This window comes from Eulemur rufifrons, chromosome 15, assembly GCF_041146395.1.
Source record: "Eulemur rufifrons isolate Redbay chromosome 15, OSU_ERuf_1, whole genome shotgun sequence".
NCBI lineage: Eukaryota > Metazoa > Chordata > Mammalia > Primates > Lemuridae > Eulemur > Eulemur rufifrons.
The window spans coordinates 12611953-12680811 of NC_090997.1; the positions used below are offsets into that span (position 1 = coordinate 12611953).

At 49.4% G+C, this 68859-nt stretch overlaps 4 protein-coding genes across 7 annotated transcripts; 2 read left to right on the forward strand and 2 right to left on the reverse strand.

Annotated features, from left to right (window-relative positions):
• Positions 1–521: 521 nt before the first annotated feature.
• GTPBP2 (GTP binding protein 2) lies at positions 522–8679 on the reverse strand. Its single transcript, XM_069487714.1, has 12 exons — positions 8380–8679; positions 6480–6506; positions 6005–6189; positions 5530–5638; positions 5137–5334; positions 4663–4837; positions 4282–4501; positions 3744–3879; positions 3548–3606; positions 2588–2759; positions 1984–2148; positions 522–1757 (listed from the first exon to the last, which is right to left on the reverse strand). The coding sequence occupies exons 1-12, from the start codon at positions 8563–8565 to the stop codon at positions 1581–1583; spliced, it is 1809 nt and encodes a 602-aa protein (XP_069343815.1). The 5' UTR covers positions 8566–8679; the 3' UTR covers positions 522–1580.
• A 3456-nt stretch (positions 8680–12135) lies between these two features.
• Positions 12136–15996, forward strand: MAD2L1BP (MAD2L1 binding protein). Its single transcript, XM_069487716.1, has 3 exons — positions 12136–12216; positions 13042–13307; positions 15081–15996. Exons 1-3 carry the CDS (start codon positions 12171–12173, stop codon positions 15585–15587), a joined length of 819 nt encoding a protein of 272 aa, XP_069343817.1. The 5' UTR covers positions 12136–12170; the 3' UTR covers positions 15588–15996.
• A 2899-nt stretch (positions 15997–18895) lies between these two features.
• Positions 18896–37522, forward strand: RSPH9 (radial spoke head component 9). Of its 4 annotated transcripts, none has more exons than XM_069488164.1 (7): positions 18896–19122; positions 22411–22576; positions 26311–26440; positions 27041–27219; positions 31521–31525; positions 32150–32174; positions 36539–37522. In XM_069488164.1, the coding sequence occupies exons 1-7, from the start codon at positions 18896–18898 to the stop codon at positions 36740–36742; spliced, it is 936 nt and encodes a 311-aa protein (XP_069344265.1). In that variant the 3' UTR covers positions 36743–37522. The 4 variants fall into 4 exon arrangements, with proteins under 4 accessions (XP_069344265.1, XP_069344267.1, XP_069344266.1 ...); XM_069488166.1 differs by having other exon boundaries at positions 26356–26440; XM_069488165.1 differs by lacking the exons at positions 31521–31525; positions 32150–32174 and having other exon boundaries at positions 27041–27187; positions 36613–37522.
• A 59-nt stretch (positions 37523–37581) lies between these two features.
• Positions 37582–53891, reverse strand: MRPS18A (mitochondrial ribosomal protein S18A). Its single transcript, XM_069488168.1, has 6 exons — positions 53780–53891; positions 46503–46534; positions 43968–44075; positions 41364–41487; positions 41084–41153; positions 37582–38044 (listed from the first exon to the last, which is right to left on the reverse strand). The coding sequence occupies exons 1-6, from the start codon at positions 53889–53891 to the stop codon at positions 37900–37902; spliced, it is 591 nt and encodes a 196-aa protein (XP_069344269.1). The 3' UTR covers positions 37582–37899.
• Between the last annotated feature and the right edge of the window lie 14968 nt (positions 53892–68859).

The window sequence follows — 68859 nt, forward strand, 5'->3', positions numbered from 1 at the left end:
CCTATTTCTGTGTCCATAAGATACGTTAACGAGTCTGAATGTGGAAAAAGCAAGAGGGACTAAGGTTTGGCCAGGTGGCCCTCATGGCTCCAAGAATCTAATTTAGATTATATAAACCTGAAAAGTTTGAGGACCAGATTACCATTTGTCTCTAAATTCTCTTTAAGTAGTTAGCACTCTAGTCTCCAAATCTCTGCCAGGGCACAGAAGTGGGCTCCTTACTATTATGACACTAGGAAGTGACTAACTCCTCAAATAGAGGGTAGCTACTTATTTCAGATGAAAAGCCCTCAGTTTCACTTTCTGCTCTGCCCAGAGAATTTACAGGCAGAATACTTTGTTACAATAATGGACCATTGATCCTGTGAGGAAGAGGAAAAGAAAAATGGCGGATGAGATACCAGATGGGTTCTTTCCACATTCAGGGCTCAGCAATGTTGGGGTTTTTCTTCTCTCATCATGGAGAGGCACCTCGCCCTGGAAGGAAGCTGAGCCTGTGTCTTAAGCATAAGCACAGTGTATTCAATAAAACACTTTTATTCTGTACAATATATATGTGTATTTAAATATATATATACATATATATATGCAGAGAAACCTCAACCAACAAATCCCTGAGTCCATGGGAACCCAGGACACTAACAAAGGGAAAGGAGGGAGGCCATGCCTAAAGAGTAGGAAATATGGCAACATTGTTCCCTTTCCTCCTGGTTCCCTGCAACAGAGGGAAGGGATGGTCACTACAAATTACTAAAACAAGAGAGGGCTTAGGTTGGAACAGGAAGGCGGGTGAGAGTCGCAGAATGGGGAACTGTGGTTCTGGGAAAGTAAAACCATTTGATCCAGCATGAAAGCCAACAGATGACTGCAGAGGAGAGGACGACACTGATTGACATGCAGCTGACCTTTGGTATGCCAAGCCATAGCCTGGCAGCCCCACGCCTGGCCAGCACAAATAGCACCTGTGGGGCCTGTGAGAGGAGGAACTGGGAAAATGGCCCTTGAGTAAAGAAGGGAAGGGAGATAAAGCTGAGGAAGAGGCCTCAGGCCTCAGCACAGGGTGGGAGCACTGCCATTCACTGTCCCTGTGCCATTTCTTCAGACCCTGGGCCACCACATGGCCAGGAGCAGATAGCTTTTGTCCATAGTCAGGTAGAGATGGGCAATTACATGGCCTTGAGAAGAGGTATAGAAAAAGGAGTGCTTTTGAGGGCCGCCCCCAGTGGTGACAATTCCTGAAGTGCAGGGACCACACCAACAAATTACACCCAGTCCTGCAAGCGGGCCGAGGAATTGACAGTGGATGCAGTCAGCTCCGTAGACAAGCCACAGTGTTGCCAGGGTTGATGAGCCAACCGGGCGGGCACACAGCTTCTCCGCACTGCCCTGATTTCTGTCTTCTCCCTCAGGACTGCCCCTCCCTGGCCACACCAAGCTTGCGGCAGGAGCAAGGGGCAGACAGCACCCCTCTCTCCTTAGCCTACCAACACACAGAGCCGCCAGTGGGGTGGGGGCAGCATGGCCGGAAGTCACCTTATATATTGTAGGGACAGCAACAGAGCTGTCCAAGCCTGGAGGACTCAGAAGCCCATCTTGGCTTGAGCTTCTCCTGCTGTAATGGCTTGCACATCAGTGACATGGCCGATGCCCTTGGTGACACCCTCCCGGAACAGCAGTTTGGCGCCCACCTTCAGGTACTCTGGGTGTTTCAAGAAGCGGAAACGTACCACTGCCTTCTCCCCTGTCCGCAGCTTGTCCTGCAGCAGATAAGTGGTCACTGCCCTAGCCAGTGCCTCCCATCCCATTCTCTACCAGCCTTGGCTGTCCACCCTCCGGGGTGCAACCCACCCTAAGTGGGGCTTTGTTCCCATTGTGGGATCAGGGAAATCTCTCCAAGTCTGGGGCCAGGCCTCCCTCCTTTCTGGAGACAGGAGAATTCTGATTTTTCTCTGGAGAGATGGGGCAGGGCTGGGTCTCTCTCACCTTCGCATGGATCTTCTCCACCACTGCTGTCTGACGTACATTGCCCACGTGTACAGTCACCTGGAATCCTCGTCGGAAGGTGGTAGCATGGAACAGTAGGACTATTTCTGCCTCGAACACTGAGCAGATGGTAGGATTCATCTCGGGGCTCACCATCACCATGCCCTGGGGAGGCACAGCCCCCAGGCCCAGGAAGGGCAGGCCTAGCATTAGACTCTCCCTCCCCAGCCACGCCCACGCCCTCTTACAGCTCCTGAATTTCCTCTTCCTCTACACTACAAACACAAAGACCACAGAAGTCAATACTCAAAACTCCTTCTTAAAGGGAACCCTTCTTTACCCACCTCCCATGTCCTCTCACCCTTCTGATGCTTTGTATTTTTAAGAGTCCTGGACACTCGTGTTGCTCAACAGTGATTCATATCTAGTGATATGTGCGTCGTACTATTCTAAACCATTTTTATACACAGTCTGTGTAACTAGACCATAAGCTTCTCGGTTTCGAGTTTCTCTGAAGCACCTTAGATGGGTGCTGCTCATTCAGTAGTGGGTCTGCTAGGCACATCTCTGTGTGTTCCCTCTCCAACCCACCCACCCACCTCACCTTGCGAAGCAGAGCACGGTCAAAGTCCCCGAGGGCCAGCGTAGCAGCCTGACCAGCTCGCAGCACACGGCAGGCAGAACGGTTGCGCTGGATGCTGCACACTCTCAGCTCCAGGAAGCAGCCATCATCCGTGGGGCCCACCACCAGCTGGTCCCCCTCACGGCAAATCCCACTGCAGCCCAGAGGGCAGGTGGCACAGTGTCAGCCTAGGTCCCTCTACCCACTACTCTGCTGGGGTCACTCATTGCATTCCTTCCCTTCTGGGATTGAGTCCCTCAAGTGGGGAAAGGGAACCCTAAACTCAGACTTGTAGTGGGGATGACTGCCATAGTTCAGAGTCAGAAGGCAACACCAGAAAAGGCCAGTGGTGATGGCTGCCAGAGAGGCACCTGCTGGTTTGACAACACTGAACACCTGAGCCCTGAAGGGGCAGGTTTATCCCCTTGGGTTTCAGCCCCTGCTTTGGAAAGAGTCTTAAGTGACCTCTCATTTCCCTACTTTGAGATGAAGTCAGCTGAATACACTCTGGTTTTCTTCCTGGGGCCCAACACTCACACCTCTCCCTCAGGGGCCTGGAGATTCCCAGCAAGCAGCAATACTGTTTCTTCCCTCAAAAGCCAACAGACTAGCCCTCTCCAACTCCTCTTTTTTTTTTTTTTTTGACAGAGTATCACTCTGTTGCCGGGGCTAGAGTGCCATGGTGTCAGCCTAGCTCACAGCAACCTCAAACTGCTGGGCTCAAGTGATCCTCTCGCCTCGGCCTCCCAGACTGCTAGGACCACAGGCATGAGCCACCACACCCAGCCTCTCCCGCTCTTTTGATAGTGAAAGCCTAGTCTGCAAAGAAGCACATCCTTTATATGGGCTCTGTTCAACTCCAGGGTCTCCTCCTTTGGGCCAGATGTCTCTGAGTGTATGGGTGAGGGCTGAGTGGAGTGGGTAGCAAGCAAGGCAATTCACCTGGAAAGTGTCCCTCCAACAACAGTCCCCACCTCTGGTACTGTATAGATTTCATCCACCTAAAGCCAAAGAAAACTGTATCAAAGGTCTGCCAAGTAGGGCCGGCAGGTCCAAAGTCTCTAAGCAGACTCTGGGCTCAGTCAGAATCGGCCCTCCCTGCTTCCCCAGCCTACTGGCTGTTTGGGTGGCCAAGTACCTGGAACTCCGTCAGCTGCTGCATGAGTTCTTCCTGCTCTTTGCTGTTGGTGAGTGGTGGCAGGATATTCAGAAAGACTTTGAGGAGGTCCAGACTCTCTCCAGACACACTGGATAGTGTGAAGATGGGGGTGACACTGTAGAGGGAGGAATGGAGTGGACAGATGAGGAAAGTCCTAACAGGAGGCAGAGGCCAGGACCCCATAGGTGAGCTTTGCTCTGGGCAGCTGGGGGCCTCTATCTCCTGCCTGCTAATGGTTCGGGAACACTGGGTCCTCTGTAAGCCCTGCCAAGGAACATGGCACATGAAGCCCATCCCAAAGCTCAAGGGAGACAGCAAATGCCTGTACCGCACTTCATCCCCAGGTCCCAGGCATCAGCAAAGACTCCCTCCCATAATCCCAAGCTGAAAAACCCACAAACTGAATCAGAACCGGTCTGGCTCTGGTAGATGGGACACCTATATTCTTGGGCCCTGGGCCCTGGGCCCTGTGGCAGCCTTCCTAGTGGATCAGGGTTTTAGGGTGAGGCAGGCTTACTTGGGTGACTGGGCAAACTGCTGGGCAGCAGTGACAGCATCATCCTCAGAAGTGACCAGCATGGGGACCTTGTGGCAGCCAGGCTGCTTGAGGACCCGCTCCAGCTGACGTACTGTCCTCTCTACTGTGGTCTTGGCACACAGGTCCACCTTGCTGACCACGATGAAGAAGGGCACTTTCAGGGCCAAGGCCAGCCCTAGATGTTCCCTTGTGGTGCCAGCTGCCTCAGAGAAGGCAGGCAGGTGGCAGGAGAGAAGTGTGAGAAGGCAGAAGGGAGGAGAGGGAAGGAGAGGGTTAGTCTGCCTCCCAGGTTTGAGGAGACCCAGGGCAGGAGAGAGTCAGCACCCCCTTCAGCCCTGTCTCTGCCCCAATGCCTCATACCAATCCCAGTGTTGGCACTGACGAGGAGCAGGGCGCAGTCAGGGCAGTATGAGGTGAGGCCAAAGATGGTGGTGTGCAGGTACTTGTGGTGGCCTGCCAGGTCGATGAAGGTGATCATCTTGGAGCTGCTCTCACAGATCTCTTCTGCTGTCCGTGAGTCGCTGTAATTCACCACCTGGCCCAGAGCCCAGGGCTCTCAGTGCCCCCTGCCAACCTCCCCAACCCTTTAGGAGTTGCCAGGACCTAACCCAGTCCCTGGGTGACCCTGCCTCTTAACCCTGAGCCCCGTTTTTTATTTAATTCAGTTGATTCCCCATTTGTTTTCTAAGAGGGACAGAGCTTGTTCACAGTGCCCTTAGGGCCTTCATCTATACTATTCCAAAGTGTCCACACTCTGCCCCCATCCTATGTCCTTCACCACTGCTATCCCATCCTCAGAGTCTGGCCCCACTGGGTCCCGTTGATCCCATGCACCTCTCCCTTGCTGTTAAAGCCCAGGATCTCGAAGCTGATGCTGGATGTTCGGCCAGACTGAATCTCATGCAGGTGGCGGAAAAGGTTGAGCCGAGCCCGGCCCCGCCCATTGTCCAGCTCTCCCTGGGTCAGGACTCCAAGCAGAGTTGACTTCCCGGAGTCCACATTCCCCAGGACGGCCACACGGAGGTCTAGGAACTGTGGATGAATTGCTAGAGGTAAGGTCTCCAATCCCTCACCTCTCTCACTGAAGACTGGGTCAAGGGCAGTGAGGTGCTTTAGGGAGCAAGTGATGAACTGGAAGCCCCCAGGATCCTGGGCCAGGGACAGCCTGCCACCACAGGGCCCACCCAAGGAGTGTGGACATGGGGGGAAGGAAGGGTGTGAGTTCACCTGTTGGTTGTCAGGGACCTTTCGTACTAACACCTCAGTGATCTTCCGGGGCATGTCGCTATCATAATCCACTTCTCGCTCTCGGAGAACGGTGATGTCTGCTCCAACCCTGTCACAGCAAGGCCACAGCTGCCATATCTCACCTGTACTCCCCCTATTCCAGCCTGGCTCTGGACCAATGGCCTTCCTGTACCTCCCGCAGAGCTCCCAACACCTTACTGCACTTCCCACCACCCTCCAATCCATCCCTCATCCATAGCTCCCTTTAAAACAAACACACACACATCTTGAGGAGCAAAAAAGCCCAAGTCCAATGAGGAGGGGACCAGAACATGAGCCCTCCCACTTCAGCCCTTTGTCAGGAGAAAGCAGCAGAAGGAAAGTCCCACCTTGGCCCCTCAGGCCCTAGGTGACGGGGTCTGCGTGGGCCTCCCGAGTGAGGTAAAAGAGAATCGCGGGGGAAGGGGAAGCATACTTCTCTGCCATTCGGTGCAGGGTCTTGAGGGAGGCCCGCATCTCCTCCTCAGCCAGCCCCACCAGCAGCCCATTGTCCTCTACCCCAATCTGGTAGACAGCCTCACCGCGTCCCTCCTGGAGCCGCCACTTCATTTGTGTCACCAAGTGCTCGAAGCGGTACTGGGATGGATTCACCAGCTTCAGCTTAGGGCAGGTGGAGTATCACGAGGTGAAATTAGAGGTGTTCCTCCCAAACCCACATGGGCCCCACCTGTTCTGCTGCAAGGCCAGGCTGTCCCTCTCCACTTAAACCCTTCATCCCTAAGCCCCCTAACAGTGAGTCCCCCTTCAACAAAATGAGGTACAGAGCCCTTACCCTGAACCACAGCTCTAAACTGCTATAAATATGAAGTTGGAAGGATCTCAGAGAAATCACCCCATGCTGGCAAGGACACCCTACCCCATTCCCTGCTCCTCCCCACCCTAAGACTCACTTTATATTCGATGTTTCCATCTTCAGCCTGAAAAGAAACAGGGGGCAGTTACCACACACCGTCCAGACCCAATCCCTACTTCCCCTTGATTCTCACTGGGGCCCAGACAGCTAACTTAAGAGAGAAGGAAGCCCCAGTGGCACCTGCTTAGGCAAGTGGCTACCAAAAGTCAGTGGCAAACAAGACCCTCTACTCAGCCCCAACGTGGCCTCTCTGAAGGCAAGGCCTATAAGGACACAAGGAGTCACCCATTTAAGCCAGGAACGGAATCCTGAGTCCCTCCTTTCTTTGATCGGGCACAGCACATTCTTCCTAGATGCAAGATCACCCCTTCCTTCTCCCTCGGGCCTCAGACTGCTGATCCCAGAAGTCTAGATCTCCTCTGTGTCCAGGCTTTTGAGGCCTTTCTTTGCCACTGGTCTGGGAGACACCATTTCCTTCCTGCCCACCCCTCTCAGCTGATGACATCAAGAGTAAGAGGCTGCAAGAGGTTCTGGACCAGGGCCAAAGGGTGAGCTCAGCACTGGTCACTACAAGTCTGATGACAGAGGAGCCCCAGGTGAGAGAGCAGCAGAGCTCCAAAGCTGGGGCTGACATGAACAGAAGAAACTCAGAAAATGGAATGAAGGAGACAGACTCCATAAACCAGACTCACTATGGCCTTTACCTTCTGTCTCCTAACCTTCATGCCTCGGTTGAGGTGAAATCCTGAGTCCGCCCCACAATCTATTCTACTTCCTCCAGGTGGTAGCACAGCATAGACATACTCTGCTGCCTGAGCCTTCCCCTTCTGGGTGCAAAGGGATATGGGATTTGCCTGTTCTGCCATTCTGCATTTCCGCACTCCTCTCTGGCCATTTTATTTTTCCTCTTCCCTTCCTGTCGTCATTCCATCCCTTCAAGGCCCTCTGGCTTCCAGGCTCTAACAGGTATTTACCCATAATCTCCACTTCATTGTGGGTAAGGAAGATCTTTTCCTATCAACAAAGAACTTCCAGCAACCTTTTCATCATTCTGCTGAGGACGGGGAATTAGGATGGTTGGCTTCAGAAACATGGTATGAGGATGACAGTTTAGGCCAATGGTTGTCAAAGGATGGTCCCAGGACCAGCAGCATTAGCCTCACATGGGAACTTGTAAGAAATGCAAATTTTCAGGCTCACTCCTCTCTTACTGAATCAGAAATTCTAAGGGTGGGGCTGGCAATCCAGGTGATTCTGATACGTGCTAAAGTTTGATAACCAATGGTTTAGGCTCTTCCCCTAGGTCCTCCTTTCCAGAGAGGGACAAAGTAGCAATCATTCTCTGCCTTAAGGATAGACAGAACAGGTATGTGGAAACTCTTCTCCACACACCTGTTCTTGCCCCTCAAAAGAAAGGCAAAGGGACAGAGGACTAAGCCTCACTGTTCTCTGAGTGTGAGTGTACGTGAACTGAGGGACAGGGAGGGAACATATTGCTCTTTTCCCGGGTACTCCCCTCCTCCCTGTGGAACAAGTTTAGAAAAAGTGGTGGTTACTCTGCCTGCCTCCTCAACCGAGAATGCAGTCTCCCTTCCCCTGTCGCAGCACAGGCAGGGGTCAGGGTGTTCTACTCTGCTTTTCCCAAGGGTATGGAATCCCCTTTCCCCACTTCTCTTCCTGGGGTAATCTAGATCAGAAGAGGGGTCCTCCCTCCTCACGCTTCCTCCCTGAGGTCCTGACACCGGAGGGGAGGTTCAGTTTCTCTGCCCCTTCTCCAGGGTGTCCCGGGACCAGAAGGAGGGGTTCACCTCCCGCACCCCTCCTCCCTGGGGTCTTGACACCGGAAGGGGGGATTAATTCTGTCTGTCCCGCCTCCCTGGAGTCCCAGGACCGGAAGGAGTGGTTTCTTCTTGCCCCGCCACTTCTCAGGTGCTCACCTCGGGGGGCAGGTACGGGGGGTTGTTGGCTTTGCCCCCTCTGTTCCTTCCGTTCTTCTTCTTCCCCTTCGGGCCCCCGCAGCTGCTGCTGCCGCCGGCCCCCCTGGCCTTGAGGGTTCCGCCTACGGCCGGGCCCCCTCCGGGCCGGCAGCAGCCGCCGAACAGCTCCGATACCCGCGAGTCCATCCGCCGCTGCCGCCAGCCCCCCGCCCGACCCCTCCCCCCCGCCACCGCTGCCGCCTCCGCCGCCTCCGCCGCCGCCCCTGCTGCCACTGCCGCGTCGAGCCAGCGGGAGGAGAGCGGGGTGGGGCCCTGCGCAAGCCACGCCCCCATCTCCCCTGGCCTCCGGGTCGCGTCAGAAACAGCCGCGGGGCACCAAGGGATATAGAGTCCTCAAGCCTGAGAGCTTGCTCAAAAGAGCTAGTCGCCGCCCTACAACTCCCAGGAGGCATCGCGGCGCGAGGGGCCGCGGCTGTCTTCGGGGGCGTAGGCAAGGAGCGCGCCTTTGCGCGCAAAGGCCTGAGGTAGCTGTAGTCTGGTTCCCAGTCCCCGCGCTCTGAGCGGGTCTTTTTCTGTGGCCTGGGAGGGAATGTTAGAGCCCCGCGGCTTGCGGTGGGGATGGTCACCGGCGGCGAAGGGCTCACTTCAGAATCGATCTTTGCGGACGCTCCTGGGTTTGGCCCCTTAACGCGGATCCTAGACAACAGGTTTTGGACCTGGAGAGCTGCAGGATTCAGGGCTGCTGTTCCTTCCAGCCTGCTGGCTCCGCCTCTGCCTCAGTTTCTTCCCCAGTGGCCCGCGTGCCGTAGGGGTGAGTCAGGGCAAACGCCAGGGCGAAGGCGGATGGTGGTTAGCCTAATTACAGCTGTTATTGTTGCGATGATTATGCCACCTTTGCGCAGTGGTTGATGCTTTATTACCAGGCTGGCACCGTCCGGGGGCTGGTTTTAGCAGCCGGAGGCATCGCTGTGGCCGAGACTGCAAGGATGCCCAAAGCGAGTATTCCCACTTTTGTTTTGAAGCAGAACCAGGGAGAACCGAGTTTGATTTTTTAAACAGCCAGAGCTGTAGGAGGGGTCTGGCCCCACTTGGGGCGGGGCTGGGGCTCCAGTTACATCAACCACCGCGATGACTGGGGAAGTGGCCAGGAATAGAAACTTGGCCTAGGGCCTCAGGGGATTGTTGACTTTTGACTTTCTAGCCAAGCCATCTCTTCTGCTCTTTAGGGCTCTTGCAGTCAGCAAAGAGTAAATACACTCAGCGGCATAAACCAGTACACAAAAACACCAGAAAGGCAGGGTGGAGAAGTGGTTAGCATTGCTGGTCTGGGAGTCAGGACGCCAGGGTTCAATTCACAGCCCCATGGCTGTCTCATGACTCACTACTCACAGTGTGTCCACCTCCCCTCTCTTCACAAACAGCTAAGAGCTCATACACTGCCAAGAAATTAAACAGCTCTTCCCTCCAGACCTCAGTTTTCCTTGGAAAACAAGAAACAGCAACAATGGCTTACCTCTGGTGATCCCTTCAGGGGTTCAGACTTGGTGGAGTCCATGGTTTCCTCACAGGGCCCACAAGGAGGGAGGCAGGTCTGCTGATCCTGTAGTTGCTGTCCACGCGGCGTAACTTTCCAAAATAGTGAGAACAGAAGGACCCAAATCTGCAAAAGAGCCTAGCAGACCCTAGGCCAATTATGAGGGTCTTCAGTGGTTGAAAGCACGTATGACTTTTCTTAGTCGTGCTGTCGAGGGAAACGTTATGCTGCAGAGGTCAACTCCTAGCCAGGGGCCCAGGCCTGCAGGGAAACCAGGGAAACTGCTGCTCAGAAACTGAGACTAGAGAACTCAACGAGAGATTCAAGAAGGATGGGGACTGGAAGCGAGAGATAAAACCATTACCCCAACATTCTCACCATGACCAGCTCTGGCCCTCTTGATAACCAATGCCTACTGCACTTGACTGATAACACTTGTCCTTTCCTCTACATGGATCTTTCAACAACCAACCTCAACACACACAACTTCACTTCATCCATCCCAGGACCCTTGTCTCCTAAGCGTAGAACTTCTTTTAAGAGATGAGAGGGGGTAACCCATTCTGATATCCCATTCTTGAACAACCTGGCCTACCACAGACAGGAGTGAAAGCTAGCAGAGGAGCAGGTTGAACAGGGATGTCTGTCCAGGAGGAGATCAGGTCCTGGGGAATTGAAGGTGGTATATGTGTTGAGTTTCCTGGAGGAGTTGTTTATCAGGTACCTACAAGGTAGTTGGCTGTGGGATATATATATCATGGATGCAAACATACATGCCACATGCAAACATTTTTCCTGGTATGTAATTAGTCATTTATTTTTATGTATAGTACTTTTGCATAAGTTTTAAACTCAGACTAAATCTTTCCCTATGTGCTTTCTTGGTTTTGTGTCATGCCTGAACCAACTCCACTCCTAGATTATGAATTCTCTAATATTTTATTCTAGGAGTTTTGAGGTCTATTTTTATATTTAGATCTTTAATACACACCCTCCCTGGGAGATCTTATCCACTCCCATGCTGATGACTCTCAAACACATATCCCTATTCCAAATGATATTCCTAAATTCATTGTCCTGTGGAGACATCAAACTTAATCTATAAAAAACTGAACTCTTCTCTTCTCCTTACCCCCCAATAAACTTGGTCCTCTTTTAGCATTCCCTCCTTCATTGAATGGCACAATGGGTCATACAGTTACTGAAGTCAGAAACCTACTTGCTTTCTTGGCAGTCTCTTTCTATTCTCCTCCTTAGATCAATCCCCACATTATGCTCACTGGGTCCCGTAAATATCTCTAGGATCCACCCAATTCTTTTCAGCTCACTGTGACTACCCTACTTTAGGCCTCTTTCACCATGCACTCGAGTAATTGCAGTTGCTACCTCTAACTGGTATCCCTGCCTTCTCCCTTATCCTCTCTGTAATCCAATCTCTATACTACAGCCAGTGTAGAGATTAAATTTATAAGATGTAAATTTAATCATGCCACCATCCCCTCCCCTCTTTTAAGCCTTTCAAAGCTTCCCCATGCCCCTGCAGGATCAAGTTCAAACTCTAACATGGCCTATACGGTGCTGCCATGATCTGGCACCTCTTTGTCCACTACAAACTTAACTCTTTACGATATGAACTCTTTTCATTCCTTGAACAGAAGATGCTCTTGTCTCAAGGTCTCCAGGAGCACTAGGCCTTCCTTTTCATCTTGCTGACTTATCCTACAGGTCACAGCTTTTCTTCTGGGACCACTCCTTCCCATCCCTAACCTCTCTGGGTTGGGTGCTCCTGCTCTTTCCTTCCACAGCACCATCCCACTGTAATTCATCACATGGTATTTTATCTATAGGCAGTGAACCCCTTGAGGACAGGGCCCACGCCTGGCTTGTTCACCACTGAGTCTCCAGCACCTAGGACAGAGCCTGGCACTAAGTAGGTGCACAGCGAGCAGTGAATGTAGGAGTGAATGGATGCGTGACGGCGGGTGTTTTCTGGAAGGCAGCGCTCAGTAACTGAGAACGTCTGGGTTCCCTGAGGGGTAAGGGCTAGCGTAACTCCACCCCGGCCCCCCCCGCCCCCCCAGTGTTAAGGAAAGAACCAACGCTAAACTTAAATCCCAACTCTGCCCAGCCTCCACCGCACTGCGGCGGCGCCCCGCCCACTTCCGGCCCAGCTGAGCCGGAAGTGGAGGAGCGGGCTTCCCATGGTGCCCCGCGGAGAGTTTATTCTAACCGCACGTAGAAGAGGGAGCAGGTCGTGATGGCTGCACCGGAGCCGGAAATGTTGTCTGCGGCCGCAGTCCCGGGTAAGGCCTGGGGTCCAGAGTTTGGGGGGACCTAGGGACCTGTTTCTTCCCTATTGCCGCTCCCTCCAGTCATTTAGCCCTCGGCTCTCTTTCAAGCCCGTCTTCCCTGTCTCCCCGGTATCCCGCCCCTTTCTGGCTCAGCCCCTGACTCCATTGCCGTGGGTCGAGTTGGTTCACTCTGTCATCCTTTCGGCGTTCTGGATCCCTCTTGACTACAATTTCGACTCATTTCCCCAGATCAGAGCTCGTCGCTTTCTGAGCGGAGCCTTAGTCACTGCCTCCGAAACCCTACCACTATCTTTTTTGAGTGTTTGTGTTTTTTTTTTAAACGGGATCTTGCTCTGTCGCCCTGGCTAGAGTGCAAAGGCACGATCATAGTTCACTGCAACCTCAAACTCCTGGGCTCAAGCGATCTTACTACCTCAGCCTCCCGAGTAGCTAGGACTACAGGCGTGCTCCACCACGCCTGGCTTATTTTTTTCTATTTTTTTGTAGAGACGGGGTCTCGCTCTTGCTCAGCCTGGTCTCGAACTCTTGAGCTCAAGCATTCCTCCCGCCTCGGCCTCCCAGAGTGCTAGAATTACATGCGCGATCCTCCGCGCCTGTCCCCTACCGCACTATCTTGCCCTCACTTAATACTCTAGACAACAGGGATCAGGAACGTCTTCCAGTCTTGGCCCACGCAGGAGGTTGCATAAGATACATGCGTGTGACAGGATATCCCCGTCGCAGTGGTAGCTGCTGTGGTGGCTACAGGGGATGAGAAGACTGACTTTGGCCTTTAGGTTTTTCATTTTTCTCTCTCGTCCTCTGTTCACCTACCAGATTTGGAGTGGTATGAGAAGTCAGAAGAAACTGACGCCCCTCAGATAGAACTACTTGAGACTACCTCTACCCAGGAACCTCTCAACTCTTCGGAACCCTTTTGCCCAAGAGACTCCATGGTACCAGTGGTGTTTCCTGGGCCTGTGAGCCAGGAGGGCTGCTGTCGGTTTACTTGCGAACTTCTAAAGCATATCATGTACCAGCGCCAGCAACTCCCTCTGCCCTATGAACAGCTTAAGCACTTCTATCGAAAAGCTTCTCCCCAGGTAGGCAAAGGCTTTGCGAGAGAGTTAGTGGAAAGACTTTTTGGCTCTTAGGTGGTAGGCAAGTAAAAAAGGGGTCTAAGACATCTTCAGGGCCTGTCAGCCTAAGTGGCTGCAGTCATGTTCTCCCCACTCTAATCTTTGATAGTCTAACCCTCCCAGCTTTCTCTCTTGTTCCCTCTTTCTGAAACTCCTATTGTGTGTTGCATTTGCACTTTAAGAACTGGCTTTTTAACTTTTAGTTTCTTTTCTGTCCAGATTTTCATCTTTGGTTTTTCTACTTTCTGGGGGACTTCCTTGACTTTATTTAATACTTCTGTTAATTTTTTCTTTTTTGACAAGCATATTCTTAAGAACACTTTCTTAAGAATGCATTCTTTTTTAATGGCATCCTGTTGTTTCATGTCTGTATGAACTTCTCTTACCTGAGGATATTATTATATTTTTGAACTTTCCTTTGTTCTTTTCATTGTCTCAGTTTCTTCTAGAATCCTTTTCCCATTCGTTTGTTTTGGTCTCTGACTTTAATGTTTATCACGTGTCTGGTGAACATTTAAGAATAAATCACTGCAAGCTCTGTGTGCATGCCTGGGTCTAACGGGCTGATAGACGTCACCATGTGGAGGCTGGATGGGAACTCGCTGGTCTCTTTGGGGGGAACTGGCCAAACAGTATTGGAAAGTCTTCCTCTGGGTGGGTGAGGAATTTGGCAGATGGCCTAAGCATCATCACACAGGTTTTCATTCATTTCCTCCCGTGTTCACTCTTGCCTTCTGCAGGGCCTATATCACCAATTACTAAACTTTTCTGGGGTTCTGTCATGTGAATTGGTTTGCTTCTCACGGGGGTCCCCTGTGTCATCACTTGGTATTCAGCTCTCTTAAATTCTTAACTCTTCCATCTGGTTTTATCTGTCTTCCAAAACTCTGTGGTTGCCTTTTACCAGTATTGTCTATTCCATAGTTCTCTTTCCTCTTGGGAGTTTTCTTTCTCTCCCTTTCCTCTTCCTTTCTTTCTTTTTTAATTTCTTTGATTTAGTAATATGTGAGATGGAAGCACAAATAAGCATGTGTTCAACTTGCTGTGTTTAACTGGAAGAACAACTGCAGAATCTTTTTTTTTTCTTTTTTCGAGACAGGGTCTCACTCTCACCTAGGCTGGAGTACAGTGGCCCAGTCATGGCTCACTGTAACCTCTGATTCCTGGGCTTGACCTATCCTCCTGCCTCAGTTTCCCAAGTAGCTAGGACTACAGGTGTGTGCCACCATGTCCAGTTAATTTTTAAATTTTTACTATGTTAAAAATACAGGCTGGTTTCAAACTCCTAGGCTCAAGCGATACTCCTACCTTGACCTCCCAAAGTGTTGTGATTATAGGAGTGAGCCACCATGCCTGGCCCAGAATCATCTTTATTAGAACAAACAATCTTCATTCCTCTTATCACTCCCTGTACAGTAAAAACGTGTCACCTTCTGCCACGCCTCCCAATCTCATTGACTACTTTAGTTACTTATATCTGGATGCTCTCCAGCTTCAGAACGCTGTCTTTGCTGTTTTAAATGTAGGAAAATTATGGTTTTGTACAATACAAAGAATATATTTTCCTTTTCAATATAAATAATGTCCCCTGATAAAACACAGAATCTTGGCTATGGCAATTCCTTGAGCTAGAAATCCACTCCTGTAAGTCTGTCTGTACATCCCAGCAGAATTCTTCAAAGGGTATTAGCTTCCCCCTACCTTGTCCTCCTCTCCTACCATTTTTTGTCCTCACAGGCAGAGGAGGTGGTGAGGAAGAAACCTTGGGCTGAGGTGAGCAGCAGGAAATGCCAACAAGCCCTGGCAGAACTAGAGAGTGTCCTCAGCCACCTAGAGGGCCTCTTTGCACGCACACTGGTACCACGAGTGCTGATCCTCCTCGGGGGTAGTGCCCTATGCCCCAAGGAATTCTACGAACTGGACTTGTCCCGGCTGGCCCCCAACAGTGTGGACCAGAGCCTGAGCACAGCAGCTTGTTTGCGCCGTCTCTTCCGAGCCATTTTCATGGCTGATGCCTTTAGTGAGCTGCAGGCTCCTCCGCTCATGGGCACAATCGTCATGGCACAGGGACACCGTGACTGCGGGGAAGATTGGTTTCGACCCAAGCTCAACTATCGAGTGCCTAGCCGGGGCCACAAACTGACGGTGACCCTGTCCTGTGGCAGACCTTCCATCCAGTCGACAGCCTGGGAGGATTACATTTGGTTCCAGGCACCAGTGACTCTTAAAGGCTTCCATGAGTAACACGGGTGCTGCTTAATCCTGGAAACACGATGGCTGAATTATCTTTCTCCCTGTGGCACGGAGTCACCCACCTCTTGCTTGGAGCTAGAGTTGCTTCCTGGTGAGAGAGGAGGGTTCTATCCTTCTGGCTGTCTGCCTCCCCTCCTCAGACTTCCTGGTGGGCTAATGGTGTGTGACTGTAATAATCATTGTTGAACAGCATCTCTGAATCAAAGGTTGATTTCCCCAGAGGGTGCTGGGTCAGGTGTTTCTGTTAGGAGTTGGAAAGCAAAGATGGGTCCATTGACGTTCCTATGGAGGTGGCCCTTTTCTGCTTTTTGCTGTGCCTTTCAGAATTTTTACCAGTGTCATAATGTGGGTATGACTCATGAACTTAAATATAAAATAAATTCATATTAAATTTTAATGAAAATTCTTATCACCAGGAAAAAGAAGCAAATGATTTTAAATTAAATAAAATAAATTTTAAACAAGAAAAACAAAAATATTTCCTGAAATTCTTTTGACTTAAAGAGACTTTTTAGGCTTGCGGCTTGGGTATTTTTTCTTTCTCCCTAGCCTCTTCTGCTTTGGAGTTTCTATGATTTTTTACTAAGGGTTTTCCTCTTCATCAGCCCCAAGCCATTCTGGGAAATTAAGTGACTTGGCCACGGTAATATGTAGTTTGGTAGCAGATTTGGGACTAGAGTCCTCATCGGTGAACTTCTAGCCCAGCATTCTTTCCTTACCACATCACTGATCTTTGTGACCCTTAAATTCTGTGTCTCCCAAAGCAGAAGTCACCTTTGATGTGGGCAAAATTCTGGTAAGGAACTTATCATACCAGGCCACTCAATGAGAGCCCAGTGATTTAGGGGAACAGTCTAGCCCTGTGCTTGGTCTGGAGTAAAAACTCTGAGCAGGTGTGCTGAAAGAATGGCAAGAGAGGAGCTCCTCGTAAGACTTTTCACCCTCAGAGAGAGAACAGGCTACAGCCTGTTCAGCAAATGGTCACCTGTAGCTTTGAGTGTCATAGGTGCTGCTGGTGGTCAGTCAGGACAGGAGAAAGCTGCAGTGTGTCAGTCTTAATTAAAGTGATTGTTGATTAAATTCATGCCACATGCCAGGCTTGGGGAGCTGAGGCCTGGAATGAGGTCCTGCAGCCCCCGCCAGCTTTTCTGGGGCCTAAATGGTCCTGGCCTGTTCTGCCCTTCAGATCTGAGAAGCAAATGTCAGGGGAAGGGGGCTGAGAAAAGAAAATAGAGAGTCTTTGCAAAATCTGATTGAACGATAGGCAGAAGCCCCTAGGATTGTACTGGGATCCTGTGGGATTCCTTTCCTGAGGCCAGATGTTCCTTCTGGAGTTCTGCCCAGCCTGTCTCTACTACAGCTGTTTGATGGCTGCTGGCAGTTATGTTGGCAAAATTGTCCTTAGGCAAAACCCTGCCCTGCTGCCTGTGGCTTGACACTGTCCTGACAACCAAGTGTTGATGCTCTTTGTCCCTGGGGAAAGAGGACACCTGCTCATTTTATGGAAGCAAATTGGAGAATCCTTACCTTGCTGATATTGGACATAGGTGTGTGCATTTATGTATATATAAGTGGGGATGGTAGTACATATATTGCAAGGTTGTTAGATCAATGTAAAGTGCTTGAACCATAAAATATATACTTTTTTAGTATATAACTTATATACTGTATTTTAAGCACGTAATACATTATCTAATCCTAACCTTGCAATGTATGTTTTATTGTCCCCATTTTGTAGATAAGGCTTGGGGAGACTGAGTAACTTGCCTAAGTGGTGAAACTTGGATTTGACCCTGGTCCGCCTAGCTCCAGAGGCTGAGTGCTCTACACTGCTGCAAATCCTGTATGCCTGTACTCTAAAATACCTAGCCAAGGTGTGCCCTGCCAAAGGGGTTATTAGCATTAGGAAGCTGCATGATCCCCTTCTCTGGCTTCAGATTCTGGTTCCTGACACGGAGACTGCCATTAATAAGTGGTGAACAAATACAGAATCAATGAAGACAGCGGGCTCTTTTCTGTGCTATGACCACTTGAAATATATTCTACTATCCAGAATTTTGATTGGTTTTCTGTCTGATGCTATACCTTACAGAAGAGGAACTGGGCCATATCTCCTACTTAAGGAAAGGAAAGGCTGAGGGGGGTCTACCTAAAGGGAGTGGGGGAGTTGTGAATAAGGAGGTTATAAATTGTATTGAGATGACATAGTAAGCCAAGTCAACTCCCTGAAATACTAATTTTAAAAGCCTTCATAAACAGTGCCTAGATGATAAAAATAAATTAGTCATCAGGGTAATTTAGACACTTCTCTAATGGCTTGGCATTGGGGCCCAGATCATTCTGATTTCATGAGTCCTCTTCAAAGAAATCCAGAGATGAAAAGATCAATTACTATAATAATATTAACAATAAAGCCCATCTCCTTCCCTGGCAACAGGCTTGCTGAGGAACCTACTTATGTTTGTCCTTGGCTGGGGCCTTAAGGGGTGAAGAAGTTGTCTAGCCCAGGGAGTGAAAAGCCCCAGCTGCAGTGGGGTTTTGGCCTTTTATCTGTTGTTACCATTTGGGTCAAATAGCAACAGTTGTGGGTGGTAGTTGATGGGAACATGTAGTCTGTAAATGTCATCTTCTGTACCCCTCTCCACACCCTCCTTTTCCAAGGTGTCCTATATCTTGCCCCATTGCCTAGATCTTCATTTGTCACTCAGAATGTTCTATGGAAGGGGTTGATTAAAAAAAAGACATCTGATGACGACCGAAGAGAATCGAATGGATGGACCTCATTCTGTAAGACCTGGCTTGGTGTGGGGGACTGGGTAGAGATTGTCAGAATCTTAGACTTTTAAGGCCGGGAGGAATCTCAATTCTTCACATAATTCCGAGGCCAAGAAGTGCCGTCACAGGGGTGAAATAATACAATGTCGTTGTCGGGGTTTTGTATTGTTTTTCTTTCCAAGCCCTCACTGCATACAGTGAGGACTCAATAAATGCCGACTACGTGAAAGGGCTCAAGGAGGAACCAAATGTCCATGGAGTTGGGCTGGGTTGGGACCTCCAACTCCACACTGTGGCCTACCTATAGCAGCGGAAGCCAGGCAGACCCAAATTCCGGAAAGGAAGAGGGAGCGGCCTAGTGTATGCCCTGGCTTTAGGAAGGGCTCCGTGGAAGGAGAGCTGGACGGTGGACGGTTGGATGGGTGGAATCCTGCTTCCGGCTAGACGGAAGGGCGGAGCTTGGGTCTCCATGGAGACGGCTTCGCCTGGCAACCCAGTGGGCGTTGAGCAGAGCCGCTGGCCTGATGGACGCCGAGGGCCTCCTTCTGTCCCTGGAGCTGGCTTCGGGCAGTGGGCAAGGCCTCGGCCCGGACCGTCGGGCCTCGTTGCTCACTTCCCTTATGCTGGTTAAGCGCGACTACCGCTACGATCGGGTCCTTTTCTGGGGCCGCATCCTCGGCCTCGTCTCCGATTACTACATCGCACAAGGGCTGAGCGAGGACCAGCTCGCACCGCGCAAGACACTGTACAGGTGGAGGCGGCACCCGGGATGGGGCGACACCGCCCGAGGCTAGGAGGGACGGCCACCGGAGGCAGGGGCGGGCTGGGCAGCTCGTTGGACTCTAAAGGGGCGGGGCTTGTGGGGTCCAGGAGGCGGGTGGGCGGGATCTGAGGCGGATGGAATGGTCTTAGGGGCGGGGCCTAGGGCGGAAACCAGAAGGTTGCAGAAAGGGGCGGGACTGGGAAGTCGGAACTCGAGGCTAGAGCGGAGCCTGAATGGGCGGGGAAGCGAAGGGGCGTGGTCCGAGCGGGCAGGGGCCTGGGAGGGCGCGTTGTCGGCCTGGGGTGCCAAGAGAAACTTAGATGCCGCCAGCTTCATAACGGAGGCAGGGCCAAGAACGAAAGTGGAGCTAGGGGAAAGTTTCTGGAGAAGAAGCCAGATGCCAGCCAGGTGCCGGGTCTGGCATTCCATTCCGAAGGGCTTAGTTTGGAGAAGGGTCAGACGCCTGGAGGTGGAGTGACGCTGTTAGGAAGCAGGTCCTGAAGCATCTCTGATGGAGGTGTTGGCTATGGAAGTAGAGAACGAATGCGGAATGGGGAAAGAGGGGGTGTAGAACTGGGGAGAAGTCCCCGGACACTAACATACAGAACTATCCAGCCTCTTTTTGACTACTGGCGATGAGGGGGAGCTTACGACCTTATAAAGCAGACCATGCAGGCTACAGGTAGTTGGAGACTTCATTTATCTATCCATACATCAATCCAACATTCACTGGATGCATCCTGTGGTAGACTTGGGGTTATAAAGATGGCTAGGACCGCACCTCTGTCTCCGAGTTATTCACATTCTAGGGAGAAAGACAGATATGTCACTCAGCAATTACAGCACAATGCAGTAAAACTAGAACAGAGGTGTACACAAAGAGGGACCAAGGTTGACATTCTTCTGACAACTGAGTAAGATCACTAGGGGAGTAACATTGAGTTCTGAAAGATGAGCAGGAGTTGTCCAGGCAGGCGTTGGGAAAGGCATGCAAGTTAGAGGGAACAGTTCTACAAACTCTTGGTGCCTGGAGAAGGCTTGGAGTGTTGGGAGAATAGCAGTAGGTAACGTGACAGTGGCAGTGGCAGTGCAGGGTGTTGTATAGGACTGAGTGGGGAGGCCGAGGGGCTTCAACTTTGTCCAAAGGCCATGGGGAGCTACTGAAGGGCTTTAAGCAAGAAGAGCCTGCTCAGATCTGAGTGGGCAGAATGGCTTGGAAGTGCAGTGAGCATTTAGGAGTCCCTTGTGTCCAGATGAAGGGGCCTGAAAGGAAGAGGTAGCTGAGGAAATGGAGAGGAGGGGATGGGTTGAAAAGATTTAAGTGGTAGAAATGGCAGGCCTTGTGACCGATTGAATGAGGGTGGTGGTAAAGGAGAGGTTAAGGTTGACCCCAGCTTTCCAGCGGCTGAGTAAGTGCTGCCACTACTCACTGGGAGACACTTCAGGGAGCAGGGCTAGGGCAGACATAGTAGTGGATTTGGGGTGAGGTGCCTGGGGGCAAGGTGTTAAGAAGGTGTATTAAAGTACAGATCTGGAGTCCAGAAGAAAAATCTGGACTGAAGATAGAGATTTGGGATTCATTTCATTTTATAAGTATTTGCTGACACCTACTATATGCTACTGTGTACTAAACATTGATTTGGGGACCAGGAGTTCAGTGGCAAATGAAGTCCTTGTCTTCATGGAGCTTACATTGTAGTGCATGCTGGGGAGCAGGGAAGGGGAGACAGATAGATAAACATACACATTTATTATGTGTCAGATGTGTTAAGTGCTAAGGGAGATACAGAATACAGAGAGGAGTACTATTTTAATAGGGTGCTCAGGGGTGGCCTCTCTGATAAGGTAACATTTGAGAAGACACCTGAAGTGACTGAGGGAGTGAGCTATGTGGATACCTGAATTCTAGACAAGTGCAAAGGGCCTGAGGCAGGTGTGTGCTTAGTGTGTTTGTGGAACCTCATAGAGACTAGTGTGGCTAGAGAAGAATGAGTGAGGGGCAGCATTGTAGGACACGAGGTCAGAGAGGTAAAGGGTGGGAAACGATCTGCAGGGCCTTGTGGGGTGTTATAAGACCTGGCTGAATGGCAAGCCATTGGGAGTTTCTGCACAGAGGACTGGCATGATCTGGCTTAGGTCTGAACAGTTGGGTGGAGACTAGTCTGAAGGGGAAGTAGATGTGGCAGCAGGAAGACCAATGGGGCGTCTACTCCAGTATCTAGGCAAGAGGGAATGGTGGCTTGGGCCAAGGTGGAAGCAGTGGTGGTGGTGAGAAGTGGTTGGATTCCGGGTACCGACGGCAGTAGCTGGGGCTCTAGAAGGCAGGTGGATAAGCCTGCAGAGAGAAAAGAGGGGTGAGCAGAGTCCCTGGAAATACTTAAGGCCCTGGAAGAGGAAGAAGGGAGATATCAGAGGAAATGGAAATGGAGATGCATCTGTTGGCTGTTAAGTGTCCTCGGTGGCCTTCTCCTGAGCAGTTTCTTGGTGTGGTGGGGGCAGAAATCATGGTGCAGAGGGCGGAAGAGTGAAAGGGAGAGGGAGGAAGGGCCTCTGCAGGGGAATTTGTTCTGAGATTATTGTTCAGAGCTGGGGAAGAGAAAGGGAAGGACAGGAAAAGCATTTTCTAGAGGGACATGGATTTGAGGGCTGTAGTTTTAGCAGGCTTAGCAGTTTTTAAGTTGAGATTGAACTGGTGGAGAGTAAAGGGCAGGAAGATGGGTAGAGACTGGGGACTCAGGCCTGGCAGGTATTAGAGAAGAGTGGGAGGACTCCTCTCCTGGTGGGAAGTGAGAAAGAAGGGACCAGGAAGGGCTTGGCGAATGCTCCTGAAGACCTCGGCGGAGGAGAGATCCTTGAGCTCAGGCTGGGCTTCCTGAGAAACAGAAGGAAATGGCTGTGCTGTTGGCTCAGGAGGCAGGCCGAGCATGAATTTAGAGGCCACCAAACCAGGGGTGCTCACAATTGAGCAAAGTTCAGCCTTCAGAAACTCATGCAGAATTTCACAGTCCAGATATTTAGGAAGAGGCTCATTTGATTTCAGCATATATGAAACTTTGTAACCTTTAAAGAAATAAAATTGAATTTCTATCACGTATGAGGGTGGGGTGAATCATGGGCACTTAGGGATTCTAAGGGTCTTGAAACAGTGTTGGGAGGACAGGTGGGAACTCCAACAGCTTTTCTTGGGCCTAACCTACTAGGGGGAGGGGAAGGTGGCAGGAAGAATTGGGTAGTTGGGGGAGCTGGAATCCAGGACAGTGTGGATGTCATTTGCAGCCTGAACTGCATGGAGTGGAGCCTCTTGCCCCCTGCCACAGAGGAGATGGTGGTGCAGACGTCTGTGGTGAAGGGCCGCTTCATGGGGGACCCTTCACATGAGTACGAACACACTGAGCTGCAGAAGGTGAACGAAGGTGAAAAGGTCTTTGAAGAAGAAGTAGTGGTGAGTGACTAGGAGGAGACGGAGGAGGGCCTGGGCCGTACAAAACTCAGCCCAGGGCCGGGCGTGGTGGCTCACGCCTGTAATCCTAGCACTCTGGGAGGCCGAGGTGGGCAGATCGTTTGAGCTCAGGAGTTCGAGACCAGCCTGAGCAAGAGCGAGACCCCATCTCTACTAAAAATAGAAAGAAATTATATGGACAGCTAAAAATATATATAGAAAAAATTAGCCGGGCATGGTGGTGCATGCCTGTAGTCCCAGCTACTCGGGAGGCTGAGACAGGAGGATCCCTTGAGCTCAGGAGTTTGAGGTTGCTGTGAGCTAGGCTGACGCCACGGCACTCACTCTAGCCTGGGCAACAGAGTGAGACTCTGTCTCAAAAAAAAAAAAAAAAAAAACTCAGCCCAGTAGAAATGATGGCAGTGGCTACTATTATAGTTACCTTTGCTACTGCCAAGTTGGGTATTGAGTACCTGGGTGTGCCAGGCACTGTACTACTACTGTGCCTGTATCATCTCTTTGAGTCTATACAACTCTGTGAAGTTGGGACGTTACTTTCCAGGTGGTAGAGAGGAGGACACTGAGGTTTAGGGAGGCACACATCGCCCAGGCACACATCGCTCCTGAGCAACGGTGTGAAGAGAGGGGCAGCTCTTGTGGCAGCCTGGCTCTGGGGTGGGGGCGGGAAGAGTGAAGTTTGTGCTGCACTCTGGGGTCAGGGAATGTGCACAGGCTCTTATAATGTAGTATCAGTTTTCATTTCAGTAGATAATACACTCACATGGTTCAAAACTCAAAGGTTAAAAAAAGGGATATAGTAAATTTTCCTCCCATCTCTGTCCACCAGTCACACAAGTCCTCTTTTTGGGGGACATTAATGTAACTATTTTGCATGTGTGAGTGTGTGTGTGTGTATGTGTGCGCACATATGTATGTGTGTCCAAATCTTTCTACTCAAAGTGCAGTTGGGATCAGAAGCATCACCATGTCCTAGGAGTTAGAAATGTAGAATCTTGGGCCCCAGCGTCAGAAATCTGCACTTTAACAATTATCTGTAGGAATGTGAATTCACATTGAAGGGTGAGACATTCTATCCAAGTACAAACCTCGGTAAATACCTTACCTATACATAGTCTCTTTTTACCTTAAAAACAAACAAAATGAATGGCAGGGCGGGGTGCAGTGGCTCCTGCCTGTAATCCTAGCACTCTTTTTTTTTTTTTTTTTTTTGTTAGACAGAGTCTCGCTCTGTTGCCCGGGCTGGAGTGCCGTGGCATCAGCTTCGCTCACAGCAACCTGAAACTCCTGGGCTCAAGCGATCCTCCTGCCTCAGCCTCCTGAGTAGCTGGCACTACAGGCATGTGCCACCATGCCCGGCTCATTTTTCTATATATTGTTAGTTGGCCTGCTAATTTCTTTCTATTTTTAGTGGAGACGGGGTCTCGCTCTTGTTCAGGCTGGTATCGAACTCCTGACCTCAAGTGATCCACCCACCTCGGCCTCCCAGAGTGCTAGGATTACAGGTGTGAACCACCGCACCTGGCCTAATCCTAGCACTCCGGGAGGCTGAGGCAGGAGGATTGCTTGAGCTTAGGAGTTTGAGACCAGCCTGAGCAAGAACAAGACCCCATCTCTACTAAAAATAGAAAAAATTAGCTGAGCATGGTGGTGAGCGCCTGTAGTCCCAGCTACTCAGGAGGCTGAGGCAGGAGGAGCTCTTGAACCCAGGAGCTGGAGGTTGCTGTGAGCTAGGCTGACGCCACGGCACTCTACCCAGGGCAATTAAGTGAGACTGTCTCAAAACAAAACAAAACAACTGGCAGCATGTTATACATACAGTTCTACACCTTGCTTTTTTAACTTAAAAATGTATTTTGGAGATCTTTCTATATCCGTGCCTTAAAGAACCTTCCCATTCTTTTTACCATTGTGGGAGTATACCACAATAACCAGTGTCTTATTCATGGAAATATAGGTTTCCAAGTTTTAGCTCTGACAAAGAGTGCCATAATGAATGACCTCCTACAGACGTCGTTTTCAGTGTGTGCACTTTTTCAAAAAGATCAATTCCTAGAAATGGAGTTACTAAGGCAAAAAGTAAGGAGCCCAAGTTTTGAAGCTAGACAAGCCCAGAATTTGAAACCCAGCCTCTGCATTTGAACTCAGATGGTGCCAAAAGTCTGGGTCTGTCTGTGAGGCTTGGCTGCAACCCCTATCCCCTCCCACCTGATAAACTTCATCTCCTGAGTTTTATTTTCTGTGAAACTGAGATATTTACACTGCAGGCTTGTGCAGATTACATGAGGTAACATATTCAAAGCTCCTGGCCTAGGCACTTATTATAGCTTAGTTTCCATCTCTCCTTTATAAACCATTCAATTTGGCAGCCCAGGGGAAGTAGGTGGCTGAGTGATTCTGTTGAAGCCTCTGTTGATATGTTTTCCTTGCCAAGTGCTGCTTTTCTCCAGACACCTCTATGAAGTAGTTTTGTTCAAGGTTGTCCTTAATATTGTTTTTTTTTTTTTTCCTTAAAATAGAGACAAGGTCTCGAACTCCTGAGCTCAAGCAATCCTCCTGCCTCAGCCTCCTGAATAGCTGGGACTACAGGCACGTGCCACCACTCCCAGCTAGTTTTTTCTATTTTTAGTAGAGATAGGGTCTCACTCTTGCTCAGGCTGGTCTTGAACTCCAGAGCTCAAGTAATCCTCCCACCTCGGCCTTCCAGAGTGCTAGGATTACAGGTGTGAGCCATGGCGCCTGGCCCTGTTATATTAATTGTAACCAAATTTTATCTGTGTAAAAAGGTTACAATATGGGGAAGTGCCTGGGAAATAATGTTATGCCAAAGAGCAGGATATGAAACAATGTAAACCGTGACTCTAATTTTGCTTTAAATATAGGCATAGAAAAAGAGAGTGGAAGGAAATGTATCAATATGTTACCAGTGATTATCCTTAGGAGGTGGGATTATGAGTGGTTTTAATTCTCCTAGGTGTGTCTTTCTATATTATCCAACTATTCGACAGCGAGCAGGATTGCTTTTATATTTTAAAAGGGTAAAATAAACATCATTTAAATGTGATGACTTGATGACGGGATGGCACGCCTCTGGAAGAGAACGTAAGAAACTGTTAATGGTGGTTACCCCTAGTGAGGGCAACTAGGGGGTTGGGGACTGGGATGAGAGAAGAACTGATTTTTTTTTTATAGTTTTGAATACCATACCACCTGTATTTATCACCAATTAAAACATAAATAAATAGGGCTGGGTGCGGTGGCTCGTGCCTGTAATCCTAGCACCCTGGGAGGCCGAGGCGGGTGGATCACTTGAGGTCAGGAGTTCGAGACCAGCCTGAGCAAGAGCAAGACCCCGCCTCCACTAAAAATAGAAAGAAATTATCTGGACAACTAAAAATATATATAGAAAAAGTTAGCCGGGCATGGTGGCACATGCCTGCACTCCCAGCTACTCGGGAGGCTGAGGCAGGAGGATCGCTTGAGCCCAGGAGTTTGAGGTTGCTGTGAGCTAGGCTGACGCCATGGCACTCTAGCCCGGGCAACAGAGAGAGACTCTGTCTCAAAAATAAATAAATAAATAAGAAAGAAAGAAAATCTTGATAGGAAGGGCTTGCCAGTGTGGTCTTTGTGGCCCTGGTGTCTACACCTTGGTGACTTGGGTGAGATGGGCTGAATGGGCACAGTGACCTGGCTGGATGGCTCCTCTCCTGTTCCCTCAGGTCCAGATCAAGGAAGAGACCCGCTTGGTGTCCATCATTGACCAGATTGACAAGGCTGTGTCCATCATGCCCCGAGGTGCCCTCTTCAAGACTCCTTTTGGACCCACCCATGTCAATCGGACCTTTGAAGGTGAGTTCTCTGGGGCCCCTCTCAAGGGCAGGAAGGTGTCTCTTCCCAAGTGTAGTCAGACATATGTCTGGGAGTTTGAGGGAACCTGCCCACTTCCTTGCAGAAGGAGTAGCTGTGGCCAGATCACCTGGGAGAATGTGCCTGATGACCTGGAACCAGTGAGTCACTGGACTCTGACTCTCTTCTGCCTGAGGGGATGGGAGAGCACATGGTTGCTTCGTTCCTATGGCTTTACATGGGTCTGGGCCACCTGCCTTTTCCCACCTTCCTTCTCCTTGTTTTTTTTTTTTTTTTTTTTTTTTAAGAGATGAGGTTTTGCTATGTTGTCTAGGCTGGTCTCAAACTCCTGGGCTCAGGTGATCCTCCTGCCTCAGCCTCCCAAGTAGCTGGAACTATAGGCACATGCCACCTCACCTGGCTTCCTTAGACTCTTTATTACAGGATCCGGGCCAACTTTGGACTGAGGAAACACTAATTCCTCTCCTCCCTTCCGTTCTCTGTCAGTGGGGTTTGCAAGCCCCTCCATGTAGTCCCAATGCAGAGAGAAAGGGGCCTGTGGGGTTTGGGGCTGACCATTTTCTTCCTACTGCCCCTTTCTAGGACTGTCCTTGTCTGACGCCAAGAAGCTCAGTTCCTACTTCCACTTCAGAGAGGCTACTGAGCTGAAGAATAAGCCCTTGCTTGAGAAGGCTGACCTGGACCCCTCCCTGGATTTCATGGACTCCTTGGAGCATGACATCCCCAAAGGTAATAGTCCATTAACTCGAGGACATGGATCTGCCCCCAGGTCAGAGCAGTGGGCCATGCCACCTGCCATTCTCTTCTGAGACTTGTACCAATGGGAATTGGTGGTTCCCCATGGGTTCTTGAGGGTGGGGCTTCCCCAGGCCCAGCCCATAGTAGACACTCGGTTAATATTTTCAAATGGCAAAAGGTAGGATTGTTTTCCATATGAATACACAGAAAGGAAATACCTCAGTATCTCTTGATTTTCATAGCAATCTTGAATGGAGGCAGATTGGGAATCTTTCCCCAAACATCCCTGAAAATACCAGCCGCATATATACCTCAACTCTTAGTTTTAGGGTTCTGTCTGATGCTTGGCACATACATGGTATTCAGTAAGTGGGTATTGGTTGTCTGAATAGCAAGGCACCTGCTCAGGAAATGAGTTCTGTACATTTGCTTTCTGTTATGTCTGGTACTTTTTAATCTTAAAACACAGCTTCATGGGACTTCTTGTGCTGCGGGGGCCACCTGGCCCAGGCACAAACCCAGGAGTTGTTGGCAGGACCACCAAGACCTCACTTCCTTCCCTTGAGCTTTGCCAGTAGAGAAGAGTGTGTCATAGGATGCTAACCCGACAGGTGCCAGGTTCTAGGTGATTGGGGGCCAGGCCCAAGACACGGACTCAGTGCCCCTCTTCTTTCCCTCCCATGTGGGGTGTTTCTGAGAATGAGAGGGATCTGATGATGACAATGGCAATGATAATGACAATAACAGCTAACTCATAAAAGCAGTGACACTACACTGCTTATGGTGTGCCAGGCACTGTACTCAGCCCTTGCTGTACGTTATCTCATTTTAATCTTCACAACTAGCCTATGAGGTGGTGGATATTATTATTCTTCCCATTTTGCAGAAGAAGAAACAAAGGTTCAGAGAGTTAAACTCCAGGACATAGTAAGTGTTAGGGTGTTAGACTCTAGGACTATGGCATTAACTGTGGTGTCAGGTAGATGGTGTTTCCTTTTAAACACCAATGGGAGTGACAGGACCACAGTCACCCCTGCCACTAGGGGAAACACTCCTGAGGAGCGCGGAGCAACCCAGCTGGGTTGGAACTCAGGATGGGGCTGGGCTGGCAAGGGCTCTGGAATCAGGCAGCCTGGGCTGGAATCCCAAATCGGCCACTCACTAGCTGCGTGACTTTGGGCAAGTCCCTCAATTTCCTTGTGCCTCAGTTTCCTTGTTTCTAAAAGCAGGAGATTGGTATTTGTTATCTCATTATGGTTGTTATGAGAATTAAATGAGTTAACTCATACACATATACAAAATGCTTGCAACAGTGCCTAATGCACAGTAAGGACTGGAATAAATATGAATATAGGCATACCTTGGAGCCACTGTGGGTTTATTCCTGACCACTGCAATAAAGTGAATACCACAATGAAGTGAGTCGCGCACATTTTTTTGGTTTCCCAGTGAATATAAAATTATGTTTATACTATTCTGCAGTCTATTAAATATGAAATAGCATCATGTCTAAAAAAACTATGCACATACCTTAATGAAAATATACTTCATTGCTAAAAATGCTAACGATCTTCTGAGCCTTCAGCGAGTCATAATCTTTTTGCTAGTATAGGGTCTTGCCTCAGTGTTGATGGCTGCTGACTGGTCAGGGTAGTAGATGCTGAAAGTTGGGGTGGTTGTTGCAATTCTTAAAATAGCACAACAGTGAAGTTTGCTGCGTCAATGGACTCTTCCTTTCATGAAAGATTTCGCTATAGCATGAGATGCTGTCTGATAGGATTTTACCCACAGTAGAACTTTTTCCAAAATTGGAGTCAGTCCTCTCAAACCCTGCTGCTGCTTTTATCAACTATGTTTAGGTAATATTCTAAGTCTTTTGTTGTCATTTCAACAATGTTCACAGCATCTTCACCTCAAGAAACCACTTTCTTTGCTTATCCATAAGAAGCAACATTTCAACCTTTAAGTTTTATCATGAGATTGCAGCCATTCAGTCACATCTTCAGGCTCCACCTCTAATTCTGGTTCTCTTGCTGTTTCCACCACATCTGCAGCTCCTCCTTCCACTGAAGTCTTGTACCCCTCAAAGTCATTTATGAGGGTTAGAATCAACTTCTTCCAAACTCCTGTTAATGTTGATACTTTGACCTCACCCCATGAATCACAAATGGTCTTTTTTTTTTTTTCTTGGATCTTTTTTTTTTTTTTTTTTGAGACAGAGTCTCGCTTTGTTGCCCAGGCTAGAGTGAGTGCCGTGGCGTCAGCCTAGCTCACAGCAACCTCAAACTCCTGGGCTCAAGCAATCCTCCTGCCTCAGCCTCCCGAGTAGCTGGGACTACAGGCATGCGCCACTATGCCCGGCTAATTTTTCTATATATATATTTTTAGTTGTCCATATAATTTCTTTCTATTTTTAGTAGAGACGGGGTCTCGCTCTTGCTCAGGCTGGTCTCGAACTCCTGACCTTGAGCGATCCACCCGCCTCGGCCTCCCAGAGTGCTAGGATTACAGGCGTGAGCCACCACGCCCGGCCCACAAATGTTCTTAATGGCATCTAGAATGGTGAATCTTTTCCAGAAGGTTTTCAATTCACTTTGCTGAGATCCATCAGAGGAATCACTGTCTATGGTAGCTATATAGCCTTACAAAATGTATCTCTTAAATGATAAGACTTGAAAGTTGAAATTGCTCTTTGATCCATGGGCTACAGAATGGGTGTTGTGTTAGCAGGCATGAAAATAACATTCATCTCCTTACACATCTCCATTAGAGCTCTTGGGGGACTAGATGCATTGTCAGTGGGCAGCAGCATTTTGAAAGGAATCTTTTTTTCTGTAGGTCTCAACAGTGGGCTTAAAATATTCAGTAAACCATGCTCTAAACAGATGTGCTGTGATCCAGGCTTTGCTGTTTCATTTATAAAGCACGGGCAGAGCTGAATTAGCATAATTCTTAAGGACCTGAGGATTTTCATAATGGTAAATGAGCATTGGCTTCAACTTAAAGTCACAAGCTGTATTAGCCCTTAACAAGAGAGTCATCCTCTCCTTTGAAGTTTTGAAACCAGGCATTGACTTCTGCTCTGGAGCTATGAAAGTCCTAGATGGCACTTTCTTCCAATAGAAGGCTGTCTGTCAGCATTGAAAATCTGTTGTTTAGCGTGGCCTCATTCATCAAGGGTCTTACCTAGATCTTCTGGATAACTTGCTGAAGCTTCTACATCAGCACTTGCTGCTTCACCTTGTACTTTTATGTTATGGAGATGGCTTTTTTCTTTAAACCTCATGAACTAACCTCTTTTAGCTTCATCCTTTTCTTTCACAGCTTCCTCACCTCTCTCAGCCTTCATGGGATTGAAGGACCTTGCTCTGGATTAGGCTTTGGCTTAAGGGAATGTTGTGGCTGGTTTGATCTTCTATCCAGACCACTCAAACTTTCTCCATATCAGCAATCAGGCTGTTTTGCTTTCTTAGCATCCATGTGTTCACTGGAGTAGCACTTTTAATTTCCTTTAAGAACTTTTCCTTTACATTCACAACTTGGCTTTTGGTGCAAGAGGCCTAGCTTTCAGCCCATCTCAGCTTTTGACATGGCTTCTTCACTAAGCTTAATCATTTCTAGCTTTCAATTTAAAGTGAGAAATGTGTGACTCTTCCTTTCACTTGAACACTTAGAGGCCATTTTAGGGTTGTGAATTGGCCTAATTTCAATTTTGTTGTGTTTCAGGACATAGGGAGGCCCGAGGAGAGGGAGATGGGGAAACAGCTCGTCAGCGGAGCAGTCAGAACACACACAACACTTACCAAATAAGTTTGCTGTCTTAAAAGGGTGCAGTTCGCAGCTCCCCAAAATAATTACAGTAGTGACATCAATGATCACTGATTACTGATTGCCATAACAGATATAATAATCAAAAAGTTTGAAATACTGTGAGAATTACCAAAGACTGACACAGACACACAGTGAGCACATGCTGTGGGAAAAATGGCACAGGCAGACTGGCGTGATGCAGGACTGCTGCAAACCTTCAACCTGTAAAACACGCAGTTCTGGAAAGCACAGTAAAATGAGGTATGCCTGTAACTATTATTTTTAGGGGCAGAAAGTGCTTAGAGGTGGGCTGGGACAAGACTAGGAGGGCCTAGAAGGCAGGGCAGCGTGAGCTGCGGGGCTCATGAGCAGGTCTGTGATAACAAGGCAGCAGCGCACAAGAGGGCGGAGACGGGGCCGGGCAAGCCAGGGATCAGGAGGCCATTCCAGGGCCACTGCAGTACCCCAGGTGCCAGGCGATGGTCCTGAGTGGGTAGGAGCTGCCACCAAGGAGTGGCTGTTCTGGCCTCCACCACACAGGGACATCGGAGTCAAGCCACCCTGAGCAGGGCCGGTCCTGCAGTGACAGATAGGAGGGGCTTCCGGACCAGTGACGCGTTTATAGGGGCTGGGACATTTCTCAGCCATCAGACACACTTCTCAGACTTCCCTTATCTCCTCCAACTCTGTTCCCAGCCTTGCCAGGAGCCAGAGGGGGCTGCACATCCCCGTTGATAAAGGGAGCCAGGGACGTGGTGGTGGTGGGACAGTGCCAGGGCCTGAGGAGTTGGCCTACAGAAGTCTCCTTAATGCCCCCAATCAGGGGGCACCAGCCTCATGCCCTGACTCGGGGTGTGTCTGGGAAGCCTTCACAGCCGTCTCGTGTGCAGCTGGATGCTCCAGGGCTGGAGGATGAGCTCTCCCTCGTGTTGGGTGATAGGGGCTGGCCCAGCATCTTCTCCTCCCCGACGAAGCCTCATCCTCTGTGCTGTGAGAGGGGCAACGAGGGTCTTCTACAGTCCAGACCAAAGCCAGCTAGATGGGGTGGGGCCCAGCACAGTCTTCCTAAAGGAACACCATCAGCCCTGTCTGCCTGCCATCTGGGATAAAGGGGACTCAGAAGGCAGGTGTCTCTCCTTGAAGCAGGGGAAGATGTGGGTTTTTGGGGGTCTTCCTAAAGGCTGCTGGGGCCACCCTGACGTGTCCAGTCAGTTGGTGGATTCATTAGGCCTCTGGGAGGAATGGGCTCTGGGCCTGGGAGACGGCGAGTTGCAGTGGCCTGGGGCCCTAGGCATGCTGCCCTAATGGTGGGTCACAGGGCCGCAGGATCAAGAGCTGGCTGCCCTTCCCAGCCCACTCCAGTGTGGGGCTTTGTCCTGGCTGTTGGAGCCTTGGGAGCTGAGTGCTCCTGGCATTTCCTATGGGCATGGGCCTGAGGGGAGGGTGCCTCCTGGTCTTACCTTGGGAAACCTCTCTGCAGCCTCAGGGCCTCCAGATCCTTCCTTCAGAGCCCACCAGAGCCGGTCCCGAAAGCCTTCCAGACCCAGCTTTTTCCTATGAGGGTTTGGTGGGGGCCATGGTGTGGGGGGTGGAAGTGTGGATGATCAGGGGAGAGCAGACAGCACTGATTTTTCTCCCAGACTCCCCTTCTCGTCAGCCAGGGAAAGAGCAGGATGTGCTGCTGGGAGGCTGCCCTGCCAGGCAGACAGTGGCCAGGCTGGGCTGGGCTGCTAAGGGGGGCCAAAACCTCAAGGAAGAGTTCCCTGAGACACCAGGACTGGCTAGAAGGATGGGACTTGGCAGCTGTTTTCTGCCCAGGTAGGATCATTGTTTCACTTTTGGACCTGAGGCAACTGTTCAGGGTCACTCCGTGTCACCTCTGAGCAGGTGAGGTGTGGTTAGGTTGGCGCAGTCCCTGGGATCCTGTCCTCTGTGCCCATGGAGTAGGCCAGAGCTCAGCAGCTTGTGTCTGGGCCAGTCTAAAGAGAGGAGAGGGAGGGATTTTGCTCAGGGCCATTAATGTCCTCATGAGCTGTCATGCCATGCTCTAGGATCTGTAGAGTTTTGTGGGGGTGGGTAGCTTTGGGGGCCACAACCTAGTTTTAGGGTGGCAGGACCATCCTCCTGGTGGATACAAGGCAAGAGATAAGAGTTCTGCAACCTTGAGCTACAGGCAGGTGACATAGATGGGACCCTAGGTCAGGAGGCCAGATTTCTGTATTCCGCCATGCAATACTTCTCAACTGTTCGATCCATCAGTGAATAGCCACCGAGCAGCCACGACATGGCAGGCGCTTGCGATGCCCTCGAAACAGGATAGACGCCTCTCTTGCCTCACAGAAGCAAAAAGGTTTGGGAAGATCAAATGAAACAAAGAATGGGAAGGGGAAATATGAACTAGAAGGTGCCTTATAAATGGGGTCTTTGGTGTCCTGGGAAGCTGAGCGAAAGGACAGGAGGGCAGAGCTCCTCTCCTTGCTGCACTTTGGACTGGAGCAGAGGAACTGCCAGGTGCAGACTGGGGGCTCTGTCACAACCAAGTTCCCAGCAGCAATGCTCACTTCAGGCAGCAGAGGGCAGCAGGGGGCCCACCTGCCTGGAAAGGCCTCTGGAAGCTGGTGGTTGTGGTTGCGAAAGAGAAGCGGGTGGAGGGGCGAGTGAGACAGGAGCACTGAGAGGGGTGGGGAACATGGTGTCCAGGGTCAGCCTTCCTTAGGGGTGTGTGCAGGTGGCTCTTCCTGCCCCAGTCCCTTGGGAGCCTGGCCCTGGTGCCCATCCATCAATTTGGTAGGGGTGGCATCAGGGGTGCTTCACCCTTCCTCCTCTATCCCCAGGCCTCTAGGGGGTTTAATGCTACCTTGTGGCCTGGGTAGAGAATGGGGGTGGATCCCCCCCACTGGGAACCCATAGCCATTTTCTTTTGTGCCAGTCTGAGAGGGTTTAAGCCACTTGTTGCCCCTGGACAGCCGACATCCCCAGCCTGGCCCGCTCTCTCCCTCAGTTTTAATCTCAGAGCTTTGCTGCCTTTCCTCCTGGATGGCAGGAGAATTAATTACAAGTACACCCTGGCCTGACATTTGCAAACCAGCAAGGTGGGCAAGACCCCTGGGGCCTAGGAAATCCAGGACTTTCTGCTAATTGCAAGAGGCCCCTCTCCTGATGACCAGCTTGTGCCCTGCGCACTCTCAAAACACAGGTTGTCTGGAGAACAGTGGCAGCCAGGGGCAGGAGGGGAGGTTTGGGGAGACTTGGGAGAGAGCTGGAACACCAGAGCTGCAGGCTTTTCTCCTGACTCCCGGGGGAGGTGAGGGCAGCTGGCTGGGCTCAGCCTTTTCAACAGTCACAATAAGAAAGAGGGTGAAGGTGACAGCAAGTGCCTGGCTCCTCAGGTAGATGCTACGTGAATCATGGCACGTTCAGAATCTGTTTCCCGGGTGACCAGCTGAGCCAGGGACGGTGAGAGGACTGGAGTGTGATAGGAACACGGGGGAGGGAAGGGGACACAGTGCCGTCCGCTGGCTGGCCCCCACGTGCCGCTAACATACCCTGCCGGCACCCTTCAGCCTGTTTGGCTGCCCTGGTGGGGGCACTGTCTCTCTAGCACCCCTGCCGGTTTTGCTCTCTGGGGGGGAGCCCCTGCTGATGGGCCCGGGCCATTGTCCAAGACCCCACCCCCTTATCTACTGGAGGCAAGAGGTGGCCAAACCACAGAGCAAGCAGGCTGGCGTGAGGGCAGGTCAGGCCCCTGTCCTTGCTCAGGTGACTCAACACGTTGGCGACAGTGGACTGATGAGAAGGGTCTAGCTGGGTGGGTGGCCTCCAGGATTCCATTTTGTCCAGGGCGGCATTTGGCCCAGGCAGGCTGCAAGACACCCTACCTGGGTGGGCAGAGAGGAATGAGGCAGAACCAGGCCTTTCTTAGTTCAAGGGGCTGTGATCGTGGGCTCCAAGGGCAGGGAGGGGCCGTGTCTCTGTGGAAGCTGGCCCTAGATGCTGCTCGGGGCACTGGAGAGGTGACTAAGGCAGGGAATACCTTCCTGGGCCCGTGCTTCTTGCCAAGGGCTGAAAGCAGCGGTAGTAGGAACACTTTGTCAGACCCCCACCTCCTCACCCTCAGGCAATCTGTTTTCTGGAGACGTGTGACCAGAAAAGCAATAGGCTAAGGCTTCTTGAACTCTGGGGAGGGCAGGTCTGAGAGGTAGAGAGCCTCAGATATCCAAAGAGAGAAGCTCTAAGAGCCAAGGGAACACTTTCCCTTCCCTGGGGCAGTGCTCCAGCCCCTGGTCACACAGGGACTCTACTTGATGCTGTCCGGCCAGGCAGTGTGGGCTGCGGGAGCTGACACGGGTCCACACTGTGGCTTCCATTTAATCATCCCATGCATACGTGGTGGCATTTAGTGCTGGCCACTGCACAGTGCTAAGGTGAGCTCTGAGATGGCTTCTCCCTGGGCCGGGATAGAGGCAGCCGACCTGCATGTTGCCAGAAAACTCTGATTTTGACCTGGGCAGGTGACTATACCCTGAGCAGGGCTGAGCTGCTATGAGGGTCGGGGGTTCCCGGCAGTCAGGTTTCTTGGACGTAGGGTGGCTCCCAGTGGGTGAGGACTGAACTGTGAGGCAGCTGGGTGTGGACTGACCAGGGTGGGCCATGTTTGGAGGTGGCCTGCGGGAAGCTGGGGCAGTGGGAGCCAAGCAGCCGGGCTGAGCTGGCAGCCGATGAAGGCCTCAGAGCAGCTCTCAGTGCATGGCTGGCTGGTCCAACACCAAAACCTTCAAAGCATTTGCCTTTCTGGCTGGGCCGGGAGAGGCCTCAGTGCGCAGGGGAATAGAAGCCCCAGATCTGCATCCAGAGGCGATTTTCCCAGGCTCCTTCCTCCCACACAGTGGCTCCCTCCCTTGGTTCTGGAGCTGGATCAGGCCCTTTCAGCCAAGTCCTCATGGCTGCACAACTCAGCCCCAGGCTGGGCTGCTCCTGTCTGGGGGAGCAAAATCCAGGGCAGAACCCAGGACAGACAAAGGCTCATTAGCGGCAGCCCAAGTCCCCTCCCGCTTAGGATGGCCCCCAGTCTACCAGCAGCCAAAAAGGGCCATTGACTGGGAGGCCTGAATCGGCCAAACTTCTATTTGAACCCCCAGTCGAGTATAATCCATCTCAGAGCAGAGGCTTCTGGGACTGAGGAAGAGAGAGCAAAATGGCAAGTAGGGGCAAACCATACTAGGACTAAACATCACTGGCGGTTACCCCTGGTACCAGGTGAGGGGAGCCTGGAGAGTCCCCCCTAGCCCAGCCTAACTCCCCTCCGCCTGCGGCTTCAGCCTCTTCTGCCACTCAACCTTTAGCTAGACTTACTGTCAGGAACAAAACTGACTGGTTTGAATTTTACCTCTTTTCATTTCCTTTGCCCTTCCTCTGGACATGGTTTTTAATGAGCACTGAAATAAGCTAAAAGGCAATCAGGAGGAGTAATTAAATTGTCTGCCCCTCCGCAGTGGAGCCTTCGCACTCAGGCCTGGCTGCGCAGGGATCCAGTGGCCTCTGCATAGCTGGCAGAGCTTGGGCTCCAGCAGCACCCAGGCCTCTCCTCCGGCCCATGTCGTCCGCAGGGTCCTGGAGCATCCAGATGGAGCGAGGCAACGCGTTGGTGGTGCTGCGCAGCCTGCTCTGGCCGGGCCTCACCTTCTACCATGCTCCCCGCACCAAGAACTACGGCTACATCTACGTGGGCACTGGTGAGAAGAACATAGACTTGCCCTTCATGCTGTAGGATGGGGGCCAGCCTGGATATCTTTGTTTTCATAAATTTCAATAAACTTGGCCTGTTTGTTCTGTCCTGCCTCCCCTCATCTCCACATGCATCTGGTTCCAGGCTCTGAGGAGAGGCCCACTGAGCCAGAAAACCCATCTCTAAAGCAAGTGGAAGAGGGTTGGAATGTGCTAACAAAAGAGATACTAGGGCCAGGCGTGGTGGCTCACATGTGTAATCCCAGCACTTTGGGAGGCTGAGGTGGGAGGATCGCTTGAGCCCAGGAGTTCAAGACCAACCTGGGGAACACAGCGAGACCCATCTCTACAAAATATAAAAAAAATTAGCTGGGTGTGGTGCCATGCACCTGTAGTCCTAGCTACTCAGGAGGCTGAGGCAAGAGGACCTGCTTGAGCCCAGGAAGTTTGAGAGCTCAAGTGATCCCTTTGCACTATGATGATGCTACTACACTCTAGCCCAGGTAACAAAGCAGTCCCCATTTCAAAAAAAAAGAGAAAGAAAGAAAAATACTAGATAATGATGGGTGGAAATGGCTGGGGGAGAAGGGCCCCTTGAGGAAGGCAGTTTCTTGGATTCACACAAGAGCTGCATGTGGGCCAGGGAGCCCAACTCACCCCCTTGCAGCTCCCCCAGACTGGAAAGCTCCCAACTGTCAATAAAAAAGATGGGAACCTGTCTGGCCCACGAATTCCCTCCAGTTGCAATCATGTCACCCACTATAAGAGATCAGTGCCTCGGTGCTCAGCAATCATCCAGAAACGTGCCCAGGCCTCCTGACTTCCCAAGCAGTGAGCACACACCCAGTAGGTAAACCCATAAGCCTAGTTTATGACACTCCTTTGGGCAAAACTCCTGTCCCCCAGCACTGAGCTCAGCCCAAGCCCCATAGCAGCTGCTACGGTACCTAACTGCCCTTGCCTGCCCTAGATCCCAGCACTGTTCCTGGGCAGGACAATGGTGCTGAAGTTAGTCCCGCTGTCCCTTGTCCATTCACGTTGAAGGTGCCAGGCCATCCTGGTGGGATGAGGCAGGAGTGCAGTGTGGCTTGGGGCTCATGAGTGGGCCTCCTACTCCACAGTGGAGGTGCAGGAGCTCCAGCCAGGTTTTCTAGAAGCCCTGCTCTCCGTCAATGATAATACTTCAAAGGCTTTGATGAGTAGCAGACGTTGTCCTTTAGGAGAGGTGACCCCACGGGCATGCCCACCTTGTTCCAGCGGTGGCCTTTATTGTAGATGGGCTTGACAGAACGGGAAGACCAGCGAGTCAGGTACCTATGGAGGGAAGACAAGGAGGTGAGGATTGAGGTCCCATGCTGGAACTGGGAGAATAGGACACTGCCTCCTTGGGCCAAGCAAACCCTTTCACCAGTTTTCGTTTCTTGAAGGGCAAAGATTTTCCTGGGAGTAGCAGCTAAGTGTCCTGTAAACAGATGGGCTGGGCTCTTGCTGCTGCAAGTGTGTGGCCAGGGTCAGGCAGCCCAGGGCCATGAGCTCCCTTGATCTTTATGAGTTGTCAGTGTGTGTGTGTTTGCTGGGGAGAAGGCGGAGAAAGATGCTGCTTGGGGAGCAGATCGTTCCTCTCTTGGCCTCAGCCACGGGGAGAGGAGAGGTGATATAAGGGCTTGGAGGAACCTTTCACTCTTCCCCACTTGACTCACTCAGCCACCCCAGCCTTCAGGGAAGCCCCCAGGGCATCATATCTGGTGTAGGACCCCTGCCCCTCACCCAACCCGTGACGGGAGTCCAGCGGTGAAGGCCCATGGGTACAGCCCTGGCCCAGGAAGGTTCCTGTAAGTAGGACGGGGGTGGGGAAAAATGGCTGCCACCCATGTCCTTTGGCCTCCTTTGGGGATGGCCAGGGCCCTGATAGTTCCCAGAAAAGTGGCTCATGCCGGCTGGGACCGGGGTTTACTCTGTCCAGAATGAAACTTGGATTCCATCCAGAAAGGCCCATCCTTCACCCTGAAAGCTCAGCCATGAAAAAGGCCAGGAATCCTCCTCTGCCTCCACTCTAGGTTGGGGCTCAATCCAGCTGCCCCGAGAGACCCTCAAACAAGCTTTTAATAAAAAAAAAAAAAAAAAATTAGTAACCTTGGGCAAAAACTTTTAGATTAAAAAAAGTGAAAAAATGATTGCTGATTTACACATTTCAACTGAGCTCCACTGGACCTTGGTCTTCTGCTGTCAGCCCCGTGCAGAGGGGAGGCTGTGGGAGGTGCTGGCCTGCACTCCAAGTGTGCACAGGGCAGGGAGGGGAGAGGGCCTTCCCCCAGTATCCGGCCAGAGAGATGACGGTGGAGGGGCTGGCCCTTGAGGACTGCTTTTTCTGTGGTCGATGGTACTGGGACGATGGAAGAGTAAGGTAAAGGGAGGGAACACCAAAGGCCCCTTTGCTGGACTCTCCCAGTCTTTGGGGTGGGGTGGGATGAAGAGATGGGATATGGGAGCACGCTCAGTGGGATTCAAGGACTCCAGAGGATCCCACGGCTGACCAGGTTCTCCAGATCTACTGCCCTAAAGCTGTTCTTTCCCCCATGTGTTGGAGAGATCTGAGGGAAGTTGGGCTTTAGCTAGCCTTGGGCCTAATGCCTGTGCCACATGGCACAACCAGCTGGCAGTGGGTGGGCTGGGTGGCCTCCAGTCAGCTCTCTGGGAACACCCCAGCTCTCAGAAGAACCAAAGCTCTTTCCTAAACCAGCCCCTACCTACCTCTCCTGAATGATGTGTTGGGAGGGAGCTATGTAACAGAAGAACAAAGCATGGCCCCTGCAGAGCCTGGGCCAAGGCATGGCAGCTCAAGAACCCCTAGATGGAATCGCAGAGTCCCTTGCAAGGGAATCAATTGCCTTCGCAGGCTGAACTCCCTCCTCCTCCCCAGGGTGACCTTTTGCAACCCAAAAGCCCCCACACATCATCAATCCTGTGACACCTTAAAGCACAACGGATGTATGGGAGGGAGCCTGGCCCAGCTTCAAAGGCCTGAGGGCAAGATGGATTGTGTCCTCAGGCCTGCTGCTGTTTCTTAAAAAGCCATAGGCGGGTGGGCTCAACCCTCAAATGGTCCAAAGCACAGTTGGGAGACACAGGAAGAGATTAACATGTCCTGCTCCCCCAGGGCTGCTGGCAGGTGGCCCAGCTAGCAATGTGGGAGGTGCAGGTAGAGATGGGCACAGGGCCAGGGTGCTGGCAGTGTGCTGGTGAAAGTCCAGCTCTGACCCAGCCTCCAGGGATGGCGGAGGCAAAGTACTAGGAAGCAACCCTACACTCCCACATCCTGTACCCTAAGATCAGCAATCCAGTCTCATACTCTCCATGCCTGGGTTCTGTTGGGGATCAGCCTAGGAGGTTTGCTGGGGCCTGAGGTGTCTTGTTTTGCTTCAGTCATCTTTGGTACTCTACAGAGAGCAGTTCTATCTTCTCACTCCAGTCTGAGAACCACCAGTGGCAGCTAGACAGGAGCAAGGTAGGAGAGAACAAGAAGAACCCCCCAGATCAATCTTACAGAACTGGCTCTATTCTCAATAAGGAGATAATATAAACTGAAGAGTATATGAGTGTGGTTATGTCAGAGATGGGGAAGGAAGAGGAACTTGTAATAGGATAGTTGCTTGAGTGTTAGATGAGAATCTGCTCCTACTTTAGAGGGGTCACCTTGCTTAGGCTGGAGGGCAGACTGATTGATTCCAGCGTCTGGGGGCCTTCCTCTCTTCTATAAAACCTCAGGACCTCCCAGGCTCCTACGAGCAGCTGTGTTCGTTGTTAACTGTCCAACTCCAGGGAGCACTGTTTGTGATCTAGGCCACAAGGATTCTGCCCTGAAGTTGTGCAGTGCACGATTTGTATAGCTGTATACAGTGGCCCTACCCTAGACGGCCCTCCCATTTCTAAGACCTCATTCTGCCCTCTAATAACCCCAGTGCTGGAGAAAGCTAGAAATACTGAAAGTTTGCAGAAGTGCTCTGACATCCCCATGGCAACCCAGTGTGATGTCATAAACAGGGGATTAGCACATTCTAATGCCCAACCAGCAGGCCTTGTTATCCTCCTTGCCCCAGTGCTAAGGGCCCTAAAGGGGAGGGAAGAGGAAGGAGACTGAGGCTGGCAAGGGAGGCAACAGAAGTAGCACAGACTGCAGCAGAGGTGGGACTGACGGGGGTGGGATGCTTGAGCTGGAAGGGGGTGGACCGGACAGCCAAGGCGCACCCTAGCTTTCCTGAGCTGTGGGATGAGCTGAAGCAAACGGTTTCCCCCGAGGAATGAGAGCCGAGGGCCCACAGAACACTTAGGTTACTGACACCCAGGTTTGCTTACCGGTTGAGTTGGGGTTTGCTCTTTGGAACAAATCCTTCAGGAAGCCGAGGCCTGTGATTTGGGAGCAGACCTGAGTGGAGGGAAAGGAGATGGTCTCTTCAGCTCCCTCTGCAACTTTGAGGGGGCCAGAGGGAAAGCCAAAAAGGGGGGGGGTCAGTATTGGGGGTGAGTATAATTAACACTCTGGATATCCACTTCTCTTCTAGGAGGAGCTGGAACATGGGGTAGCTGGGTGGGGAGAGATGGCTTGTCACCCTCTTAGTCCTGAGGGGCTCTCTACCTGCTCGGTGGGCCATCTTCACACACTCCTCAATCTTGCGGTGTTCCTCCTGGCACAGGCCTGTGATCTTTCGGGGCAGCATGCCTCCGTGAGGCCGGATGAACTGACTGAGCAGCAAAACATCCTAGTGGAAACCGAAAACAGGAGATGAGGGCCAGCTGGGCTTGCTTTTGATGCTGGGGAACCAGGGCCGCGTGGTCTAGAGGGAGGCTATAGACCCAGCACTCCAAGAGGTTGGTGTTTCTAGAGACACCAACCTAAGACACCTAAGACCAAACCCTCCACACAAAGCTTTGTACACTACTCTGCTACCTTCACCCTAACAAAGGTTATCCCAACTTAGTAAGATTTTCTGTACCCCATTACCAACCCAAGAGCTCTCAGCAACTCCATGAGATAGACTAGGTTAGACAATATAAACTCTTAAAGAAATGTTAACAATCTTTTATGCCCCTGAAGTATCTTTCTTGGTTGACAAAAGGTCTGTTAGGTTATTCTCCTCAGGTGGGGTAGGAGACATGCTACGTATTTCCACACAAGCAGGAAAACCTGTACCATTTTAGCCCCCAAAGCCTACATGTCACAGGCCGGAGTATATGCAAACAGCCCCTTCACCTTTTGCCATTCCCTCTGAAGTGCTAGGCAGACGTAAAAGCTGAGAGGAAGGGACCAAGATTGGGACCAAGTTTAATCTCACATATTCTAAGCCACCCGTGACCAGATGTGAAAGGATTCTTGTGCTTCCTTCGGACCAGCGTGTGCCCACCAGGCTGCTTGGGACAGGTCAAAGAAACAAGGATAAACAAAGCCAGAATCAAACAAGGGACTACCTCGCCCAACTCCAACTCCAACTCTCGTGGAATGGCTGAAGGGGTTAATTAAAACTCACCGTCCCCTCCCCTCAGGGCCCTGGCATGCCAGTCTTAGCAGTCATGCTCCACAAACCAACTTGCTTCCCTGGCAGGCGCCTCGCTGTATAACCGCAGATTTGTTTGAATCACTGGACAGTTCCTGGGGGACCCAGGCCTCCAATTCCCACCCTATACTCTTCAGAATCTGCTGAAAAGTACTTGGATTGGATTAATCTGGGGCTAATAAAGTAGGCTCAAGGGCCCAGCCCCCCACTGCAGGCTGCCAAACAAGCTGACAGCTTTGTGCAGCTCAGGCTAACGGTGCTCTGAGCGGAAAGGGGTAAAAGGAAAAACAACTTTAGCCTCTACCTCGGAGGGGATTAAATTTCTTGTGCTGGATAAACAAGAGCCAAGTGCATTTCCTGGAAAAGGCTGGTAGGAAAAGTGCCCCACAGCGGCTGAGCAGGTATGGGGTTCGCTTTCCTGGGAGCCGCTGAGATTCCAAGTATGCCCACAACCCCACTAACTTCCACATGCGGAAAGCTCTGAACACTGCCCCATGCCTGCGTGCTTGCTTTGTTACTCCAGGCAGCCATCAGCGGAAGGCTGGGCATAGCGAAAGAGCTCCCCCCAGGTGGCCTGAAGCCAAGGCTTCCAGCCCAGGAGATTAGTTGGGTCATTCTGTTCAGATCCCTTGGGCATGTGGCCTTTCCTGCTCTTGTCACCTGACCAGGATCTCTGCCCTTAGTCATCCCATTCCACATAGGGGCATAGGAACAACCTGCAGGTCAAACTGGCCCAGAGCCTGAATCACCTGAAACCCAAAAATAGGGTGCTAATGTCACTAGGGAGAGCTCTGAAGAACAAGTATGGATTTCTCCAGGGCTGTGTCCTTACCCGCCAGCCCTCCCCGTCTCTAGAGAGCATGTACAGAGCAGTAGTTAGGACCATGGGCTCTGCCCCCGCTTTGTACCCTTGGAGTTTGTATCCCAGCTCTGATACTTACCAACTGGGTGATTTGAGGCAAGTTCACTAACTTCTTCATGACTTAAATTTCCTCATTTGTAAAATGAGGATGAAAAAAGTACCTACTTCAGAGGGTTATTGTGAAAACTAAGTGAATTAAAACATGTAAGCACTCATAACAGGGCCTGACACAAAGTATGCACTCTATACATTATGCATTGTTATTTTTCACTATCTTCTTCTTTCCCTGGAAGCAACTGCACTAGAAGAGCTAAAGCAATCAGGTATCTTTATAGCTCCCATATGGAAAGAGTGATGTGTTCCCAGATCACAGTGAGAACCAAGAGCCTGTTCAAATTCACCTGCATTATAAAAGGAGGAAAGCCAAACCCAGATCGTGACTCCATCCCAAGAGTATAACCCCTGCAAGCTGGGTTAGGGGCCCTGGTGGCCTGAAGCACAACCGGACCATGAACTCAACTGGTGGCTCTTAACCCTGGCTACACATGAGAGTCACAGGAGAGCTTTAAAAAAAATGCTCAGGCCCCACCCTCAGAGATTGATTCCGCTGGTCTGGGTTGGAGCCTGGGCATCATTATTTTTTAAATAGAATTTTTTTATTAGAATAACCTGGGGAGCAGCCAGGGTTGAGAGCCACTGGACAAAATGCTGCTGGAGTCTCTGGTGACTCCAGGAGATGCAGCAGGGCTGCAGGGGGAGCTCCAGTTAACTAGGGAATCCGATCTCTGTGACACGCAGACCCGAGTGTCTCTGCACGAAGACTCACCACATAGTTGTACTTGTGCTTCAGGTTCCAGCGGCAGATGGGGCACTGGCCAGACGGGTTAGGAGGATTTGGACTCTCCTTGGGAGTCCCTGTGATGCGGCCTTCAATCTAGGAGGCAGAGAAAGCAAGCCAGTGTGAGGGACAGGGCCAGTGTGGAGCCACTATCTTTGAGCAAACCCCAAAATGATGGCCATGCTGGTGAAAGTTTATCTTGGGGACTCTTGTGGGAGTAGCTAACAGGTCTCTCTGTCTGAACTGTGGTGTTTGTTCTGCAGTTGCTGTATACTGAGCCTTGGGGTGGCCACAGGGATGTGGTCGGGTAACCTTCAGGGGTAATAGAAACCATATGAACTTAATACTGGTGACAAGAGGAAGGGAGGGGTTTGCTGTATCAACTGAATGCTACCTTTCCCTCCTCAAAACAAAACAAACAAAACAAAAACACCAGAAGAACACTGTGCTTTCTTTTTCCCCTCTTTGGGAAAAGTAATACATGCACATGGTAAAAAGTTCCAAATGGCACAGGGCTATAAAGTCCAAAGGAAGTCTCCCTCCCAGCCCACACGTCCTCCTCGGAGGGGAGTGCAGTTTCTAGCTTTATCTTATAGAGCTAAGTCTATGCCAGTGGGTGATTTTGCTCCCCAGGGGACACCTGGCAATGTCTGGAGACATTTTTGATTGTCACAACAGGGGGAAGGGCTACTGGCATCTAGCAGGGATGCTCTACCATCCTACATTGCACAGGGCAGCCCTCACAACAAAGAATTATCCAGACCAAAATGGCAATAATGCCAAGGCAGAGAAACCCTGGGCTGTGCTATACAAGCAGATATCTGTATGCACTCCTTTTCTTCGTCAAAAAAACAAAAAACAAAAAAACAAACTAACACAGATGAAAGGATACATTCCCCTGTCCTGCTCCCTGCTTTTATCACTGGGATATCACCTTTCAAACCCTGCTTAGGCCACATGTGAAATGACCTCCTTATTGCTGCCATATTCTGTGACACAGCCTTGGAATTACTAGGCATAACAAACCAACGATCTGGGAATTAGCTCCAATTGCAAGGGGGGAGTTTAGAAAGCTTTGCGGACTGAGGCCGTGGATTACGAGAATGAGGCTGGGACAGGTCTGGGAGGCTTTGGGAATGTAGCAACACTGACTGCTGGGGCAGGACTGGCAAAGGGGAAAGGAGGCTGGAAGTACTGCTTGGCTGTGCGGGGCACTGCTACCCACCTTTCTGCCACAGCAACCACAGCTACACCAGAAAAGGACATGTGGGAGTGAGAGAAAATCTGCAGGTACATAGTAGACCTTGGGCTGGGGGAGGTGGTAAGTACGGTGGGCTGGAGGGGAGAGAGCTGACATTTATGGATTCCCCATTATGTGCCTGGCTCTGTGCTAAGAATGGTTCACATATTTCATTTAACCCCCACAACCTAGTGAGGTGGGTGACGGATCTTATTTCATAGAGGAGAGAGTAATACCCAAGTCAGCCATGGCAGCGTGGATGGGCTCTCACAGGCCACAATGTCTCGTGTGCAGTCTACAAATAGCAGATTCATGCCCCACACGAAAAATGCTCTTTACACTCAAAAGTCAGATGTATTCCTCTCCTCCAGCATAGGGTTTATATGGTGAATGTTGTTTTGGCTTTGAATTAGGGAACTTAAAAAGTTGCCCCAAGGGGATGGGGAGGGTCCCTTAAAAAGACAGAACTGTTTTGTGTCTATGCAGTGGAAAGGCTGAGGGAGTCCTCTAGGGGAAGACCCAAAAGACTCATCCTGGGGATAAGACTGCCTTGCAGAGGACTGAGCTTGGCTGGCTGCCTAAAGGGTTAAATCCCTGGTTAACATGGAAGTTACAGAGGGTTCTGGGAATTTTTCAGAGTGGCTGAGGATTTCTTGGAGGCATGGAAGGCCACGTGAAAACAACGTTGTCTTTTAAGGATTATAGGATAATCTAGGTCCCATGACTCCCCAAGGAAGGGAGGTGAGATGGGTCCAACGAGGGAAACAGGGGAGTGGGTGGATGAAGCTTTCTTACCAACAGACAAGCTAGGGCACCAGCTAGTGAGGCCAGGGCCCAGACAATGTCACCTTTTAAATGCATCATTTAAGGAGGAGCTTAGTCATTCCAGGCAGAAAAGAAAGGAACTGAGGTCCAGGCTCCTGGCCCTGGGTCAACTAACTCTGGCTCCCTAAGCCTGTAAAAGTGCCTTAGTTTCCCCTTTGGGAAACTGATTTGTCATTTGCCAGAGAACATATCAGCAAAGGCCTCTGAGACCTTCTCATACAAAAGGTCACTTTAATCAAGTAACAGATACCCCAGCCCAAGCATAGCGACTGCTCCTGATTAGCCACACTACAGCACACAACTTGAAACACCGTAGACTGTGTGGGATTTATGGTCACAGAGGGAGCAATCCTGGAGCCAGGAGAGTCCACTTTGGGCCTCCCTCCCTTCCCAGGAGGAGTGGCCAGGCAGCACCAAGTGTTAAAGAGGTTATAAGTGGCCAACTCGATGATACTTACTATAGTTGTCTTCCCTTCTTGGATCTCCACCACTATAGAGATAAAGGGGAAAAATGAGGTCAGCCATTTAATAAGGAACAGAGAGTTTCAAATAACTGCTCAAATTCTACACATGCAGAAAAAAAGGAGCCTTCAGTCTGCACTCTCCCACGATCCCCACCTGGAACAGAAAGTGTGTAGGGTTCACCCTCAAGTGCCAAGGCCCTATGCCCCTGGGCCTGGGTGGGGGCAAGCCCAGGATGCTCAGAGTCTCATCTCTCTGGGGTTAAGGATTTCCACACTGTTTTTGCCTTTCTAAGCCAAGATTCATCTTGGTTCTACCCAAGGGGATCAGCAAGATCCTGTCCTACTGTGGCCAGCAATAAGAGATGGTAGGGCAGTGGCATTTAAAAGACCTTCAAAAGCACCCTCGTGTGTGTCCTATCACAAAGAGAACAGAAAAAATGGTTTTTGCTTTTGAAGAGTTTGTGGTAAGCTACAGCACTGTTCCAGTGGCCCCATCGTGGATAAGCAGTAAGACAAGGCCACCCCTAAAACATGTCTGTATGAAGCATTTGGAACAATAGCAGATTTTATAATTTCATGTACTAATAAAATAGCCTGGGCCAGGTGTGGTGGCTCATGCCTGTAATCCCAGCACTTTGGGAGGCTGAGGCGGGAGGACAGCCTGAGATGAGGAGTTGGAAACCAGCCTAGGCAACACAGCAAGACCCCGTCTCTACAAAAAACAGAAAAATTAGCCGGGTCCCAGCTACTTAGTCCCAGCTACTTGGGAGGCTGAGGCAGGAGGATTGCTTATGCTCGGAAGTTTGAGGTTGCTGTGAGCTATGATGATGCCACTGCACTCTAGCCTTGGCAAAAGAGTGAGAACCTGTCTCAGAAAAAAAAGTCCATATATTACTGCAAGAAAAATAATCTGTATGAAGATAGCTGTGTGAGTTAAATCCTGTCCTCCTCTCCTCTCCCTGCAAGGGTGTTTTATTTTCTACACTGGAGGGGGGTGATGGGATAAGGCGGGAATAAGAAGCCTGCAGATACCGGGTCTAGGCAGAATTTCAAGGAGAGTACTCCTATTCCAAACTGAGAGGGACTGACTCCCTCTGCTCCTTGCCTATTTGGGTCTGAGGCAGTCAGAAAAGAACCTGAGGGCCAATGAGTCCCACACAGAGGCCATATACATTTCCTATATTACTTAATCAGGATGCAGAATGACAACTCCAACAATCCAAGGAAAAACCAAGCTAACAGCCCACATTTGGCAAATACAATCAAATAGTTCTTGGAAATTCTCCCTTGTTCTCCCAGTTTATTTAGAAGCCACAGCTGTCAGCATAGGAACTGGCACATGGCAAATGCTCAATAAAGGCCATTATTTTTAGGAGCAAAATACTTCTCACAGTCAGTCCCCTTCTGACTGATAATTACTGTAACAGAAAACTTGGGTCCATATAGCTAGGCTGCAAACTGTCTCCCAAAATACTAAAAACATAAGCAGCTTGGCTACTACAATTTAGTTTTACTCAGCTCTGGCCGGCCAAAGCAAGAAGTAGTACAGACCAGAAAGAGCCTAAGGTTCTTAACTTTGAGAACCCAGTGAAAGCCACAGACCTCTCCTTAGGAACGTCTCCATAGCATACACACTATCTATCAGACATGGGTTTCAGAAGGCTCACAGTCCCCTGAAACTATATACCTAAACAGTAATACTGGTTATTGCTTAGTGGTGGCAGTAGGTGTTTTTAGTTTCTTCTTTTTGCCTATCTATATTTTCTAAAATAAACAAGTGCTTTTGCAATAAAAAGTAAACAATAAAGAGAAGGGAATGTCTAAGGAAAAACGGCAATTCTAACCCAACCAGAGAGGCCCATGCAGCTGTGACCGACACCTAATTGGATACAGACTGCCTGGAATTGTTCCTCGTTTGTTTTCTGCGCAGGCCATTCATAAAGACTCTTTACTCCAAAACAACCAACCTGAGAACCCCTCAAAGTCAATTTCAGACATACAAAGGAATAACAATGGCTAGAAAAGCCCTGAGGCTTTCTCCACAGAACACTGTCGTCACCAATCAATTCACAGACAAACTAGGTTTCTCCATGTAAAAGAAAATGCGTCACCCCACATACGGATCTACTTGTACAGAACAGAGATCAACCCAAGAACAGGAGTGAGTGAGACTCAACCCGGTCCTCAGCCTGGAAGCCAGCACAGCTACAGAGGGAAGGTCACTGCAAGGTGTCAATCTGCAGACACAACCTACAAATGGAGGGTAGAAGGAGGTGGGGGGAGGTAGAGGAGGGCATATACCCAGCTCAGTGGGGGTTCCAGGCACCCCAGAAACTTTGCAAATTTGCAAAAACCAAGTTGGGAGATGGCCTGAGGGCAACCAAATGTGAACAACAGGTGTGTGTGTGGGGGGGGGGGGGGTTTAGTTTCTGAGAACTCCCATAGGAAACAAAAGGAGAGACATTCTGGTACCACTAGAGTCAGCAGTCAGAGTGATGCCCTGAAACACAAACTGGATAAACATGTGGCTCCCTTCTTCGGTGGAGGCACTTAGGTCCTAACCATGAGGTAAACAAGTCTAACAAAACACATCACTCCCGGCAAAGAACCAAACCCTGAAGTCATCCCACTGGCCCCTGGAAAAGAGATCAAAGCCCATGACAAGCTCCACTGTTCGCAAGCTCTCTGCACAGCAACCCTTGAACCAGTGAATCATCTTACTAGAAGCCAGTGGGTAAAACAATAGGCAGATGCTTATCTAAGACACAATTTGTCAAACCAGAAGGAATGACCTGACAACTCGCAAGAGACTGAGACTGATCAGGGTGGTGTCTTAGTGCAGGGGCAGAAGGCCTGGCTGGAGCCAGGAGAGGCCCTTAGTAGATTTTAAGCCTTTGGAAAGAGGAGATAGGAATCAGAATAGTATTGATTTTCAGTATGCATACAAAAACATGTCAAAACCAAACAAAACCTGAGATCTATTTTGTCCCTGGCCAACTCTCCAAAGAGAAGTGGGGCCGGGCTAACAAAAGCTGGACTAATCAGAAGCTAAGCTACTCATAAAAAAAAAAAAAAAAAAAGACTAAGATAAGGGGACTAACAGAAAACTTGTTTTAGAAAAAGATGGACTCACCCTTGTGCTCTGAGACATGGCAGAATCGAGCAAACTAGGGAAAGAGATGAAACAGTTTTCTAAACAAGAACTAAAGGGCCAAAATCTTTCAAGATCAGCACTTCTCCTACATATGAAGTAATCTGTCCCAAATGAGGCAACACATTTGCTGAACACCCATGGACTGCACAGCCTTGCTCTATTTACTGTGGAGAGTAACAGTAGAATAGGGAGGCACAGTCTTTGCCCTAGGGGAGGAAAGAGAACCAAACCAAGCATGGGAACTCCACTATAATAAAGTCCATGCCTCATAAAGAGGTCCTTTGAGTACTTCAGTAAATACTCATCTAGGATGGAGTCCAAGATAACTGAATTGTAATAGTTTGGAGCAAACAGCATTGTGGTGAGACTGCAGTAAACGCAAAAGACTTTAATGGCCACATAAACACAGACATGCCGCCATATAAAGAACTGACTGCTTAGTAAAGGAGGAAGTTCGGAAAGATGAATGATGAGGAATGCAGGGCACTGCTGCAAGAAGTGCCCAGAGACCAAGGTCCCTCTTGGAAAGGATCTGTGGAAACGAAGTCCCAAGCAGAGTAGGAAGGAATGGAATAAGCGATAGCTAGAAGGTGGCCCTAACGGTCTCATCTAGGGTCAGAGAGAGGAGTGCCATGTTTGGGATGTGTGCCTGCACTTCTGGCCATTGACTACTTTTCTCAACACCTTCTCTGCCTCAAGCACCACTTCCTCCAGTTCATCTTTAATTCTACCATTAAAGTTTTCTAGTTTCGGCCAGGCGCAGTGGCTCACACCTGTAATCCTAGCACTCTGGGAGGCCGAGGCAGGTGGATCGTTTGAGCTCAGGAATTTGAGACCAGCCTGAGCAAAAGTGAGACCCTGTCTCCACTAAAAAAATAGAAAGAAATTAGATGGACAACTAAAAATACATAGAAAAAATTAGCCGAGCATGGTGGCGCATGGCTGTAGTCCCAGCTACTCGGGAGGCTGAGGCAGAAGGACTACTTGAGCCCAGGAGTTTGAGGTTGCTGTGAGCTAGGCTGATGCCACGGTACTCTAGCCTGGGCAACACAGTGAGACTCTGTCTCAAAAAAAAAAAAAAAAAAAAAAAAGTTTTCTGGTTTCCTCATTGCCTTCCCTCTTCTTTTCCCTTGGACCCCTGTGGGAATGTCTCTCTGCTCCATGCTTCAGAATAAGGAGTCTTCCTGCCACACAAAAATCTCTTTCCATTAGCAGGTTACTCTGGACTATGTTCCTTGAATTCTTGGAAATCCCCAACTCATTCACTCCTCTCTCAAAGCTTTTAGGCATAGGACTGCCCACTCTGCCAGGCACATCCTTGTGTGAGATGCTCGGTCCTCCAGAAAGCCCTCTTGGCTAACTTAAAGAGATGAAGCAAATTCCCTTTGGCCTTTACTCATTTCAATACACTCTGTTAAACTGACTGTTAATTGGTATAATCATATGTGTTTATTTTTTTCTAGTTTTAAATAAATTTCCTTCACAAGGGCTTTAAGAATGATAAGGCAGGAATGAGGTCCAACACAATCTTTGCTAAATCTGTCAGTGCCAACCATAAAGGCACTAAATGGTTTTTGGTAAGAGCTTTCAGGGACTGTCAGTGGTGGAAAGGGAAGAGTGCTAGTTCTACTTCCAACTCCAACACTTACTAGCTCTGTGATGTTAGGCATGCTACCGAAGACCTTAGGCCCAGATTTCCTTATTTATAAAAATGTGGACAGTTAATACCCACCTTCAAGGTATTGTTGAGAAGAATGAATAAATATATGCAGAAAACATACAGTACTTGCAGCAGGCGCTTAGAAATACCAATTTCCATTTTTGTCCCCCTTCAATCTTGCTTCTTCCATAATAATCTTTTGGTTTTGTGTGTCCCTCTTATCAAACTTTAGACCAGGCTTTCTTAACAGCAGCAGGACTGACATTTTGTGTCAGATATTTGTTTGTTGTGAGGAGCTGTCCTGTGCATTGTAAGATGTTTAGCAGCATCCCTGGCCTCTACCCATGGGATGCCAGTAGTACCACTTGTGACAACCAAAAATATCTCTAGACATTGCCAAATCCCAGTTGAAAATCACTGCTTTAGACTGAAAGTCTTCACAGACAGGAACACTGGTGCTCAGTCCTCATGAACTCTAAAATTATGTATTCTCTGATACTTTGAAAAGTAGGATGAATATTTTCAGCATGAGACCCAGCTTCCTGTCCACAAATTTAAATTCTATGTATACAATATTATTCGGATGTCAAATATACCAAATGGGACCAGTCACAATTAGATACATGTACAATACTTTACACCTTAAAAACAATGTACAGAATAGCAAAAGAAAGTTTTTTCACTTAAAAGCTTTGGAGATAGGTGAGTCTCAAGAAGAATATGGAATGTGGTAGTGGCTTCATGTAAGATTACATCAATTCAAGCTAACATTTAGCTTTTAGGTCTGACAGTGAGTAACAAGAAGAACTACCAACCTAAACATTTATGGAGAAGAGGACTTTGGAGACCCAATTCATTATACAGCCCATCATTTCACAAACTTTCCAACTGAAAATATTATTTAAGTCTAACCTCAAATATTCCTGTTGTTAACAGGAAACCAAACCAAACCAAAACCAAACAAAACTATTCTTGCCTTTTTTCTTGGAGCATAGCAAGAAACTGCTTCAACTTTGAATTTCATTAAAAAAAAAAAAATGCAAATTGAAGGTATTACTCTTTGATACTTGGTAAATACCCTCAAAAATGTTATGAACATATGCCTATTTTGCAGCATGGGAACAGATGAAACACCTTTTCCAAGTCCTTTCTATCATCAGCATGATCTCTTTCGTGTCTTTATTAATGGATTAGTCTATTTAATGTTAACCCGGCAGTAGCCAGACTTTTTTTTCCCTAACAAATGTTCCATCTTCCCTTCATAGTTAAACTCTTCAAATATACCTGCTATTTCTGTTTCTTCAGCTACCTCTTTCATTTCTCCAAACTGGTTTGCTTGTTTGCTACTCTATTGAAATTGCTGTTTGAAAGCTAAAAAGAGACCTCTTTAAGACAAATCCAATGGCCCTTCATTGGGCTCTTTTTTTGGACTTTTCTCTCCCTCTGACAATGATCACTCTTCCACTGGATACTTCTCAGCTTTAGAGAATATGCTGGCTGGCCAATACCATGCCAGAACCTTAAAAAAACCACATCACTTCTTTTGCACATCACTCATCCTTTCCTGTTTCCAGCAGTACACAAAGGAACGCTATGTTCTGAAAGACCTTTTCACTCTCCACCAGATTCCACTCTTTTATAAACCAGTTAAAGACACATCCCTTTTATGAAAACTTCCAACTGGGTTTGTTGTTTCCAGTAACAGAATTTCTCTGTACATTTGTCATGTAAATGCTAACTTGCATTTATTGGAGTGTATACATATCATCTCATTATAATCTAAGCTTTTCAGAAAAAGGGCTGCATTTTCTCTTTCTCCAGAATTCCTTCACAGCTTGAAGCACAGTACGTGGCCTTCAGTAACCTCTCAGTTGATGCTAGAACCAGGCTGCTTTTCCAGACTTAAGATTAATGAGAAGTAAAACTACCATCCAGCATTTGCCTCTGTCTCACCTAGTCAATGGCCTTTCCACCTTGGCCTCCCCCTCTCAGGGAGTCTAGCGGCATGGGCAGAAAAAGTTGCCATCAGATCACAGCATTTTCAGAAGAGAAACTGGAAAGAGAGGCTGTGGGGCCAGATGTCCTTCCTTCATGGCCCAGAGATTCTTTAATGAAGGAGACGGCGGTTCGGACAACATGGGAACGAGAATTAACATGCAAACCCTTACCGAAAACTTTTCTGAACCCTGGGACAGGTTTCTCTTCTGCTCCTGCTAAATAACCAGGCCTTTCTCTAGGTCCTTCCCCGCATCATGAGGACACTCACAAAGGACGGGAAATCAAGAAAACAGTACCAGGGTCTCGAAAGGGCTTTTAAGCAACCAGGGGGGTGCCAACCTCTGATGTTTCAAAATCGAGCAAAGGAGAAAGGGAGAGAGGGACGCACCGGGGCTCGCGGAAGCGATCTCCGCTGCTCTTCTCCTCCATTTCGGGAGGTGTCTGGGACCTGGGACTCACCTTCCCTGAACCCGCGAGCTGGAAGCCGAGCCCAGTTGGCTGTGGCTGGGCCCGCCAGGAGCCCTCGGAAAAGCCAACCACAGCCGGACGCCAGAGCCTTGAACGCCGCCATCTTGAAAACCAACCTTGACCTGTGTGCATTTCCGCTTCCGGAACGGCGCGCACGCAGCCGCAGTGGCGGGGCGGGAACTGTGTTTCGGCAGCGTTTTTCGCGCCGTTGCATTTACTTCCATTTCCCTCAGCGGTTGGCTTTGGGCTAAGTGGAGAGGCCTGTGTGTCAAGCCTACGTTTCGTTCCAAGGATCTAAGGGAGGTCTTCCAGCTCCTGTTTGCCAGTCCCTGCAGTGTCCAAGGTTACATTTGTTCCCTGGAAGGCTCCCTTGGCAAAATCACACGCACCACCCCTACCTATGTCTTTAAATCTTTTTTCTGAAAGTCAGCAGTGGATTTTCAGCTTCTGTGACTGGGGCTGTACAGGAGAGGTTGAAATGATTAGAGTTCTGGCTCTGGCGTATCAGGTATCAGGCAGGCCTGGGATAGAATTAATACTTCCTTCTTCCCCGACCCCCACTGCCACACTGATCTTTGATTTGCATATACTTGGATTCCTCTCCAGCCCCCCAGGTCACTAGATATTTACTCCCTCTGCTCTTTAGCTACCTGGCTAATTTCCACGTATTTCTTAGAGCCCACCTCAAACTTGATTTCCACACTGAAGTCTTCCTTGACCAACCTTACTGGTTTTCAGCACCAGATACCTCTCCATCTTAGTACTTGGCACAAAAGCAGTTTTACATTTCTTTGCGCAGTGCCTGACACACAATAAGAGTATGATATATACTTGTTGAACCCTATTTTATAGGACTGTTGTAAAGATTAGGTGGGATAAAACATAAGTACTCAATAAACATAAGCTAGTTACCAGGGCAATTAAGGAGATGGCTTTTCACAAGTTGGATGTACTTGCTTTATAAGGAATCATATAGTACCAAAAAGAAAATACAACTGCCCAGTTTTCCCTCTTTTAGATTTGCAGGACATATGGCATGTTCCCCAGGAACTACATCAGAAAGAGAAATCATTTACAGCTCAATTCTTCCACTTGGTGGAGGATATTCTTTCCCACCTTCCATAATAAACCTGTGGGGGATTTTCTAATTATCCTACTCTGATTCATAGATGAGAATATCAGGCTCATTAAATGGCACAGCATGTTCTCTAGTGAGGGGGAGGGAAGGAGCGCATCATTCAGTTGGGACTGCCACCCTGGTGGGCTAGGAGGATGCAGAGCAGCTGCAACATAGGGAGTTTGGGTGGCATCTCTATAGACAGGGAGAGCATGAGAAATGTGGCAATGGGGTACCTTCAAACACCACATTCATCAAAGACAGATCCAGTGAAAGGGAAACTTGAAAGAAAGGTCAATCAGGGTGGGAGAGACTGACACATGGATTAGGAGTGGAGCAGAGGATCTTAGTGGGGTGTAGGTCTAGGTGTCCTGGCCAGAATCCAGAAAGGTTTGACTCTCCCTATAACTTCCACTTTTCTTCAGTATAGATAACGTTGAGCTACATCCTGTGTTTGTACCACATCTCCTGTTTCTTTACCCATTTCCAACTTCTGGAAATCCAGTAGAGACCAAGGCAGTAATAGAGCCCCACACAGGGCTTGTTTTGGACATAGTGAGCTAAAGCATTTGAGTGTCAACCCTTTCCTCATTATCTTATCCTAACTTATCATAATCAAATTTTATTTTAAAAAGCAACTACTTGCATTTTCTTTTTTCTTTCTTTCTTTCTTTCTTTTTTTTTTTTTTTTTTGAGCCAGAGTCTTGCTTTGTTGCCTGGGCTAGAGTGCCGTGGCATCAGCCTAGCTCACAGCATCCTCAAGCTCCTGGGCTCAAGTAATCCTTCTGGCTCAGCCTCCCAAGTAGCTGGGACTACAGGCATGTGCCACCATGCCCGGCTAATTTTCTTCTATATATATTTTTTGTTGTCCAGATAATTTCTTTGTATTTTTAGTAGAGACGGGGTCTCGCTCTTGCTCAGGCTGGTCTCAAACTCCTGGGCTCAGGCAATCCTCCCACCTCGGCCTCCCAGGGTGCTAGGATTACAGGCGTGAGCCACCCGCACCCAGCCACCGTGCCTGGCCACAACTTGCATTTTCTACAACAGGTAATGTGATTATTGTAGAAAAGTGAAACAATAGATGAAGTAAAAAAAAAAATCATCCATAATCCAGAGATAAGCATTATTTACATTCAGCAAAATGAAATAACACTGTGCACATTCTTTGTTTTGTAATATCTTATTTTTCTGAATCCGTTTATTATTACTCTGTAATGAAAAACAATTCTGTGAGACCAAATTTTGCTCAGGAGACCAGCCTTGAAAAAACAAACAAACAAACAAAAAACATACCTCAAAATCATAGCTCACTGCAACCTCAAATCAAAGTATTACTTATATTTAAAAAGTACACAAATCATCGATGTACAGCTTGATGAATTTTCAAAAGGAAACACACTACTATAACAAGATTAGAATATAACCAGCACTCTAGAACACCTCCCTTGTGACCCTTTCTAGATACTACCCCCCAAGGATAATCATTATCCTGAATTTTAGCACCATAAATTACATTTTCCTGCATTTGAACTTTATTTAATACTCTACTGTGAATATACCACAATTTTAAAAATATTTTCTTCTGTTGATAGTATTTGGATACTTTCTATTGGGGACCATTACAAATAGTGCTGCAATGAACATTCATCTCTGTGACTCTGGATGAATACAAGAACAGACTTCTTTGGGGCATATATCTAAGCAGTAGAACTATTAGGTCTTAGGGCATGCATATGCTCAGCTTTAGTAGATACTGCCAAAGTTTTCCATAGTGATTGTACCAGTTTGCCCTGGTATCAGTTATGTTACGAGAGTTCCATTTGCTCTACATCCTTATCAATATTTGATTTTTTTTGTGCTTTTCATCTTGCCATTCTGGTTGGTATATGGTAGGGTCTCATTGTGTATTTATTTTACATTTCTCTGATGCCTATTTAAGATGAATAACTTTTCATATGTTTACAGGCCATTTAGATATCCTCTTTTGTAAAATGTTCAAGACTTTGGCCCATGTTATATTGGGTTGCTTGTCTTTTTCTTATTGATTTGTAGTTCTTTATATAATCTGGATACTTGTCCATTGTTGGATATTTGTATTCCAAATGTCATCTCCTTCTCTGTGAGTTGCCTTTTTGTTCTCCTGAAATATGTTTTTGTTGATGAGCAGTAGTTTAAAATTTTTAATATAGTGCAATTAATCAGTTTTGTCTTTTATGGTTGATGCTTTTTGTTTCCTATTAATTTTTTTTCCTCTTCAGAGTCATGAAGATGTTCTCCTATGTTTTTGTCCAAAAACTTTATTGTTTTATCTTTCACATTTAGATCTTCATCTGGAATTGTTTTATTATGTGATCTGAGATTGGGATTAAGATTCATTTTTTCCCCCATAGCAATATCTAACTGACCCAGCACCATTTATTAAAAGAATCATACTTTCCCCACTGCATTTTATTTGGTCTGTTTTCTGGAATCTCTATTTGGTTCCATTGGTCTCCTTCTCTGTCCTTTGGCACCATTTTTAATGGCCATATACTATTTCATTATTTGCAAATGCCATAACTTAACCAAGCCCTGATTGCTAGGCTTTTAGCTTGCTTTCATTTATTTTTCTAGCCCCACCCCCAAGCTTTCAATTCAAATGTATTTTCTAAGACCTATCTTTCTACTCCTAAAATAATATTTTCTGTTTCATCAGTGAGTCTTTTATACCCATCTTCCCAATTGGGTATGCTATAGATTCTTTTTTTTTTTAAGTACAACTGTGCTATGGAATAAAAGGAAGTAAAGGCCCTTGTCTGGGGGCTGCACAATGGTAGCTGCTACCCAAAGGAAGGGTCTTTTACTGAGCCCAAGTCTCTAGGGCTGTTGGCAAAGTCACTGTCATGCATGGGAAGGACTATTTCCAACTGTAGTAGCAATCCTGGAAAATCCTGGAACTTTTTTTTTTTTTTTTTTTTTTTAAGAGAGAGACAGGGTCTCGCCCTGTCACCCAGGCTGGAGTGCAGTGGTGCAATCATAGCTCACAGCAACCCCAAACTCCTGGGCTCAAGTGATCCTCCTGCCACAGCCTCCCAAGTAGCTGGGATTACAGGTGTGCCTGACTACGCGTGGCTAATTAAAAAAATTTTTTGTGTGTGTGTGTGTAGAGACGAGGTCTCACTATGTTACCCAGACTAGTCTTGAATGCCTGGTCTCAAGCTCTCCTCCTGCCTTGGCCTCCTCCCAAAGTGCTGGGCTTACAGGACAATCCTGAAACTCTAAGGGCAGCAATGGCACTGTATGCACATGTATGCCAGTAAGGAGGCTGAAGAATCTCTCCTTACTCTCACACAATCTTTTACCACCTCCTTTTCTGAGAAGCCCACCCCCCTAGGTTCCACCTCATTTCCCAAGGAGGCCTTCCTTCTTTCCTCCACACCTTGTCCTGAACTTCATCTCTTAATTCTGACGATAACTTAAGTCCCACATAAAACTTCTCAATGAAGATGTTCAGGGAAACGCCCACAGGAGATGAACCTAGAAATGTTCATCTTGCCAAGGAAAACTTAAACTTGCAGCAGAGATGATCTGGTCTAGTGACGTGTTGCGGTCCAACAGGACAGCAGGCTGGGGCCAGAGCAAAGTCCTGTCCATGACTTCAAGGCTAGGGAGGTTCTGTTCCCAACTGTGGAAGGATGTGCTCTCCCAGCCTTTCTCCCACCTCGCCCAGGAAGAGGGGTCAGAGCCAAGAGCGTGCAGATGTGAGCTGTGCAGGAGCAGAGGCAATGGAAAGGGCAGGAAGGTGGAGAGAGCTGATCTGGTAGAGACCAAGAGGCGGGGTTGCTGTAAGGGCTATCAGAGGAGGGGGCTGGCAGACTGGAGTGACAGTCATGTTTGCTTTCTCCTAATTAATGCGGTTTCCTTACAAACCCCCTGCTGATTCCCAGCTGGTTGACTCAACCATAACAACACGTGGCTTGCCCTGCTTGGGCAGGGAACTGAGGCTGTGAACCTCCCAAGAAGGGTCTGGTTTCATTTGCAGCCGCTGCCTCTCCTCCCGCTCAGTGGCTTTGTGCGGATGAGGAAAGGGACAGCACCTCAAGCTGTGGTGAGAACTGGGGTGGGAGGACAGCCAGGGACTGGCTGCTCTGGGCTCGCCTGGCTGCATACCTTGGTTTCCCATGACCTTTTAAAAAGGGCAGTTCCCTCCTGTTTGGGCTGCTGCCTCCCCTACAGGTATGAGTAGGGGTGGGGTGGGGAGACCTTGGACAAAGAACCCCTTGCTTGGTGGTGGCCTCTCTACAGGTGTGTCCTGCTTGACGCAATGGGCTGGAAACAATTGGGGCGTGTCTTAGTCTTTGCTAATTTGACATTTTCCATTGGTTTTTCAGTGTTGTTTCTCTTCCTCACCAGGACGCTTCTTACTGTGCCCGAGTTATTCGTTTTATCTACTCATTTGTTCATTAATTCATTTCACCAGTGGGTATCACTGTTGAGCAGCCACTACATGCCTTTTGTAAAGGTATGATGACAGGCGCCAGGTGAACATTCTGCAGGGGTGGAAGCTCTTGTCTGACCAAGAAACATTTTACAAACTTGATGATTGCCCTGGAATTTACTTGCTTTCTCTGCCTTTTTTTTTTCCTTTTAAAAATTTTAGCCATTTTAGTCGTGAAATAAGATACACGTTCAAAAAAAGTACGTAAAATTTAAATGGACCAGATAACAAATTAATTATAAAGCAAAACTAATTCATTTCTATGCTGGATCATGAAACCATGCTGCTGCCCTAAAAGGGATAAAGAAGGAAAATTCAAAAAGAAGTTGAGAGGTAGCTTTAGGGGCCTTCAGAATCCCGAAGCCTTCTGGGAAGGTGAGGCTGGAGAGGGAGGCCCCAAACAAAACTGCCTGCTGAAGGGGAGAAGGCCCGCCATGGCCTCTGGGCGCGCTCCCAGGCCCTGGCCACATTCCAGTCCAAGTGAGAGGTTCAGCCTGTGGTTGGGGCCAGTGAGGCTCGCTCAGCTCACTTCCCTCTCGGTCTGAGCAAGCCCTGGCTGTGGCCGGGCATTTCTGCAGAGGGCTGGATGCCCTTTCAAAGGCTTCGGTGTCCCTGTCAGGCTGAGAGATGCATCAGATTCCTCTCACCTGGTGCCCAAACGTAGTTCTTGCGTAAGGAAAAGGTTTTATTTAGCCTTTTAAGACACTTTGGAATTATTCGTACAATTTTGCTAACTATTGGTGCCCTGGGCCGATGCTGTCCCCTGTATGCACATGAAGCAATACACAAAAGCAGGGGGAAAGAGCTGCAGACTGAGAATCAGGCTCTACCCTAACCAACTGGCAACATGCAGCCGTATATTTGTGCTCTCTGTGCCTCAGTTTCTCCATCTGTAAAGAGTCCCATCTGGTTCTAGGATTCTGATTCCATGCACAATCCCATCTTTGGAACCCCGAGTGTAGGAGTTCAGTCTTTAGCCTCCTCCTCCCTGCTCTGTTGCCTTCAGAGGTCTCACCCACTTCCGGTCCTCAGTTCTCCCCTGGACGCTGACAAGCCCCAAAGCCATGGCAATGCACTTTTGAGCTCCAGCCCTCAGTTTGCAATTGCCTGCAGAAGTTTCTGTTTGCTTCTTCTGAAGGAGCTTAAGTGCACGGTGCCTAAGTAAGGTGGTCACCACCTTCCAGATAAATGACGTCAGTGCTGTCAATCTCCTGGTCACTCACAGAGTCACCATCAACTGCCTCTGACCCCAATTTCCACAGTTTTCATAAATATCATAAATTTCAAAGTTACCTCTTAATTTCTCCCTCTCCCTTACCATTTCAATTTCCGCCACCTTCCAAAACCTCAATATTCCCCTTGCCTTCAGTTTCCCCACCTCCAATCTACTCTACTCCCTACTGTCTAGTTTTTCCAGACACCCTTGGTCACTTTCCTGCTGGATGGCAGCTCACCGTCTACCATTGGCTTTTATAAAGTATAGTTCGGGTACAATCTTGGGCCTCTCTCACACCTAATGAATCGGAACCTCTCACTGGGGGGCTCTGAATTTATATTTTTTACCAAACTCCTAGAAGACTAAAGTCTGAGACCTGCTGACCAAAGGGATTAAAGTCCCAACTCCTGAGCTTGGCATGTAGGGCCTTCCATGATATTGCATCCCCTTCCTTTCCCACCTTTTCTTCCCTCCTTTCCCACATAGACTTTCAGAAACCACCCCATGCTTATTTTCCTTCCCTCTTTTATTTCCTCATCTCCTGGTCAGAGCCCTCCCTTCCTGCAAGGCCTGGCCTGAGTCTCACCTCCTTTGCCAGGAATTCCTTCATCTGATCTCCCCACATCCTCTGTCTTTCCTCTTGTCACCCAGAGCTGGTCTTCTCCTACCTGTGGCTACTTCATTACATGCTGTCCCACACTGGCCAGGACTCTCAGAAGGATATGTATGACTTCTTATAACCAGCCCAGGGCGGCAAGGTTTAGCTGGGCCTCTGGGCAACTGGAACCAGAGACTCAAACACCTTTAGGCTCTTCCTCATCTTCTCTTGTATCTTTTTCTCTCTGTACTTTGACTTTATTCACTCACCGTTCTCTCCCTTGAGGCTGCCAGCAGTTCCTGGCCTTGACACAGGGGCTGAGACACGAGGACTGCAGTTCCCAATGCATCTATATGGAGCAGGCGCAGGGAAGGCAAAAGAAGGGGAGTTTCCCCAAGGAAGGAGGAAAAGGGAAAGTGCCGGGCAGAAAAACTAATAAATATTCACCATTGTGTTAGTTAGAAGTTGGATCTGCTACACAGGACAGAAAATCCAGTGGCTTAAATAGATGACAAAAGACTCCGGAAGTAGTCAGAGACCCAGCCGCCCTCTAGCTGTGGCTTTGCCACCTCATAGTCCCAAGTGGTTGTTTGGGCTCCAGCCATCATGCCTATATATTCCAGGGAGCAGAAACGAGAAATAAATGAGGAGCGACCTAACCCGCCATGCTTTGAAGACGCCTCCTAGAAGCTGTGCACACTTGAGCTTGAGATCCCACTTGCCAGGGCTCAGCCACACAGCTGGACCCAGGTGCCGGCTTCTGGGAAATGCCTTTATCCTGGGCAGGCACGAGGAAGTGGAAGGCCTGGAAGCTCTGGAGTTGCCACTGGCCATCTGGGTCAGCCTAGGCCAGTCCATTCCTCTCACTGAGCCTCAGTTTCTCCTCTTGTAAGAAATGATGCTGGGAAAGCCCCAGGTGGGAGGGACTGAGGGTGGGCCCTGATCTGGCAGTGGGATTTGGCACAATCTCTGCTAAAAGGTGGATTTGAATCCAGAGGTGATTCCCAGGGCCTCCCATAAATCTGGGGGTGACAGAGGGCCAGGAGATCACCTGGGCCACGGGCCAGGGAGGGCATCCAGATGAGAGGGGGCCACCTTAGGAACCAGCTGGCATGGGCCCCCGGAGAGTGCCGCTGTTTGGAATGGTTCTCCGCAGAATCCTGGGAAGGCCTGGTGGGAGACAGGAGCCACAGAGTGGCGTCAGGAGAGGGAGGAAGCAAACAGCTAAAGAAGGCCTGGGAGTCACTGCTGATGAGCCAGTAGGAGACCTGCTTCTCAGTGCTGGGTGTGCCTCTGACTGGCTGGGGGACCTGGGGCTCCCCGCCAGGCTGCTCTGGACTCTAGTGACCTCTACAGCTGAGCAGGAAAGGCCGGGCAAGGGAGGCTCTGAGGTGGCCTTTAACTTTATGATTCTATCGCTTGAGAGCTAAGTACTTCCTTTGTACTTCCATCACGGGCTGGGCAGGCACGGAGCAGGGTGGCAGGGAGCCAGGGCGCTGCCCTTCCTCCTCCTGTGCTCACTGTGCCCCTGGGACACTCCAGGAAGACAGTGCTGAGGGAGGCCGGAGGGTGGCGGGGCAGTGGGAAGACTGCTGGGCCAGGACAGGGATCGCAGCACCCCCTCAGTGCCACTCGAGGCTCGTGGAAACCTCGGAGTGAGCTTTGCATCTTGACAGCAAAGTTATTAAAGTTGAGGGTAATAATAATAAAATAATGTCAACTAGATTTTGCCTGGGCCACAGGTACTCACGCCCACACGTTATGTACACCACAGCTCATGGGTATATGCATGTGTGTGTGTGTGTGTGTGTGTGTGAGGGGGAGAGACAGACAGACAAAGACAGAGAGACAGAGACAGAGAGGTAGTTGTCATAAATCAATGTTTGGAAAAATGCCACCTTTCCCCTTTGCTCACTGTTTCCTTTTGACCCCAGAGAAGATTTTCTAATGCATTTGTCTCTAAGAGCTGCCAGGCGGTGGAACGTGAGAACCCAGGGGAGGAAGTGGAGTCGGCTCCCTTCGCGTTCCCATTGGGTAACTGGAAGGCACCTGGCCAGAGTGGAGGGGGAGGGAGAATGCTGTCTTTCTCGCTTTTAGCCCATCTGGCCTTTCAAAGAGACCCATGCCTGGTACCCTCCTCTCTGAGAAAATGCATGTAGGCTTCCATGGAGGTGGGGGATGGATGGGACACCCTTAGAGGGGCAGCTAGCTCACTGCTTCCAGGCTAGGTTGGTCCTTGGATCTCTGGAGGGGTCCTGGGCCCAGGCCATTCCACAGCCTCAGCTGCTGACCCTGTCTCTGAAGGCTGGTGTGTTTCATCTGTTAATCCCTCAGGCCTCCAAGTCACCAGGATCTGAGGGTCTCTGACAGGTGGAATCACTTCTCATTGTCATACCAGTCCTGGATGGCAGGAAAGGGCAGGCGGAGGAGGTTCCTCTTTCCAGAGAGGACAAATGACTTGCCCAAGGTGACCCAGCAAGTCAGAGACAGAGTCCTAGTCAATCAAGTGACCTGACTTCTAGAAATAGAGGGATTGAATTTACTCTCTGGTTGGGAGGTGGGAGGGGCTGGAACGATTTTTTTTCCCCCCTAGGGGGTCAGGTCATCCACAGAAGAGAAGTTCCCGGGGTCACCATATTCCTTGGTATCCTATGCATGGTCACCTGCTGAGGCTGAGAAGAGCCTGCTCCCCCAAACCTGGGCTGCCCAGGGAGCTGAAGGGGGAAGGAGCAGAGCAGGGAAGGAGGGCGGGAGAGGCCAGGACAGGGGAAGACAGAAAGGGAGGAAAGGGCTTGGGGACTGGAGAGGGAAGGGAGCTGGAGAACCAGCAAACAAACAGTCTCCTGGAAGACAACTGGTTTCCCCTTTCCAGCCTCCCCGCCCGCCGTCCCCACTGGAGACAGTCATTTAGAATAACGAGTCATAATTTGATTACATTCCCTTCCAGCCTCACAGGGTAACCAAGGATCTCCCCTGGAAGGAAGCAACCGGGTGGCCCAGGCTCCTGGCACACTCTCCTGGGCCTGGACAGGGGTTTCCCCCTCCCGTAGTTGTCCCTCGATTGAAACACAGGTTTGGCTGGCTCCAACCCCCTTTTTCTACTAAGGTTTACATTCTCCTTGTGTCTCCTGCCCCCTCCTCCTCCTCTTCCTCTCTGCCCTCCCCCGTAATGTCCTCACCCTGAAGCCTGCATACGGTATAAATATTTAAGCACATTTATTATTTCCTGTTTATTATCAGTGTAAATCCTGAGTTCATTCATTGTGCATCTGTCCCCTGTATCTGTCAGGAGGGGGCCTGAGGGCAGGGCCACATGTCCACGATTCTCTAGGAGCACAGCATTGCCCGGGGCAGCTGCATAGCTAATTCCAGCTTTTATTTATTCATTTCTTTCTGTAATTAAAAAAATTAGGCATAACATAAAATTTACCATTTTAAAGTTAAGTTATAGTTGCAGTGGTGTTGAATACATTCACATTGTTGTGCAGCGGTTACCACCATCTTATCTCCAGAACTCTTTTCATCTTGCAAAACTGAAACTCTGTATCCCTTCAACACTAACTCCCCGTTCCCTCTTCCTCCCCCTCCTCCCTGCAACCACCATTCTACTTTCTGTCTCTACAAATTTGACTGTTCTATTCTGGGTGCTGCATATAAGTGGAATCCGTACAGTATTTGTCTTTTTGTGACTGGCTTATTTTGCTTAGCATAATGTCCTCTGGGTTTATCTGTGTTGCAGCATGTGTCAGAAGTTCCTTCTTTTTTAAGGCTGAATACTACTCCATTGTGTCTGTGTGCCACATTCTGCTTATCCATTCATATGTGGATGGATGGGTACTTGGGTTGCTTCCACCTTGTAGCTGACGTGAGTAATGAATGATGCTGCTGTGAACACAGGTGTACACACTGGCTTTCATTTTTTATGATAAAAGACTGCCTTTTATTGATGGCTTACTACATGCTCAGAACTGTGTAGACTTAATCACTTCATTATCACAAGTACCTCCTAGGCGGCAAGTATTCTATTTTATCTGTGAAGACATTGAGGCTCTGAGAAGCCAAGGAATTTGTCCAAGGTGAGGAAGGGGGAGGGCGAGAATGAGAACCTGTCCCTGCTCTTTAACCACGGCCTTTTACTGCATTGTGTTGGTGATGGATGTGAAGATGGAGTCCCTGGTCTGAGAGGATCCATCCTCCTGTCTGGATGGTTCCATCAGGCGAGGGTTCTCATTCCGGCCTGCATGTGAGCCTGGGAACTATAAAAGAAGACGACGCCCCAGCCTCTCCCCAGAGTTAAACAGAACAGCTAAATTGAACTCCCTCGGGTCTGGAGCCCAGCTCTCAGCATTTCTTAAAAACTCCCCAGGTGACTGTATGTGCAGCCAGGGTTGAGAACCCCTGGGTTAGAAGATAGGAGAGGAATAGGGCAGAAGAATTGATTCCCCTGTTCAGCCTCTTTATCTTTCCCTGTGAACCGTGTCCCCCGCCACCCAAGGGTGGCATCTGGCCATGAATGCTCTGAATCCAATGACTCAGAACCCCCGGGATGCCTGCCTCCTCCTCTTCCTCCAGCGGTTCTGTTTAGTGGTTCTGTTTAGAGTGTGTGTCCTCTCAGACAGGACAGAGGCCCCTGCGAGGCCCTGGAGGGACCTATTGAGACCAGCCAGACCCCAGAATGACAACAAGCTGCTGACAGCCCTCAGGCTGCCAGAACTGGATTGCCTTCATCTCCCCCTCAGGGGAGAGGGAAGTGAGGTGGAAGGCAGGGGTCAGTGCGTCATCAGAGGGTGGGAGAGATGGAGGGGGAGTGGGGGGCCCCACAGGGTGGGGCCGGGGAAATCAGTCTCCATGGCTGCCCTAGCTCTTTTGCCTGTGGCTGTAGCACAACTCCAGTGGTGTCCTGCCTCCAACCCCACCCTTCCCTCAGTCTCCCTGAGCTCCTCTTAAATCCAGGGTGGTGTTCAAGCCTGGAGAATTTCCAGGGTGGGCCAAGAACTCCAAGATCCACGTGGGACCGGCAGTCTGCCAGCTCAGTGCCCATAGCAACCTGGAGGATGGGGTGGGGGTGCAGCAGGAGGAGGCCAGCCTTGGGCACGGGGGAACCTGGCTTCCGCCACTGCCCTGCTGGGTGACCCTGAGCAATCACTTCTCCCTGGGCCTCCGCATCTCCACCTGCATTATAAAGGGTTTGGCATAGATCCTGGTTCCCAAGCTCAGCAGCACATTGGAATCCTTTGGGGAGCTTTAAAAACTACCCATGACTGGATCTCATCCTCAAGAGATGATGCTTTAATTGGTAATGGGTTGTGGCCTGAGCATCAGGATTTTTAGGGGATCCCCACGTGATTCTAATTTAAGGCCAAGTGTGAGAACTGCTCTTCTAGGTAACTGCTTCCTAACCATCAGTCACATCATGGCACCCATAGGACGTGAGAGTGTTCGAGCAGCACACTGTTTCTTAATCGCTCTGTGCCTCAGTTTCCTCATCTGTACAATGGGGATAATAATAGAACCCACTGGGTAGGGTTGTTGTGAAGATTAAATGAACTAATGCACGAAAGCATTTAGAGGAGCACCTGGCAAGTAGTAAAATGCTCAATAAATGTGAGCTGTTATTATGAATATCATCCTCCTGCTCAGCTCCAGATCTGCCCCCACTTCCACCTGCAGCCTTATCCCTCCATGTTCACACACTTACCCCACCGAACCAACTCAACCTGGTAAACATTTACTAGGGGTTTCCTCTGTAACTGTGTGGGCCAGGTTATTGAAGGAGGGAGATGGGAGCAAGTTGGAGCCTCTGCCCTTAGGGTGCTGAGTCCCCTGGGAGGCGGACACGGTGTGTATGGAGACACCTCTGAGGCTGGACACACAGAGATGAATGAGACAGGTTTCTGTTCTCAGGTGGCCCACAGTGCAGGCTTGAGGCAGGCCTGGAAACAGACCTGGTGGGAAGATGAAAGGGCTGTTTGATACACAACCTGCTGCCACCCTTTCTGCTTTCTGTGGGTTCAGCTTGGGGAAGTGATTCTTTCATGGGGAAATCACGGCAATGGGCCCTTTGGGTGAAAAAGGCATGGCCTAAATGGGTGAAGATGAAGTCAAGAGAGAGTGAAAGTTTTGCATGATATGTGCTGTGAAGAAACTGGCATCTCTGAGAAGACAACTAGCCAGACAGGGGCACCGATGGGGCCCTCGAAAGAGGGCCAGTGGGTGAGGGACATCAAAGGAATCCCCAGGCAGAATTAAGTCTCATCTTGATTTTTAAAATGTGTCATTTCTTGGCCAGGTGCTGTGGCTCATGCCCCCCTGTAATCTCAGTACTTTAGGAGGCTGAGGCAGGAGGATCGTTTGAGCCCAGGAGTTTGAGGTTGCTGTGAGCTATGGTGACATCACTGCACTGCAGCCTGGGCAACAGAAAGGGACTCTGTCTCAAAAAAAAAAAAAAAAAAAAAAAAGTATTTTTTTTTAGTAGGTGATTTATTTGCATTTTTCAAAATTTTAAGAGTATGAAGCCATATAAAATGAAAAGTTTTCCTCCATCCCTGCCCCTAGCTGCTAAGATTACCACCAGATTCTTATGTGGTTTCCCAGAGATATTCTAGGTCTATGCAGCCAATGAATACAAATATACTTTCCCTTTCTGTACTCCCATCCTTACCTCTCCCCCTTTCTTTGGCAAATATGTCATTCACAGTATCCTGCACCTAGCTCTGTATTTACTTAGTATTTGCTTAACTTTGTATTTACTCAGTGAGCATACCAGGAGCAGCAAGAGCTTCCTCGTTTTTTTTTTTTTTTTTTTTCCTTTGCAGCTGCAGTGTTCCAGTGTGTGTATGTACCGGGGTTTATTTACCCAGACTCCTGTTGTTTCACCTTGATGTTGAAGCTGCTTCCTGCTCTGTGTTATAATTTCCCACCATATACCTGAAACTTCAGGAAAGTCTGTCGCACAGATGTGGGTTTAGGAGCAGATCACCCAGGGCAGAGGGCTTCAGTGAGGAAAGGTTCGGGAGAGCCCCTGTCCAGCCCTCAGAGACGCTGGGAAGGGCTTTGCACTTTCCATAGCGTGTGGGTGGGGGCACAAGCCGTCCCACTGGATGTCATAGGAAAGAGTATGTCAAGGAGGCCCAAGGTCAAGAAGTCATCCAGATTTGAGATGCCCTGGTTACTCAGATAATGGCTACATGTGGTGCATAATTAGAAATTCAGACAAATAGGGTAGTGCAGGCAGAGTCCCAAGGTCAGACTGCCAGAGCTGGAAGGGGCCTCAGAGACCCCTGAGTGCTCCTCTCTCACAGTCACAGTGATACAAACAGTTTGGAATGTATCGAGCCCTTGCTCCGTGCCACACGGCATTGCCCGTGCTTTACATCCATGGACCCATTTAAACCTCACACTGATTGAAGAAACTGAGGCACAAAGAAGATACGTAACATGCCCGAGTTCACAAAGCTAGTAAGTGAAGAGCGGGGACTCAAACCCCGAGTCTGCCTGAGCCTGTGCTCGTAACTTCACACATTCTGCTTCTGTACGGTGAGGAGACTGAGCCCGGGGGGATGTCACTCAGCATCTTGGTGGCAGAGCCAGGGCCAGAACCTAGGACCCCTTCAGGACCTCCTTCCAGCACACTGCCTCAGTTTGCCTGGTGAGCTTGGAGGGG

Bases quoted from the DNA above. Each gene is read 5' to 3' on its own strand.
- MRPS18A (XM_069488168.1), bottom strand. From the start codon at position 53,891: ATGGCGGCGTTCAAGGCTCTGGCGTCCGGCTGTGGTTGGCTTTTCCGA. The intron at 44,076-46,502 runs GTAAGTATCATC...TCTGCCTCCTAG, and splicing joins AAGAAGGGAAGACAACTATA to ATTGAAGGCCGCATCACAGG. The intron at 41,488-43,967 runs GTGAGTCTTCGT...GGTTTCCACTAG, and splicing joins AGCACAAGTACAACTATGTG to GATGTTTTGCTGCTCAGTCA.
- MAD2L1BP (XM_069487716.1), top strand. From the start codon at position 12,171: ATGGCTGCACCGGAGCCGGAAATGTTGTCTGCGGCCGCAGTCCCGG. The intron at 12,217-13,041 runs GTAAGGCCTGGG...TTCACCTACCAG, and splicing joins GTCTGCGGCCGCAGTCCCGG to ATTTGGAGTGGTATGAGAAG. The intron at 13,308-15,080 runs GTAGGCAAAGGC...TTGTCCTCACAG, and splicing joins ATCGAAAAGCTTCTCCCCAG to GCAGAGGAGGTGGTGAGGAA.
- RSPH9 (XM_069488164.1), top strand. From the start codon at position 18,896: ATGGACGCCGAGGGCCTCCTTCTGTCCCTGGAGCTGGCTTCGGGCAGT. The intron at 19,123-22,410 runs GTGGAGGCGGCA...TGTCATTTGCAG, and splicing joins CCGCGCAAGACACTGTACAG to CCTGAACTGCATGGAGTGGA. The intron at 26,441-27,040 runs GTGAGTTCTCTG...GCCCCTTTCTAG, and splicing joins TGTCAATCGGACCTTTGAAG to GACTGTCCTTGTCTGACGCC.
- GTPBP2 (XM_069487714.1), bottom strand. From the start codon at position 8,565: ATGGACTCGCGGGTATCGGAGCTGTTCGGCGGCTGCTGCCGGCCCGGA. The intron at 3,607-3,743 runs GTACTTGGCCAC...CTTTGGCTTTAG, and splicing joins AGCAGCTGACGGAGTTCCAG to GTGGATGAAATCTATACAGT. The intron at 2,760-3,547 runs GTGAATTGCCTT...TCTGGGCTGCAG, and splicing joins GTTGGAGGGACACTTTCCAG to TGGGATTTGCCGTGAGGGGG.